The following is a 72,089-nucleotide window of genomic DNA, read 5'->3' as shown; positions in this document are numbered from 1 at the left end:
GGGAATGCATTATCTCACCCACTTGTGAATAGCGTATCTTCAACGTAGAAAATTACAATCGAAACCCTTTCAATTTCTCTTAATCTTCATCTGAATATCATCTACAAAAATCCGTTTGAATTAGAGAATTTAGGGTTTAGGGTTCCCAAGTACACAACCAACCAAGTTGTGGATCTTCTATCATTGGGATCCCCTACCTAATTAGCATCACTAAAAGCTTTGATGTCCAAATCAGTACTAGAATACGACAGACCATAAGTCATAGTAACTTTTAGATACCTAAGGATCCTCTTGACTACAGTATAATGTGAAACCACATAACGCTGCATAAAGTGGCACACTTGATGGATTGAGAAGGCTATATCTAGCCTGGTAAAAGTGAGATATTGCAGAGCACACAACACTTCTATAAAGTGTAGGATTGTTGTATGGTTCACCATCATCTTTATGAATCCTATTATAAGGCAGGTAAGGTGTATCACAAGGTTTAGAGTCAACCATTTCTGTTTTAACCAACAAATCATGCACATACTTTAACCAGTTGTAGTTCTAGAAATTTGAATACCCAAAAGATAGTGTAAGGGGCCTAAGTCTTTGATATCAAACTTAGAGGTCAGAGACTTGCTAGAAATTGGGTAGTTCACAGGATCGAAAATGGATGTTGCTTAGACTATCGATCACAATATGGTGTGAGGGAATGAACAGAGAGTGAGTATGGAATTGAATGAATTTGATAGAAAGGGACTTAACAAATACATAGAGATGGAAATAACCTTTCTAGAGGAGTTGTATTCTTTAGGGGAAGTTATAACTTTTCATGTTGAAATACAACTGTTCATATCCTTTACAATTAATTAATTAATTATTTTCTTCATTAATTTATTTCACTACAATCATATGTATATTAGTACACCAATGTTATGGTGTACCTTCACATATGATTATACATATTGTGAAAACCATGTTATCACAATCATATCCCAACATCTCTTACTGGATTATGATGACATAAATAGTTTCCTATTCTGATTTTTTTCTCACGAGTATTACTCATAAACAAATTCGATAGAACATCAAATATGTGGCTTCTTTACCTGGTGAACACCATTCCACTTTATCTGATAACATTTTACTCTTTAGTAAAATAACATCATATCCAAGTAACTAGGAAAAACAATACATATTTGTTTCTCACCAGAATGTTATATAAATTATTTCTTGAAGTCTATAATGACTTTTACTTTCAAGACGATTTATTATAACCTTGTTACCTCGCTAGTGCCCTCTATCTTTAACCAACCAAGTACTAAAAAATCAGATAGAGTCGCATCTACTTGTCCATGTTTCAAGCTTCCCTGAAACCATACAATGATGCCCGCTGCACGTCTCATACTACAACACATCCAGATGTTTTGAAAACCCATTGTAGTTACATGCTTTTTGAATTTCTCCAGAGACATTCCTTTGGTAATCAGATTGGCCACCATCTCTTCGGAGGGTATGTAGTCGATCTTTACCTTTGATCTCTCCACTATATCTTGTATATAGTGATATTTAATATCAATGTGCTTTCTTTTGGAACTATTTGGTCCACTCTTTATCAAAAAGATGGCAGACTTATTATCACAAAACACATTGACGGGCTCTTTAAGTATACCTATATTTAAATTATCTATAAAGCATTTCGCCCATACTGCAGTACTTACCACTATGCTATAAGATATATATTCTGCTTCCATGGTAGACTTTGCAACACAGCCCTGTTTCTTACTTAACCAAGAAACAGCCATTCCACCGAACAAGACAATTTTACCACTTGTTAACTTTCTATCATCCAAGTCGCCTGCGAAACAAAGTTTCATAAAATGGGTGCCTTTTAGATATCTAATAATTCTTTTTACTGCCATCCAATGTTGCTTTCTGGGTTGGATTGATATCTACTTAACAATCTAACTGCATGACATATGTAGGTCTTATGCTAGTTATAGCATACATCAAACTTCTAACTGCTTAGGCATACAGAACATTATTCACATCATTGATGTCTTACTTCTGTATCAGACACATATTTTTGGAAAGTATCATTCCTTTACAAACATGTGTACTAACTGGCTTGCAATCTAGCATATTAAATCTTTTAAATATGTTATCCAGATAAATAGAGTGTTTTGGCATCTCAATCCCTAGTAATTTGAGTTCCTAGAACATAAGATGTTTCACCCCATATCTTTCATTTCAAATTTGGATCCTATATTTGACTTAGTCTTTTCAATAATATATATGGAGTTACTTGCAAGTAAGATGTCATCTACATATAGTGACAACATACAAAAATTATCTTGGCACTCCCATGAATAAACACAATGATCTAATGGATTTATTTTTAAGCCCTTTCCATAATGACTTGGTGGAACCTTAAATACCATTGTCTTGATGATTGTTAACGGCCATACAACAACTTTCTTAATTTGTAAACTTTGTTTTCATGTCCTTTGACATGATATCCTTCGGGTTGAAACATATAGATGTCTTCCTTCAAATCTCCATTTAAGAATGCAATTTTGACATCTAACTGATGAAGTTCTAAATCCATTCTAGCAACAATTGCCATGAGAATCCGAATGGATGTAAACTTCACAACTGGAGAGCAAGTGTCCACAAAATCTATACTAGGTTTCTAAGTATAACCCTTAGCTACAAGTCGAGCCTTATACTTATCCAGGGTACCATCTGATTTGTACTTCTTACGAAGTACCCACTTACAACCGATGGGCTTTCTTCCATTAGGTAGATCAACCAATTTCCAAACTTCATTTTCCTTTATGGAATCTAGTTCTTCATTCATGGCTTGTTGCCATTGTTCAGACTCAAAACTATCCATTGCTTCTTTATAGTTCCTTGGGTCTGGATCTCTCATCGAATGATCTACCTCCTCAAGATTGAAAATAAAGTGATATTTCAATCTTCAAGATGGTTCCCTCTTTCTTTTACTCCCACTTATTTGATCATTTCTCCCACTATTTATATATTCCATGATAATATCATGATCATTATCCTTGTGTGTGTCATGATCGACATTGTTATGATAACCCATGTTTACGTCTCCTACTTGATCATTACTAGTATCATGATCATGAGGCAAGTCTAAATCAAGATGGAAATCTTGATTATCGTAGGAGAATTTTCTTTTTCCAAAGATTCCAATTCTTGTATTGGATGAACCAAATCAGTAGTTTCAATAAAAAAAAAGCATCTTTACTTTCGATCAATCATTTCTCAGGATGGTAAAACCTATATCCGACACTATTATCAAGATATCCTATGAATTTACATTCCAAAATTTTTGCTTGTAATTTATCACTTGATGGTTTTGGAATGCGGATGTGCATCTTACAACCCTAAACTTTTAAGTTTGATAAATCGGGTTTTCACCCGCACCGTAATTCATGTTGAGTCAGTGGCTTCACCTTTATATGAACTATATTCAATATATATGCTGCAATAGACAAGCCAAAAAATGTAGAGGTAAATCAACATAAGAAATCATAGATCGCGTCATATCTATTAGACTTTGATTACTTCTTTCTGCAATTCCATTTTGTTGCGGTGTTTAAGGCCTAGTATAATTATGCCTTATACCATTCTCTTTACAGAAATCATCAAAGGCTTCAAATTCTTCACCTCTATCAATATTAAGGGTCTTTATGGATCTTCCAAATTGGTTCTCTACTTTTACCTTGAACTCTTTAAATTTGTCTAAGGCATCACTTTATGCTTCAAGAAGTAGACATGTCCATAACGGGAATAATCATCGATGAAAGTCACAAAATATTTCATTCTTCTATGGGTTTTACTTCTCAATGGTTCACATAAATCTGTATGCACTATCTCAAGTAAATTGGTAGAAGTCCAATGTTGAGAAAATGATTTTCTAATCATTTTTTCTTTAATACATGATTCACGTGTATCAAAATCATTTGCATTTACTTGAAGCAGCATTCCATTTTTACTCATTCGCAAGGTTCACTAAGCGTTAGTCGGGCAACGAGCTAAGGCTTAGCGCCTAGGCAAACTAGGTGGATTTATGTAAATATATTATATTTCTTGTAAATAAGTGTCAGTTTATACTTCAAATATAAATGATTTTATCATAAATTACAAAACAGAATGACATATATATTATGAAGTATTGGAACATAGTGAAAACATAGAGAACAAGCATATAATGTGGGTTCGTTTAAGTCTGCAACAAGTCTTTTACAATTTATTGAAAAAAAAAATAAAATGCAAAATGAAAGTTATCTATTTTCTGTCTAAGTGAATCGCAACCTAGGTGGGTTTGGGCGGGCTAGGCGGTTTAGGGGGCCCCTCAACAGGGCTAGGCATCATTTCTTAATTTTCAAACACTTAGGAATTAATCGGGACCGTGGGTGGAGCCGCCTAGCGCCTAGGCGGGGATTTTTAGAACAGTGCTCATGCATATCATTTTATTTTTATTTATGTGAAAATGCCATAAATATGACAAATTTTGAATAGTAGAGACAAGGGCATACTCGGAAGAAATGCTTTTATTAATACAAACTGAGTATATATCATCGACTCTTATTCCCCTTACATAAATGTAACCCTTTTTACCAAGGGTGTGCTATCCACACACCTCATTTTACTTCTCACACACCCCTTGATAATTTCTGTCCGTTGATATTCTTCAATTCATCTGATCCAACGCCCGAAATTCAAAAGGTGTGTGAGAAGTAAAATGGGGTGTGTGGATATCACACCCCTTTTACCAATCATGAACCTTGTGTCAACATCTTTCTTTTATAGAACAGAGATAGAGACAAGATTCCTCCCAATATTTGGTGCAAACAGAGCATTTTTAAGCACAATGAAAGATTTACTATTGTTGATCTTGCAATCTCCTTCACCCAAAACATCGACATAAGTATTGTTGCCCATGTAGAGCCGATGCTCTCTTAGTGCTTTCTCCTTGTAGTTGATGAAGCAAATTTTGTCCTTGCATATATGACGAGTTGCTTCTGAGTTTATTCACCATTGTCTTTGATCTTCAGCAATGAGTGCTTCAGAGACAGTCAAAATCAGTCCATTAGGATTTTTGTTGTTCTTGAAAAGTTTTGGGCACTTGTACCTATAGTGACCAGTCTTTCCACAGTTGTAACATGCACTTTCCTTTTCTTTGAACTTGTTCTGCTTGTGGTGTCCAAAATTTTTTAAGTCCAGGCGCTTGTTACTATTATGTGGCTTGGGCATGTGTTGCTTGTTTTTTCTAAGAATCTTCCACTATGAGGAGGTTGGTTCTGCCTTGTCCAATTTCCTTTTTCCTATAATTTTTACGAACTTCTTCAATATCCATTGTTAATTCCACTTGACCATAAGCCATGGAAGTAACTACATTTTCCTAAGAATTTGGGAGGCTACTAAGAAGAACACTAACTTGCATTTTATCGGAAACTGGATGACCAGCATTGGCTAAGTCTTTTGCCATTACCTCTATTTTAGTAATATGATTGACCATAGAATCAATTTCCTCCATTTTTGTCTCATTGTATTTCTCAAGCAATAACTAAATGTATGTTTGAGATTTAGGGCCATACTTCTTTTCAAGTACATCCATGATTTCTTTGGCCGAATCATATTCTTAATAGAGAGGTATTAATTTATTTTCCATGTAATTGAGAATTGTGGCCTTAGCCAACTCATTATCTTCCACCCATTTCAAAGATTTGTCATGGTTTAAATGATAAGTGATCATTCTCTTCCATATTCGATAATTAACGTACTTCGGATTTGGAATATTTAGTTGCCATTGCTCAGAAAATTACAAAACAAACACAACACTTAATACAAACTTGAATACGAATACTAATACAAATACTACTAGTGTACTTTTAATTATTACTAGCCACAAATACTAAATGTTCTTAATAAATTAAAGACTAAACAATAAAATAAAAGATACAAACTTATTTATTTTTAGTAGTAGCCGCACACACTCATAGAGGCTTTGTCCAATCAGTGAAAGAAGAGTACTTGTTCAGGCGATCACGTCGATAGAAGACTCGCGAATTTCTTGCTTGTCTACTTGGCCAGGCGTGATCAATTCTTTCACTATTTTCGTGCACAAAGTAGTCTCTTCTCGTCTAGTGGATTCTCTTTCAATTCTCAGTGGCCTTGGTCCACTTAAATTTTTTGCACTTGAAATTTCTCTTTATGCCAAATCGAGATATATGAAACCGTAACGAGTATTATATTGATCCAAATGATTGAACACTCTAATTCTTAGATCTCTAAAATCAAACATTTGCTTCCACTTTTGGTCTTTGCGACTCTGTTTGAATTGAACGGAGCATCCAAGGTTGTAAAAAAAGGCTGAAGGGGGTTTCTCGAATTAGGCCTACTAAAAGAGCTCCACTTCAGAGGACGTAGGGATTGAACTTACTGGGGTTCTTGCAAGATTGACCTTTGTTTTCACACTTTGCTCACTTGCAAAGTCCGTAAATCCAAGAATTTCTTCTTCTTTTCATCTGGGAAAAGATGCCCGCTGGAAAACTTTACGAAAATGACTATTTTTATCACTTTCGTCCCTTTAAAAGGAACTTGGTTCGCACCTTGGCGGATATTCACAAATGGCGGAGACAATTCTTCTTGATGGTAATATTCTGGTTGTGAACTTAATGAATTTGAATGTTAAATTTCTAATTGTTGCTATTCTCTGTCAAACGAAACGGGGTGGGTAAGTATAGTTCAAATTGTTGGGTTAACTCAAGCTTAGGTTCAAACGGGTTGTAGGATGGGATTTCAAACAGGCTATAATGTTTGAACGTTTAGGTATTTTCGTTCATTTTGGATTCTGTAAGAAAATTCTCAAATGCCAATTCTGAACTTTCGATCAAATCAGTTCAATATTTTCCTTACACACCAACATCCTCTTCCCTAATTTCTTCTCAAGTTGAAACTTAATAAGAAAATTGTTGGATTCATTACTTGACGAAGAGGAAGTATCAAATGTAGTTTACGACGTCCTCGGATGAAAACTAGGCAAATTGTTATGATTCATGAAAACTAGGCTCTAAGGCCAATGCTAGAAATTGGGTCACAGGTTTGGAAATGGATGTCACTTAGACTATCAATCACAATATAGTGTGAAGATATGAACAAAGAGTGAGTATGGAATTGAATGAATCTGACAGAAAGAACTTGACAAATATATAGAGACAGAAGTAACCTTTCTGAAGGAGTTGTATTCTTCAGGGGAAGTTACGACTTTTCATGTTGAAATACAACTGTTCATATCTTTTAGAATTAATTAATTATATTATTTTCTTTATTAACTAACTTACTTATTTCACTACAATCATATGTATATTAGTACATGGTGTAGATCACATATGATTACACATATTGTGAAAACCAAGTTATCATAATTATATTCCAACAACACTGAATAACTTGTTCAATAGCCATAGAGTCACTGCGGTGGTGATGATGATACCATTGCCAAATAGCTATATACGGAGTCTAACCAGTCTGCAAGATCATCTTATTTAATTTCCTGAAAATTGGTTTTGATTAGCGGATACTCAGTGGCCAGTTGAGAAGAGTTCAAGTATAAACAAGACCATCTCCACTCTCGACTAAGCTGACAAAAGCTAACGCAACATATGTTTCTTACCAACACAAGCGGAATGTTTTTCAGCTGTAGTAGGCCATTATCCTTATGGCCCTTGGTTACTGGTGCATCCTATGACGCTTTAATAGTATTAAAGCAGCTACTACTTTCGCACTAGGATAACAGACAGATGTAACATTCTATCAATATCATAGCACAACACAGAAAACCACAAAGCAAAAACAACATGCAAAATGAAAAATATGGCTTGTTATTATTACATGATTGTGAGGTTCAAGTAAAGAATACTAAAATTTGTGTTCAGTAATTACTAAATTTTCATAGCTTTTATTTCTATTCAATTTTGATTAGAGGATTAGAATGGTAATTTTTTGGAGTTTTAGTTGACAACCAGGATCTATTAATATGTAGTTTATATTTGCAACATTTAGTAGAATAGAAAAAAAAAATCAAATTGAAAATCAAATTGACCAATTAATAATAATAGAAGGTATTCCACGACACTTTTATAACAAATTAATTTTTCTCTTCTTGTAATCTATTTACCACTTGAGGCCACAACATATTTTCAGCTTTCATGTCAAATAGTACACTAAATAGTGTATATACACCACATATCCGTAGGAGTTGAAATTCGAATTAAAATTCCAAATGTTTGTTCACTTTCCAATAAATTAACCCCTTGAGTTGATGAATTTATCTTGTAATGCTAGCCAAGTGGCTCAATGCTTCTTGAGAAATGTTAAGGAGACTCTCTTAAATGTGAGACTTTCCATAGACTTTCTACCACCTCTTGTTTTCGGTACAATGTATTATAATGTTCGCATGAGAGTTGATATTAAACTATCGGATGACAAAAAGTACATGAAGAGTCCCACTTTAAGATCTCCTTAGAATTTCTCATTTTTCTTTATTTTGACTAGCAAAATAGGAATTGAATGTGTGGAGGTGGGAGTAGAGAAACATAGTAATGAACCACAAATTATCAACCTTTTTCTAATTGGTTATTATTTAGATTGAATGGTTATCATTATTCTACTAACCAAATTCCTCCACCAAAATCTTTTGGGTTTTTATCATAAATGATCTCTAAAATTGACCTTCACCATCAAGATGGTCCTTGAAATTGAAATTCAATTAATGTAGTTCCTGAAAATAGGTGTCGCAAATCAATGTGGTCCTTCAGCCATAATTCTGTTAAAATTTCTATTAAGTGCTGATGTGGCACATAAATGGGCCCCGTAAGTAATTTATTCTTACAAATGGTCCTTGAAATTGACCCAGGACATTAAAATGGTCATTGAAATTGACCTATGAGATCAAAATGGTCCCTGAAATTGAAAATTGATCAATGCAATCCTACAAACACATCTTATCCCAATCCACATTTCTCTACCTCATTCACTCTCTATTCTCTAAAAAAAAAAAATTTCAATATACCCATCTTTACACACTTCGACACCCTTTACCGAATTGAACCTGGATCTAGATCACCTTTGGTGACAGCTTGGCCGAGTGGCAACGACTTCTAGGACATCACTGTTAATATTTAAGCGATTAACATGCTCACAACCTTAATCTTGGAGAGCTTGTTCAGCGCATCCCTGATGATATGGTGATGCAAAGAACAACGAGGTCTGCTTTGAGATAATGAGGTTATACCTGAGGTGCGTCTATTGTTGGTTGAAAACTATTTTCAAACCCCCTCTTAGGCCTTGGTTAAGTCTTGTGTCTTTGAGAATTTATGGAAGGGATCTCTCATTGGAGTAAGCCTTACTATAAGAAAAAAAAAATTCATTGTGCAAAAAGGTATTTAGACAGCTATTTTAATTAATTATTAAACCCACATCAGCATATAACAAATTTTTTTACAGAATTGCGACATCTATTTTCAAGGACTACATTGATCAATTTTCAATTTCAGGGACTATCTTGATAGTATGGGTCAATTTCAGGGACAATCTTGATGATGTGGGTCAATTTCAGAGACCATTTAAGATAAAAACCTGTAAATCTTATGGGACTTATTTATGTGCCACATCAGCACTTAACATAAATTTTTAACAGAATTGTGATGGAAGGACCACATTGATTTGCGACACCTATTTTCAGGGACTACATTGATTGATTTTCAATTTCAGGGACCATATTGATGGTGAAGGTTAATTTCAGGGACCATTTGTGATAAAACCCCAAATCTTTTTGTTATGTTCACATAAATTATATGGTCACAATTTCCTTAGATCATAAGATCTAAAAGACTGGAATTGTTATGCTGAAATACATAAACAATTTAACTTGAATTGTAAATATAGGAGGTTTTTAACTGTGTGTCAAGGTATTAGATACTCAAGGTCTTTTCAATGTTGGTTGTTCGGTTAAAAACAAACAACTAAGATCAGATGGTTAAAACGTCTAAAATATCCTATACTCTGGAACACTATAAAATTTTTGGTGAATATAATAGAAGTAAATATCAATGGTAGTATTGTATTTTTGCAACTTTGCCTTTCAACTAAAACCGTTGTAATTTACTCCTTAACCTCTAAAAAACCCAAAAGTTTTTGGTCATATGCAATCCTTACAGCCACCTATTTGATCAATAGGCTTCCTAGTCATGTTCTAGGTTTTAGATCACCATATGAAACCCTTAAAGATAGACTAATAAACTTGTCACACTTGAAAGTTTTTGGTTGCACTTGTTTTGTACATGTGCAAACTCAACATCATGACAAATTGGATGCTAGGACAGTCAAATGCGTGTTCATGGGATACTCCTCCACTCAACATGGATACAAATGTTTTAATCCTGTCACTAACAAGTGTGTTGTATCCAGAGATGTTTGCTTTGAGGAAGATACTTCATTCTTTCAAAATGGTCCTACTTCATGTGAGGGGGAGCTTTCATGTTGGAAACCACAACTTCAACAGTTTCTTAACCCAACTCACAAGGAAATGGTGATCTTGAGGCTACACCTCAACCCTTCACTCACCAACCTTCTCAAGATGTTAGGAGGAATCCACCTCGAGAAAGGAAGGCTCCTGCCAAGTTTGTAGACTACGTTACTTATGCTTCTAGACATCCCATCTCTGAAGCAATAAGTAATCATAGTTTTTCAAATTCTCATGTGGCATTTCTTACTTCAATCTCCAATCTTGTAAAGCCTAACACTTTTCAAGAAGCCAATCTCATCCCTCACTGGAGGAAAGCCATGTCTGAAGAACTTCAAGCCTTAGAGCAAAATTGTACTTGGAGTATCGTTCAATTACCTCCAGGAAAGAAAGCAGTTGGGAGTCGTTGGGTTTACAAAACTAAACTCAAGATTGATGGCTCAATAGAAAGACACAAAGCTCGACTTGTTCCTCATGGTTTCACCTAAACCTTTGGGATTGATTACAAAGAAACCTTTGTTTTAGTGGCAGAAATGAACACAGTGTGTGTGCTACTTTCTGTTGTGGTCAATTGTGGTTGGTCCTTATACCAGATGGATGTTAAAAATGCTTTCCTTCATAGAGAGGTTCAGGAGGAAGTTTACATACAAATTCCCCCATGTTACTTTCCAGCAAATAATGGCATGGTGTGCAAATTGCACAAGGCTATCTATGGTTTGAAGCAATCACCAAGAGCTTGGTATGCCGAGCTTAGTTCAGTGTTGGAAAGGGAAGGTTTTCTCAGAAGTAATGTTGATTCTTCCTTGTTTGTACTGGAACCCGTGGGAAGTTAATGGTCCTTATTTATGTAGATGATCTTATTATCACAGGTGACAATGCATCTGAAATTGGAGCCTTGAAAGCCTCCCTACATCAAAACTTTGCCATCAAGGATCTTGGGAAGTTGAAGTATTTTCTTGGCATTGAGATGGCAACCTCTCAACGGGGTTTGCCAACATAATTATGTCACCCCAATTGATTGCAAGCTAGTTGTCAGCCCAATTGACAGTAAATTTAAGCTTACTACTGATGGCGAGGCACTCAAGAATGTCACCTATTATCAAAGATTGGCTGGCAAGCTTATCTTACTATCACCTTGTTTGGACCCAAAATTACACCATCGGCCCGAATGATCGAGGCTGTTGAATGTGTAGAGTTCTAGACCTTCATGGACTTGTTAAGGTAATTTCTTATGATTATTGAGGGATAATATTGTGGTTTTAATCATAATTATTATTTTTAATAGTATATTAAATTATTTTAACTTAATATTAATTAAGATCCCAGTCGGTTTGAACGAAATGGAATAATGGGCATGTGCCTTTGTCTTATTCATGTATTGCTTTGGCCATGTGGAGTAATGCATCATTGGGAGATTGATTTGATAGAATCTGGCAATGCCGTGTAGAATGATACGACTGCAATTTACAAGGCACGACATCAGATGATGAAGCATGCAAGATAGGGTAATTATCATCACCGAATATCCATGTTATTTTAATTAAATGGGATAATGCAATTGCATGCATTATCACATCTGCGGGAAATAGGGATTGCATGCAAGACCTGGAGTTGAAGTGGGACTGTATCATGTTGTTATGAAGGAACACGAAGACTTTTTGGATGATGATGATGATAAGATGACAACAATAAGATAATTAACCTTTGGTTTTTTATGCTAAAAGATTTAGCATATTAGCATATGCTTTTATACTGTGAGTCAGCATGAAGACCTTTATGAAGCCAGATTCACTTAGCAACTCGTTCAGCCATGCATACCGCGAATTTTGTTGATAAGGATTGCTTAAAATAGTTGATTATCCTTTAGTATCAAGACGTGATTTGTTGTTCACGGAAAAGGCTCTACAAGGCGGCCATCATGCGGTTCGGTATTATAAATACAAAGCTACACATAATGTAAAAGGACCTCCAATTCAACACATAACTGCCCTGCGCAAATCTCTCAAACACTTTGAGTTTTTTTTTATTTTCTTTTTCGCCAACACATCTTCAGTTTGGATAAACAGCACTGTGAAGGCAATCGGCGAACATCTTCAGTTTGGATAAACAACATTGTTGCTATAGAATTAGCCATTCCCGGAGCACCTTCAGTTTGGATAAATAGCACTGCGTCGAGGCCGAATGGTCATCTATCTAAGTCTCGGTCAAGAAGGATTTTCGAATTCTTATTGGTAGAGGTTATCTCATTAGCATCCTCGGTGAAATAAGGTGTTACCAGGTTACTATATTCGGCACCTTGAGAGCCGAATTTGATATTGAACTTCGCAGAACTAGCAGCCTTGTCTTCAGGCTCTAGAACTTGAAGGCCGAGACGTGTTCCTTCCTCAGCCGCAATCGCAAGATTAAGAAGTCAGCAACGCGCTCAACGCGACATCAACAAATTTTACTCCTCGACCGACGAGTTGGCATGCCCCGCATCAACTGAATAACGTAGTTAGCTCATTACTTACTCGGCCTGCACGCCACTTAGGCTTTGTAATTTTTAGGATCAACACACCCGTTTAGACATTACCTTTGTTGTGAGCTTAGTCAGTCAATTCATGCATGCACCCACAGTAGAACATCTCAATATTGTTAAAAAGATCATACGTTATCTCAAAGGGTCCATTGATAGGGGTATCCTCATGCGTAATAACCATTCCACTAAGATTCATACATACACTGATGCCGACTGAGCAGGCAGTGCAATCGATAGAAAATCCACCACTGGTTATTGCACATTTGTTGGAGGCAACATTGTCACTTTGAAGATTAAGAAACAACAAGTCATTGCCCACTCTAGTGCTGAAGCTAAATATCGAGCAATGGTTACCACTGCATGTGAATTGATTTGGCTTAAAAGTTTCTTGTTTGGTCTAGGTTCTTGAGTACAACTCCTATGTCTTTAATGTGTGATAATTAAGCAGCCATGCACATTACTGCAAACCCAGTTTTTCATGAAAGAACCAAGCATATTGAAGTTGACTGTCACTTCATTAGGGCTCAAGTTTAGTCATAACTTGTCCAAACAGTTTTCATTCACAGTTATGATCAATTGGCGGACATGTTCACTAAGGCTCTTTTGTCTGTACATTTTCAATGTCTTCTAGGCAAGCTTGGATCGACTATACTCCTCGATCCAGCTTGAGGGGAAGTATTGAGAGTTACCAACCCTAGACAAATTATGCCCTAGACAGATTATGCAATTCCAGAAATCATGGGTGCAGCATGGCTACACAACACCTTTTGTGTTTCCTGACAGATTATGTGTAAATCTCTTCTTAGTCTTGTAGTTGGTTTCCTCCAATTAAGGAGTAGGGCTGATATCTAGTGTTTGGTGTAATCTCCTTTAATTAAGAAGTATAGCTGGTCTTTAGGGTTTAGTCTAAGGACCGTTGGATGTAACCGGCCCATCTTTTCTTTTATATCACTAGTACAAAAAATACTTTGGGTGACGTAGGTCCTTCGTCGCGCAAAGTCAAAAAAACGTCGCGCAAAAATTTGCGTGACGAACCTTCGTCGCGCCACGCCTGTGAAAGAAGGTTTTGCGTGACGAAGAAGTTACATGCGTCGCGCAAAGGGTCTTTGCGTGACGTAGTACCATACGTCACGCAAAGTGGGTTTGCGTGACCTTGGTGTGCGTCACGCAAAGTGGGTTGGCGTGACCTAGGTTTGCGTCACGCAAAGTGGGTGTGGGTTGGCGTAACCAAGGTCTGCGTCACGCAAAGTGGGTTGGCGTGACCTAGGTGTGCGTCACGCAAAGTGGGTGTGGGTTGGCGTGACCAAGGTCTGCGTCACGCAAAGTGGGTTGGCGTCACTCAAAGACACTTTGCGTGACGCATAACTACGTCACGCAAACCCACTTTGCGTGACCTATGGAACTTTTTCGTCGCGCAAACTTTTTATGTTTTTATTTTTTTGACAAAAATATTTTTGATTTATTAATATTTTTGATTTAATTTTTAATAAATATTGTAATTCAATTCTAAACAATAAACAATAAACCAAGAAAAAAATTAATTATAAACCATATAAAAATGTGCATACAAGATGTCTAAACAAAAAAAGAAAAAACTACAACAAGTAGTGTTCTAGGTTTGAAAACTACTGGGTATCGGGTAAGTGAGGTGGCTGGGAGGTCGAAGGTGGAGTAAGATCAGGTGCTGGCAGCTGGATTTGGAGACCGGACACCGCTAAGGCCTGTACAATCATACTCATCTGGGCCCTCATCTGCTCGTTCTCAGCTCTCATCTGCTCGTTCTCAGCCTTTATATGCTCGCTCTGGGCCCTCATCTGCTCACTTTGGGCCTTTATCTGCTCGTCCTGGGCTGCAAGCTGACCTTTTAGGGTTGTCACTTCCTCCTTCAGGGCGTTGACCTCTCCTGTGGTCGAATTGGAAGAAGAGGCACCCGTCTCACGAACCCGCACCTTCCCCATACCCCGAACAACCTTGCCATGACGACGACCGTACTTTTGATCCAGGACCGCAGTCATGATCTGAAAACCTACATCCTCGGGTAAAGTGACGTCCTCCATCGGGGTTTCCGAGGGAAGTTGCGATGTTGCTTCTTGGAGAACAGCATCGCCCTTTTCCACCATAGTAGCCTGTAATAATAAAGAAAAAACATATAATGGTTAATAACAAAATATAAATAACAAACAGCCAATTTCCGCACCATTTTTCTATAGCTTCATAGTTGGCATCGTCTGAGCTAATAAGAAATCTCTCCACTTCTTTGAGATAGTTTCGAGTAATCTGTGGTTCCCATGAGACACCTTTGCCTAACATCTCAATGCTAAATCATCAGGAAATCCAGGAATAAGACATTGGTGCAAAAATTCTCTATATTCCAAAAGATTGTTAAATAAAATCAACCAAATACTCGAGACCAAAAAAGAGAAAAACTACATGCGTATAGAGCTATAGATAAGATAGAGGTCAGTTCTTCGCGAAACCAACATTGCATTTTACCAAAAAAAATAAAAATAAAAAAAATAAAACCCAACAAAATAAAAGATGAGTATATGCAGTGGCAGTCATATAAGAGTTCATTCATCAGCTGAAATTTGTTACTTCAGATTGGCCCATTCATCATTTCTATAAAATTTATATTATGGCATTCCCACTTAGCAAAACTAACATGTTAGCATTAATAAACTGAAAAGCTATATCATTGTAACCCGAGTCAACTTATCCAATCAAAAAAGTAGTGTAATATCTTTAGTAGAACATAACCTGGTCTATCCAGCAAGTTTTATGCGAAACTCATTGAAATTCCTTATCATTGAGGTAAACTTGGAGCTCATTTTCTGCACATTGATGAAGTCGTTCCAACCCAGACTCAACTTCACCTGCAGAAACACAAATTAATTAGGACAAAGCAACACGATGCATTGTCTCTCTTCAAGCTTGAGAAAATGACATACCTTGCAAGTACTCAAAGAACTTGGCATGTTCATGCTCCGGCAAATAATATCAATTAGCATATGTCCATGTTAGTACTCGCCTATATTCAACTATTTGAAAATAAAGAAAATTTAATAAGAAAAAGCAATAGACTCTTGGTAGAAAAGTGTGGTCATTTGTGGTGTACCTGTAGTCAGGCCTCTGTAATGAACTTCAACTGTGACTCAGGTTGGCACTACATATCGCTCTGCTTCTCAAGCTACAATAACAACATCGATGGTATACATAACTAAAAAAAATGAAAAATAGTAGAAACTGAAGGAGAAAATTGTACATATAGAAAATACATTGCACTAAGCATAAACCCAGGAACACAAACCACACAAATAACATTCACATTCATCAGCTATACCAAAATCACTAACCAAGAAAGACATGACAGTAAAATGTTTTACTTACGTGCATAGTGCATCTGCAAGTCTGCAAGTGCTTTTCACCGGGACTGCAGTGCAGTGAAGGGAAAGGAAAAAAAAATTACTCTAACATGAATTATTTTATAAATACCATAGATTGTCATGAAGAACATGTATTTTGAAATTATAGATATGATTTATACCCCAAAAAGTAGATAATAGAAACTGCTAAAGCATCAATTGAAAAAATAAAAAGAAGATTCATGCACATCGAGCCTATGATAAATGTCAATTAATTGACATTAAGTCAAAGAAAGCATCTGCTAAAGCATAATTAACCCAACCTACTTTAATCCATGAAATCAATTCAGTTATCCCTTCCTATTCTGATAACTGTCCGAACCATGAATGAGATACAATTGGATCATCATCCAAGAACCGATACAGGTGGTTCCCATCCTCAAATAGAATTTTCCTGGTGCAACATAAAAGCACTGTTGAAAACAACGAAAGAATACATGTCAACAATGGCGTAATATATGTGAAGCAAGTTGGTTTGACATGAAAACAAAAATTGTAATTGTCCACATAATTCACGCCTTCATTGTATAAGAAAAATGTCAGTCCAACCACTTGTAGATCAAATGTAATTTTGATTGAGTATTATTCTTTCCACCCAGAATTTCCTAACAATAAAACAAAGTGAATGAGAATATAAAGACACTTCCAAGGCAAACTTCAACGGCTCAGTGAAGAACATTATGCAAAATAGAGTTTGCATGCAAACTTTCTCCAAATTCAATAGCCTGCATCATAACAGAAATCGAAAGGTAAAAGGGAAGAGTTAATAAGAATAAGATTAGCTAGCAATCTGTTTTGCATATATAGTAGATACAACATACTTGATGAAATCATTTCTTGCATATGAAATACAACATCGTCATTTAACTGCATACACAGTGCAAAAACCTCTCCATTTGCTTTTAAGACAGGCATCCCAAGAAGTTCAAGTAGTTCCTATAAAACCACCTTTAGTAAATAACTGATAAGCACTCATAATGCCTCACCAACAAACCAAAAGGTATCTATGTTGAACACATGTTGCCAAAAAAATGATTAAAGTAAGTATAAGCATGGATACTCAGTCGACTACTAAATCAGGAGCAAACGAAAGGTCTGCAATTAGGTACAAAAGAATCCATTGCACCAAAATGCCAAAATAATACCAAAAAAAATACAAACCACAGTTTTTAAATTGATAACAAAATCGTAACATCAGAAAGAACCGACCATGCATTCTTGAATATACTTTGTAAATGTCTTGTTCCTCGCAACTGAAACACCATTTTCAGCCACATGCAAACTCGCTGAATCAATACCAGAGAAACGAAAAAACCTTGCAATACTCACCTGCGAATTCAGAGGCGACGGAGTTCCGTTAGCCACAAAGATCATAAATGCACCAAATAGAATAAACACTCAACAATAATTAAGCTTACTCTCAATTCAAAGCCTTAATCTTTTATCTAAGCTAAGCAACAACACAAAGAACAAAAAATAAAAAAGGCATTGTAAAAAACAATAGAAAAATTACTGAGAGTAACGTAATTTATACCAATAAACTACCATTCAATTTCAATTTTGAAGTAACCCCACCACATTCCCCAAAGACTAAACCAAAACACAACAAACTCACCCCAAATTTTCCATTTTATTCCCTATCTTTCAATCAATCAAACATACCCTCAAAGATTATATAAACAAACTAAAACCCTAATTCCAAAACAAACCCCTGTTTTAAAAATTTCTCATCTTTCTTCATAAAGCAATCAGAAAATGCAAGCGCATAAACAAATTACTGAACCTTGGGGAAGAGACAGATGGTACGGAAGACGGATAACCTGAGGTGGGGACTTCGTGCACGATCCTTGGCTGTTTCGTGTTGTACGATAAAAAAAAAGGAGAGCAAAACGGAAACCGAAAACAGAAGCTCACTTCGCATCAGCTTTTTAGGAAGCAGCAGCTCTAGATTTACACCTATTCAGCTAAACCGCAAAAACCTATGAGAATCGTTCAAAAACGAAAAAAAAAACCCGATATATATATATATATAGAAAAAGGAAGTCAGATTTGGGGAAAAATAGAGATGAAAAAAAATACCAGGAGAAGGAGAGGATGAGACGCTGGAGGAGAAGATGACATCCAACGGAGCAGCAACTTGAACGGAGCTAAAGCGAGTGCAGATTCTGATGAGGGATGTTTTGATGATGCAGGGATTTCGAGGACACTGGATTACCTTGGAATTTCTCCGTTTGTGACTAAGAACACTCGAGAACAACGTTTTAGTTTTCTGAGAAAGAAAACTCCAGAGAAGCAGAGGAACCGAGAGGAAAAGATGAAAAACTTGGAAAAATTGAAAAAAAGCGCCTATTTTTCGCTAGGGAGTGCCAAAATTATCAATTCGCGTGACGTAGGTATATAATTCGACGTCACGCAAGGTGGTTTTGCGCGACGATTAAAGCGTCGCGCAAGGTTTTTTTTTTTTTTTTTTTTTAAAGTATTAAAAAAATTACCAAAAATGTGACTTTACTCCTTTCAAGTTCAATTTTTATTTCACATAAACCCCACAATAATATATTATTAAAAAAAAACCCATAATAATTTTTTTTACATATATATCATTCAATTTCTTAACTGTTATAAGTACAAAATAAATAAATTAAAATCTACCTACTAAATACATATACCATTGCACTTGATGGGAAACACATTGTACGAAACTAGTTTCAACGATCCAACCGTCAAACTTGTTTGTATATGCTTCGAGATCGCATACGCCAAAAATAGGAAAAAAAAAACATTTAGAGATCAAGTAACGCGACAAAACTTTTCGACGGTTATAAATGAAAAATAACGATTTAACGGTAGTTTTAACTCCGATTTTGATGACTTTTTACAGCTACACTCCTTGACCCTATATGAATACAATGAACTAATTCGATCGTCAATTTAAAGTATTTACACAAGTGGATACCACAAAATCTTATGTTATACTTAATGAAAGTATTAATAAACTCTTAAGTGTTAGTAAATCTACCATTTTGATGGGAAACACATTGTACGAAACTAGTTTCAACGATCCAACCGTCAAACTTGTTTGTATATGTTTCGAGATCGCATACGCCAAAAATAGGAAAAAAAAAACATTTAGAGATCAAGTAACGTGACAAACACTTTTCGACGGTTATAAATGAAAAATAACGATTTAACGGTAGTTTTAACTCCGATTTTGATGATTTTTTACAGCTACACTCCTTGACCCTATATGAATCCAATGAACTCATTTGATCGTCAATTTAAAGTATTTACACAAGTGGATACCACAAAATCTTATGTTATACTTAATGAAAGTATTAATAAATCAACCATTTTGATGGGAAACACATTGTACGAAACTAGTTTCAACGATCCAACCGTCAAACTTGTTTGCATATGCTTCGAGATCGCATACGCCAAAAATAAGAAAAAAAAAACATTTAGAGATCAAGTAACGCGACAAACACTTTTCGACGGTTATAAATGAAAAATAACGATTTAACGGTAGTTTTAACTCCGATTTTGATGATTTTTTACAGCTACACTCCTTGACCCTATATGAATCCAATGAACTCATTCGATCGTCAATTTAAAGTATTTACACAAGTGGATACCACAAAAATCTTATGTTATACTTAATGAAAGTATTAATAAATCAACCATTTTGATGGGAAACACATTGTACGAAACTAGTTTCAACGATCCAACCGTCAAACTTGTTTGCATATGCTTCGAGATCGCATACGCCAAAAATAGGAAAAAAAAAACATTTAGAGATCAAGTAACGCGACAAACACTTTTCGACGGTTATAAATGAAAAATAACGATTTAACGGTAGTTTTAACTCCGATTTTGATGATTTTTTACAGATACACTCCTTGACCCTATATGAATCCAATGAACTCATTCGATCGTCAATTTAAAGTATTTACACAAGTGGATACCACAAAATCTTATGTTATACTTAATGAAAGTATTAATAAATCAACCATTTTGATAGGAAACACATTGTACGAAACTAGTTTCAACGATCCAACCGTCAAACTTGTTTGCATATGCTTCGAGATCGCATACGCCAAAAATAGGAAAAAAAAAAACATTTAAAGATCAAGTAACGCGACAAACACTTTTCGACGGTTATAAATGAAAAATAACGATTTAACGGTAGTTTTAACTCCGATTTTGATGATTTTTTACAGCTACACTCCTTGACCCTATATGAATCCAATGAACTCATTCTATCGTTAATTTAAAGTATTTACACAAGTGGATACCACAAAATCTTATGTTATACTTAATGAAAGTATTAATAAATCAACCATTTTGATGGGAAACACATTGTACGAAACTAGTTTCAACGATCCAACCGTCAAACTTGTTTGCATATGCTTCGAGATCGCATACGCCAAAAATAGGAAAAAAAAAAACATTTAGAGATCAAGTAACGCGACAAACACTTTTCGACGGTTATAAATGAAAAATAACGATTTAACGGAGAAAAATAACGATCCAACCGTCATAGCCATTGTTTATCTACATAAGTATGGCATATGCTCACAAAAATCAACCTGCTCATTATTGAACTAAAACCTATTGTCTTAGCATTGAGAAAAAAGTCAATTAGTTTGCAGTTTCTACCACCCAAACTGATGAAGTAAAGGAGAAAAAAGTCGTTGACTTTGCGCGACGCCGTATGCGTCGCGCAAAACATCTTTGCGTGACGCAGGGCTACATGAGTCGCGCAAAACTGTTTTGCGTGACGCGACATACGTCACGCAAAGATGTTTTGTGCGACGTAAGTGCACATGCGTCGCGCAAAGCTGTTTTGCGCGACTCATGTAGCTCTGCGTCACGCAAAGTCAACAGAAAAAGCGGTAAAACTCACTTGGTTTAGCGCAAAAAACTTGCAGCACTTTGCGCGACGCCAATCTTCGTCGCGCAAAGGCCATTTGTGCGACGTTTTTTGTTTAGCGTCACGCAAACATACTTTGCGCGACGCATTTAGCTGCGTCGCGCAAGTTTTCGTCGCGCAAACATGTTTTTGTACTAGTGTATACGTGTGTCCTTGTACATTCACATTTAAGAAATACAAGAAAACTTAAACCAAAACTGCAACAGATGTAGGAAAGAAAAAAAGAATCAATCATGCAATTGAAAAATTGTCATAATACATGGTGTCCATATTAGCTGATCTACGTCTCAACGCATGATATGATCCAACATAGAACCTGACAGGACATCCAAAATCAATATTTAGTATTTGCTCCTTTAAGTAATTGATTCACAAGTTGTTGCTACAAAACTCATGACAAGAACAAGAAGAATAGAAATATACAAATTAAATACCTCCGGCCAACAATGAACTGCACTGGTGTGCAAAGAGTCCATCTTAAAAGCATCCCTACAGTGAGCATGTTGTGAACCTTGTAGTCTAACCAATTTCCATAAGGAGGAAGCGAAGCATCGGAAGCACCATTGAGAATAAAAATATAGGAACCGAAAATAGGAAGCTAAGGAAAAACTGGTTCCTGTACATCTGAATCTCATGTTTCCGCTCAGCTTCTCTTGGTCTTGGAGGAACATATATACAAGCTTGCCTGGTACACCATGGATTCATGGCCAGCTTCTTCAATACAACGTATAAGAGATCTTGGACCTGTGAGGTCTGAATCATAGGTAATAGTCACCTTCTTCTCTGCCAAGTCGACTTCAACATTACTTACTCCTTCAACTGATTCAACGACGGATTGGACAATAGTCATATCCTCTAGAGAATCAACTCCTTCAAGTTTTAGATGAAGTTTGTTGACATCATTCCCAGAACTAACCAGTTCAGCCCCAAAGCCAGCATCTTCAATTGCTTGAATAATGCAACTAGTATCAGTGAGGTTGGGATCAAAGCGAACCTTTGCTTCTTCCAGGGATAGACCAACAACTGCATTTCTCACTCCATCGACCATTCGAAGAGCGCACTCAACAGACTCGGAGCAGCTGGTGCATGCCATTCCTTTTATCCTCAGTCGGCATACTGCTACATCTTGTTGTGGAAATTCAGAAACAGGGAAACCAGCATCTTCTACAGCTTCCTTAATTTTTCTTACCTACCATAAAAAAACATCATATGCTAAGTGCTCACAAGGCATACTAATACATTACTGAAAAACTTTGGTTTGGTAATCGTGTCTAACAAATGTTTTTGAAATTATTTTAAAAGATGAGTTTTTTGAAGAAAGGCGGAAAAATAGCATCTTAGAGAAGTCCTTAAACTTCACTCACATTAATGAGCTCTGGTATACAATTGACTGCAGCTTGGCCTTCAATGGGCGACACTGTTGCACTCAAGCTTTCCCAACACAGATTCAATCGTTAATGCAATTATTTATTCATTACGTCTGTTAATTAAACAGCTGAGACCTTTCTTTAAACAGTGGTGATCATTTGAAGTGACCAAACGGGTCAAATCCCCCCAACGAGTTCTCACCCTGCACCCCAGAAGCTGAACCAGCTATTTGCTCCTTGTATCCAAAATAGAAAAGCTCCATTAACGATTGAACATATCATATCCGGAATGAACATCCAGAGGATGAAGTTAACGATTGAACATGTAATACAAGGAATGAACATTCAGGGATGAAGTTATTCATTACATTACTGGAACCAACTTGTCCTTGAACTCAAAGGAAGCAAACTCACTTTGCAACCATGCTAAAACATAGAGACAAACTACAACAACCACAATAACTTATAACTACTAATTAATTGCAAACTATTGCAATTATTTATTCATTACATCTGTTAATTAAACAGCTGAGACCTTTTTTAAACTGTGGTGATCATTTGAAGTGACCAAACGGGTCAAATCCCCCCAACGAGTTCTCACCCTGCGCCCCAGAAGCCGACGACGACCCGCCTCCACCAGCATCAGAGGAGGAACAGTCCCTAAACATTCCCATCATGGAGGGGTCATACATGGGAGGACCATGCTGGGGCCCGAAATAATATCCCGGCCCATAAGATGGTGGCGGGGGAGGCATCATTGCAACCTGCCCAGCATGCCCGGGAGGGTAATAGTCCATTAGCTGGCGCTCCTCCCTCTTCACAAACTGAGAGCGGTCGGAACTCTCAGACTCCCGGTAGCGTTGGAGGTAAATGGTGAGGGGTTCGACGTAGTTGTCAAACCCAAGCTTTCCCATTGCCCAGAGGACATCCTCAGCAGTGACAGTCTTGCGCTGCTCGCGCTGGCAGCGCTCGTTGGCCTCGCCGGTTATGAAGGCGATGTACTCGGACACACACTCCTGCATGGTCTCCTTGGCTTCGTCAGATATTTTTGCATGCGGGGGTAATATCCTCCGCATTATGCGTATCACGTTGGCTATCGGCATGTACCGATCCTGCTCGCGAACGAGGCACTGCGGGGCCCTCTGTTCAGTGTTGTTGTCGCTACTGCCGGCCAGGGGTGGATTCATTACAGGACCTGGGTTGTTGCAGGACTCTCCGGAAGATCGGAGAATCATCTGTGAAGATCGTTGAGGACCACCCGACTGCCTCGTCCCGTGCTGGTTTTGGAACTCCATCAATTTGCAGCGTGGCACCCAGCAAAATTTAGCGTAGATAAAGAAAGTTTAATATTGTCTTTAATGACCTGGTTTACGTAATGGGAATACAAGTAGTACACCACGTGTTTTAATAGAAATGTGAGAAGTTTTATATTTTAAGTTATTAACTTTTTAGTACATATATCCTACAATTTATTTAATGATACATGGTGTATAATCTCGTGTACCGATCACATTGAAAAATCTCGCCTGACCTAAACGGTGCCGTTTTGAGCCAGGCCATTCAAAAAATTAAAACTCTTTTTCGTCTACAAGCCCGAGACCCAACTACTTCTCATGCAATTCCCTCTTTTAATTAGCACAAAGCCCCAAATCCACCCATCCAATACAAACCTTACCCCGGAACCCCACCACAATTATTCCACCTCTATCTTTCCATCATCACCTCATTACAATATTGAATTTCAAATAAATTTTATGATTTTGGTCTTATGTGTATCAGATGAAAATATTCATATGATTATTGTGATGTAGTTTATGATTATTTTATAACAATTTGATCATTGTTGGTTAATTTATAGAGAACTTTTATCTATACTTTAAAAATCACATTTTGCACTCTTCGTAAGTGTAAATTTCTTTCCCATTTTAGAAAGTTTGAAATACAAAGTGATATTTTTAGAGTGCAAATAATAATTTCTAATATATATATATATATATGATGTCTTTGTTAGTTCATATGATTTTTTATTTTGATTAGATCAAACAATCTGATCTTGGAATATTTCTCTCTAGCATCAAATAGTAATTTATTGTAAAAAATTTCAATGTTATTTTCGTTTAAGTATTTTTGAAACTTTTAAAATCAGGATCACCCAACGTTGAAATCCTGAATCTGTCACTATTGCCGTCGGAACTGTTGGCGTTGGCTGCGTACAAGGTGGGAAGAAAACAATTAATGTAAGTCAACTAATTATTCACTGTACAGATACGCTCATAAATGAGTAACTTCAATTAGAAAAAAAAAAGAGAAAAAAGAAAAACTTATTTGTGGAAACGAGGGCCATGCAAAACTTACCCGAGAAACGTTGAAAGTAACAATTTGTTGTCACTTAATTAATGGGCAAGGAAGACATGGTTTATGGTTATATTAATCAGGGTGAGGTTGTATATTAATGGGGTTTGAATCATTAATTGTCTGTGTGTACGTATGTGCAGATATTGTAAATGGCATGGCCAATCAAAGAGGTTTTTGCCACTACTTACCATAAACTGTACACCAATACAATGACAGTTGATGGTAAGAATGCCTCACATATTCTTGTATTAATAACTTGAGATACCATAATAATGTTGAATCTAGTCTATTTTAATTCTTATCTCGTTGACTTACTCCTAATCCTATTTGGTTTGTAAACTTACCACTAGGGACACTTAATACACAGTTATGGACGTGTCCACCCTTGAATCTAAAAATTCATTGAATGCAATGTGTGCGAGAAATGTCAAATTCAGTGAATAATTAATTGGAAAGGGATCGTTTCATGATCCCTTGGAAAGGGATCGTTTCATGATCCCTTCCACGTAATTCACCATGGCCAAAAATTCGGACCATTGAAATTTGATCAAACGGCTAAAGTTATTATAACTTTTAATGGAGCCTCCTATTTTTGGAGGAGGATTCTCTACCCTTCTAATCTTTCTACCCTTTCATCCTCTCCTATTTGAATGGTTACGGTTAAACCACGTCAACATCTTATATTGATTTTTTATAGAGATAATGAGACAAAAAATGATGTGTGAGACGAGAGGATGGAAGGAGATGAGAATAGGAGAGTAGAGAATCTTCCTCCCTTGTTTTTAACCGTTGGATCAAGTTTTAAGAACCCATATTTATAGATTAGGTGGAAGAGATCCGAAGAAGATCCCTTTTCTAATTAACTTACTTGAAATTTACTATAAAATTAGCAACAATCAACGAATATCATCCATTTACGTAAATACGAATGATTGACCATCCATAAAATTGCATGGACTGTTAGTCTTTGACGTTTGTTGTCTTTTCCTATATAGACTATTGATAATCTAAATAATCAGGGGTGGATAGTGATTGACCAGAGAACGATGTGCAGACCATAAACCCTAACATGCGCGTAAACTTCACGAGCTCACTTGCCCGTGATTATGTTTCCACAGTAAGCTCAAAAATCAAAGAATAAATTGACACCTCACGCGCTTGCATGTCCACGTATCACCGTGACTGTGTAAACGGATCTTTTAAGAACCGGAAAATTGGGTCCCACACAGGAAACGGCTCTCCTTATGAGTCCTACCTAATCCCTCTACCACTGTTCAAAACTCGTTTCCCAGCCCGAAACCCTATCAGCTCCTCAAAGTTTTTCATGTGATGGTATATTGCCTTACAGCGACTTGAATTCTTCCGTTAAATATCAGATTTGAATATGTATGTGTGTGTGTGTGTGTGTGTGTGTGTGTGTGTATCCTCTAATATGTAAAGAAAAATACAGATTTTTGAGTGACTGAAACCCTTCTAATTTCTAATAATCAAAGTAAAGGCAAAGCTAATAATGTTTTTCATATTAAAAAGAAACAATTATAATCAGACAAAAATTAAGCCAGTAGGTATATCTACGTGTGTGTATATTATGTTAGTGTCTAACGGAATGGAAGAAGAAGAAAATGCACAGAGAATGTAAAAATGACTGCTATTCTCTTTGCAAGTCACATAGGAACCTTTTCTTTCTTGTAAAAGTATATTTTCCACTCTGCACACACAATCGTGCAAAAGGGAATAATTCTGTTAACAAGGCTTAGCTGGATCTTTCCTTCTAGATAAAATGATCACAGCCACTCATCCAGCAATAGCTAGGATCATCACACATGGCACTCATGGCCTTACATATTTTGATCTTACACTTGGCAATTTCTAAGCACAAGTGAATACACAATTAAAGACAAGATTATTCTCAAATACTAATCAGCTCATGGCTTATAGTTCAACACTCCCCTTTAAGCTTTGAGCTGATTTGACTCCAAGCAGAACTCTGAGATAGCTGAATCGATCCTTTGGCAATGGTTTTGTGAAGATATCGCTTAACTGCTCTTTTGTAGGACAGTAGACTAGATCAATGATTCCTTCTTGCAGAGCATCTTTGATAAAATGGTATCTTCGATCAATATGTTTAGTCTTCTGATGAAACACTGGATTCTTTGTGATAGCAATTGCAGATGTGTTGTCACACTGTAATGGAGTGGCTTCAGTTTGAAGTTCCCCAAAGTCTTCTAGTACAAACCTCAGCCAGATTGCTTGTGCAGTCGCCTCTGAAGCATTGATATATTCTGCTTCAGTAGTTGAAAGTGCTACACATGTTTGTTTAACTGATGCCCAAGAGAAAATCCCACTGCCAAAAGAGAAGGCATATCCTGAAGTGCTCTTACTATCATCCACTGATCCTTCCCAGTCACTGTCACAGAAACCAATCACCATAGAATTTGTACCTTTCACATACTCCAGACCATAGTCTAAGGTTCCTTTAATGTATCTGAGCACCCTTTTGGCAGTTCCATAGTGTTTGTTTGTGGGAGAATGCATGAACCTGGCAAGTAGACTTGCTGCATACATTATGTCTGGTCTTGTAGCTGTAAGATACAGTAAGCTCCCCCACAATCTTTCTGTACTGTTCTTCATTTGCTGGACCACTTCCATCATCCATACTGAGTTTTTCAGCTGAAATCAGTGGTGTAGACACAGGCTTGCATTCATTCAACCCAAATTTATTCAACAAAGAGGAGGCATACTTCTTTTGATGAATGAATATGCTGAAATTAGTTTGAATGACTCCCATTCCTAGAAAATGGTAGAGTAAACCCAGATCAGTCATCTCATATTTCATCATCATATCCTCTTTGAATTCTGCCAACATTTCATTGCTACTACCTGTGTAGACAATATCATCTACATAGATAGACATAATTATGATATCCTTTTCTCCCCTTGACTTGATATATAATGTTGGTTCACTGAGGCTCCTTTGAAAACCACATTGGGAGAAGTATGCATCAATTTCTCCATACCAGGCTCGAAGAGCCTGTTTCAGTCCATAAAGGGCTTTATGAAGCCTATACACTTTATCTTCCTTGCCTTGCACTGTGAATCCTTCTGGTTGGTCTACATATACTTCTTCCTGCAGTACACCATTCAGGAAAGCCGATTTAACATCAAGTTGGTACAATCTCCAGCTCTTTTGGGCAGCTAATGCAATAAGAGTTCTGATAGTGTCCAGTCTAGCCACTGGAGCATAGGTTTCGTTATAGTCGAAACCAGGTTTCTGAGCATAACCTTTGGCAACCAACCTTGCCTTATTTTTCAAGACTGTGCCATCCAGATTCAATTTGGTTTTATAGACCCATTTAACCCCAATAACAGGCTGCATTGTTGGTCTATCTACCAATTCCCATGTACCATTCTTCTCAATCATAGTCAATTCATCCTGCATTGCTTTTAACCATGATTCATCTTGAGCTGCTTCTTCATATCTTTCAGGCTCCATAACACACAGATTGCATTGAGCAAAAATATCATCAAGATTTCTCCATTTCAGAGGTGTGTGGTCATAAGTCTCTGACAACTTTGCAGTTTCAGGAGTGCAACTTACTTGTTCTTGTGTATGAGAAGAAGAACTAGGACTGAGAGAACTTCTTTCAAACACACTCATCTCATATGAATTCACACCAACTACATTCTCAGGTTGATCCTGAATGTAAGTTGCAGCAGCTGAACTTTGTGAACTTGCTTTCCAATTCCAGGTCATAGATTCATCAAAAACCACATCTCTTGACAAGATTAACTTGTTAGTACATGGATCAAATATTCTGTATCCCTTCTCACATGTAGCATAACCCACAAATACACCTTTAACACTCTTAGCATCTAGCTTCTGTCTTGTCTCAGTAGGTATATGAACATAGCACAGGGAACCAAAAATCTTGAGATGTGCAAGACCTGGTTTTCTGCCACTATAGGCTTCAAAGGGGGTTATATTTCCAAGTGTCTTTGTAGGACACCTATTTAGAATATATACATTTGTGTGTACAGCTTCAGCCCAAAGAACATATGGCATACCTCTATCATGAAGCATAGTCTTTGCCATTTCAACCACAGTTCGATTTTTTCTCTCCACTACTCCATTCTGTTGAAGAGTATAAGCCATGGTGAGTTGCCTTTGAATGCCTTCAGTTTCACAAAATTTAGTGAACTCAGAAGATAAGAATTCTCCACCCCTATCACTCCTTAGACTTTTAATTTTGAAACCACTCTGCAGCTCCACCATTGACTTGAATATTTTGAAGTAATTGAATGCATCAGATTTGTATTTGAGAAAATACACCCAGATCATCCTTGTACAGTCATCAATGAATAGCATGAAATATTTGTTTCCAGCCAATGATGCATTCTGCATAGGACCACACAGATCAACATGGATAAGTTCCAGGGGACAGTTTGCTCTCCAAGATTGTTTCTTTGGAAACCAGTCTCTATGTTGCTTTCCAAACTGACATCCTTAACATACATCTTTAATTTCCTCTAGGTATGGAATACCATGCACCATATTTTTCTCACTGAGTTGCTGCAACTGCCTGAAGTTCAAATGACCAAGTCTTCTGTGCCAAGTCCGAGTAGAGTGATCTATGCTGGCTTTCAGAACCAACTGATTGTCAGGCAACAGAGAAAGAGGATAGCAATGATTTTCTTTCTTCTTGACCTTGATGACAAGATTGTCAAGTGAAGGTCCATCAAATACACTACACAGACCTTATCCAAACACTAGGTAGTATCCATTCTCATCCATTTGACCTACACTCAACAAATTTTCCTTCAATCCTGGCAAGTGCATGACCTCTCTGATGTACTTCTTCCCTTTGTTAGTATTAATTTCCAATGAACCATTCCATCAACGTTTACTAACACCCCAGTAGGCATTTGCACCTTTCCAGCAACATTTGTTCTTATATCGACAAGGAGATCAGCATTCCCTGTCATGTGGTTACTACAACCACTGTCAATGTACCAATTTCCATTGACATTTTTCTCTGAGATTGCACTATTAGCATAGAACAGATTCCCAGCCACTTCCACCAGATTTGCAGAATTTGCCTTTTGTACAATCTTCCCCATAGTGCATTCTTTAGCCCAATGACCAAACTTATCACAGTTATAACATTTGGGCTTCCCTTTATATCTACATTCACCAAAATGGAACTTAGAGCATACTCTACACTGTGGTTTGGTACTCTCTTGACCCATTGACTGTGTCTGATATGAGTTGAATGCAGGGCTATTAAGAGGTTTCTGTTGGAATCGAGATTTCGAATCCCATTTCTTCCCCTTTGCATTCCGATTCTTCTGGAATTTTGATGAACCAGATTGAGCTCCACTCCTATTCTGCCCTTGTGAACTCACTGAGAATGATGAAAATGCTTTCTCAGTGGTATCAACATTATGTAGATCAAACCGTTGTTCTTGACTCTTCAAGATTGCAACAACTTCTTGCAATTCTACAGTCTCTAAACACTTTGTATTTTCTATAACTAAACCGATCGAATCATAAGGTTTACTTAGACTAATCAGAACCTTCTGCACAAGTCTCTCATTAGAAAGTGATTCACCAAATGTTCTCATCTGATTAATTAAATCATTCAGCCTTGTGAGATAGTTAGATAGAGACTCATCATCTCGCATCCTAGCATACTCAAACACTCGTCTAAGATTCTGAAGTTTTACAGATCTAACCTGATCACCTCCATGATATTCTCCATACAGTAGATCCCATGCCATCTTGGCTGAGTCAGCGTTTGCAATCTGAGGAAAAATCTGATCAGAGACTGCGTTTTGTATGATTCCCAGAGCCTTTGCATCTCTCATTAGCACGATCATTATTTCATCATCACGATCGTCTTCCGATGACCCTTCAGCTTCCTTCTTCTTCTTCTTCTTCGAGTCAGGTGTTGACACTCCTTTTTCTACCAGGTTCCATAACCCGAGAGATTTGAAGATTGTGACCATTTTGATTCTCCAGAACTCGTAGTTCTCACCGGAGAATATTGGAGTCCTCACTTCCGAGCCTCCAGATCCAAACATGATTTTGATCTGAATCGACAACCTTCACAGAGTTTCAATGGAGCTTCGATTGAGCTCGATAGCTTCACAGATTTACGCCCAGATTGTTAAATCCAACCTGGCTCTGAGGCCATGTTAGTGTCTAAGGGAATGGAAGAAGAAGAAAATGCACAGAGAATGTAAAAATGACTGCTATTCTCTCTGCAAGTCACAGAGGAACCTTTTCTTTCTTGTAAAAGTATATTTTCCACTCTGCACACACAATCGTGCAAAAGGGAATAATTCTGTTAACAAGGCTTAACTGGATCTTTCCTTCTAGATAAAATGATCACAGCCACTCATCTAGCAATAGCTAGGATCATCACACATGACACTCATGGCCTTACATATTTTGATCTTACACTTGGCAATTTCTAAGCACAAGTGAATACACAATTAAAGACAAGATTATTCTCAAATTCTAATCAGCTCATGGCTTATGGTTCAACATATTACAGATCATCAAAACTCCACTGCAAGCGTAGAACCAGATATCCATGAGTGGTTACATAAAAATACAACCTATATTTGAGCAAACGTTACTTCGAAACGAACTAGCTAGATGAGCTGTAACAAAAATTCGGCCAAAAACTAATAAATAAAAGGGGCATTTAGATCTGGGTAAAAAAAATTGTTAGCAATAGAGCAAAATAATGTAAAAAATAACAAAAAATTTAATTTTATTCTAACAGGGAAGAAATACATTTGACTTCCTCCAAAAAGTGAACACACAAATAAATAAAAAAACACGAACACACATAAACAGTATCAAGCAGGGAAAATCGTCCACGAAAAAAATTGTGTTAAAATCTTGACAAAACAATGAATATCCTAAAAAATCAGAGATATGTCTATGATATCAGTAGTTTAGCACATAAGGAGCTGAGACAAACACAAAATTAAATGCAAAAGACCACCAAATGCAGGATCGAATGCAAAAACTTTGAGATCGGCCTTGGAAAAAACTATATTTGGGAAAAATGGGAGAGAGGAAGAGAATAAATTTTTGTCACTAAATTTTGAAGAGAAATAGACATGCATGCAATAAAACTCCAAAAACAAATAAGAAAATGAAAAAAAAAAAAAAATCAGAAAACCAACTCTTATTTTATATATGTGCACACACACGTATATAAAATCATCAAGAAGAAATTAAAACAAGTAATATGAAAAATATATCAATAAATAAGAGAGCAAAGCAAGATGCCATTTGCTAAGAGAGACTTTTACCAAGGTTTGATCATTTTGCATGCCTTGGAGGAAGCCCACCACCCATACGTTCCATTTCTGTCACTGCTTTTGCTATCTCTGTCTTTCTTCTCTCTCTCTCTTTCTCTCTCTCTCTCTCTCTCTCTCTCTCTACCTCACTACCTCTATTTTTTTTCTCTCTAGTTCTCTATGAAACATGTTTTATATTTTTTTATCTATGTCCATTGAAAGGGCAGGAGTCTAGTGAAGTGAATTTATAGCTAGAGCCAATAGGGGTGGAGTGCAAGTGGCGAACTGGCATTGTAAACGAGAAACCCAGAAATGCCGGTCATAACACACATTTGTGAGTTATGATTGGAGAAGGGGGATGATTTTACCGGGAGTAACAGGTTGTTCGGTTAATAGCCCTTGAAAAAATTTTGATTTTATTACCTAGGGAGCAATGTAGTGAACTTTCAACCACTAAAACCATCTCCAAAGGAGATTTCAAATTTTGAACCCAAAATTTAAATTTGACAGCTTATGTGGCATTTTGACATATTTTCATGATTTGCTCTCCACCCGATATGTCAAATTAAACTATTATTTTATTACATTATTATTTTTTTCTTCTTAATTCTATCTTATACTTTAAATTTTACATATAAATAATTCATAATAAAAGTCATATTAATTAATACTAATACAAATAATCCAACAAAATACAACCCCTTAATTGAAAATAGAAGAAATAAAAATCCAACTCAATAATCATCACCTTTGTAGCAACTCCATAAGCAAGCATCCTCATATCAGTAATGACCTTTTGTAGAGGTGATAAACCAAGACAACCCGATCGATCCCTTTTTTGAGCAAAGTATGAGTCATAGGCTTCTGCCGCATTTACAATTCGAAGGAAAAAAGAGGTCGATGCATCCGAAATATACTTTGAAATTGAGTTGGAGAGTACACTGGATGTTCAGCAAAATAATCATTATAAAGTCTTTGGTGCCCATCAAGTCGTCTTCTATTGATATATGCATGACCTTTTATGGAACCACGACGTTTTCTCATTCCTGTCTTCATGTTCTCTTGTTCATTTTGTAAAGCAGCCAATTCCAGCCTTTTCAGTTCTTCATCAGACTCAGAATTAACAATACTCTAAAAATGCTCCTCTGCTGAATTAGAAGATGAGTCTGAAGAAATTTGGGGCATGTTCACAAAATAACGAATGATACTTGTTGAAGAATGAATCATTGTATTTTACAAAGCAGCAACGTTGCTTAAATTGAAACAAATTTGCTGACCAAAAAAAGAAGAAATAGGTAGTGTTTTAAACGAACGCTACCGTTCAACAATCAATTGCTTAAATTGAAACAAATTTCCTAATTAAAAAAGAAGAAATAGGTAGTATTTTAAACCAACTTTACCGTTCAACAATTAAATAATAAATGACATTTAATAATAAATGATATTAAAATATTAATAAAAGACATTTAATAGTTAGTAAAAAAAAATTTGAACCTGCTGTCAAATTTGACAGCAAGCCCCTTTGCTGCCATTCCATGTCATGCTACATAAAATTTGGCATTTCGGTTGGAAACAATTAGTGGCTGTCTTTTTTTTTACTGTTATAGTTTATATGGACAATTTGGCATCTCCTTTGGAGATGCTCTAAGGGTTTTTTCAACGACACTTGAAAGCCTTATATGTATATTCCCAAGGGTGTGGATCCTATAAGGTTTATATGTATATTCCCTGGCATCGCCCAAGGGTGTGGATCCTGTAAGCTTTATATGTATATTCCCATCTCTACCTAGCACGAGGCCTTTTGGGAGCTCATTGGCTTCGTGTTCTGTAGGAATTCTGAAATTAAGCGAGTTCGCACGAGAGCAATCCCAGGATGAGTGACCCATTGGGAAGTTCTCATGTGAGTTCCCAGAAACAAAAACGTGAGGGCATGGTTGGGGCCCAAAGCAGACAATATCGTGCTACAGTGGAGTCGAGCTCGGAATGTGGTAGGGGCCTGAGCCAGGATGTGACAATTTAGTATCAGAGCCAATCCCTAGCCGGTTGTGTGCCGAAGAGGACGTCAGACCCTTTAAGGGGATGGATTCTGAGATCCCACATCGCCCAGGGATGTGGATCATGTAAACCTTATATATATATATATATATATATATATATATATATATATATATATATATTCCCATCTCTACCTAGCATGAGACATTTTGGGAGCTCACTGGCTTTGGGTTCTGTAGGAACTCCGAAGTTAAACGAGTTCACGCGAGAGCAATCCCAGGATGGGTAACCCACTGGGAAGTTCTTGTGTGAGTTCCCAAAAACAAAACCATAAAGGCGTGGTCGGGGCCCAAAGCGAACAATATCGTGCTACGGTGGAGTCGAGTTTTGGGTGTGGTGGGGGCCCGGGTCAGGATGTGACAATTTGGAAGACTAAATTTATAAAAAAATTTTTATAAATTAAATGATATGAAAGTTGATAAATATGTTCATTTTTAATTGATTACACATTATTTAATTTGCAAATTGTGTCTACATATTTAGCCTCTATTACTCTGAAAGTGTAGGATATAAGAGTTTGGTTTTTTGTTTTTTTGTTTTTTGTTTTGGGGATGTAAGGATCCCGGGGATTCACCAATTATGTCCATTCATCGTATATCATGCGGTTAGAAATTATTACAATTTTTCTATTTAAAATTAAATATAAACCGTACCAGACGAAAACTGGCCCCATGATGTACGATGAATAGACACGATTGGAGGATCCGGAGAGAATCCTCATTTAATAAACTGCTATTTATTTTCGTTTATGCAGTCATTTGCAATAAGTACAGATCCTCTCCGGGTCTAAAAAAACTAAGCCTAAGGATCAAACGATATGGGCCTTTGAAATTTGTAGCCGTTAGATCAAATTTCAACGGCCTGAATCATTTGATCTTTAAGCTCAGTTTTTTTAGATCCTGAGAGGATCTGTACTTGTTTGCATGCAAAGTACTCTCTAAAAATGTAATTTTCTTAAGTCAAAGCATCCTATCATTTTATCATTGATGGTCACATAGTCAAGCACTCTTATTTTATTTTATTTTTCCTAAACAAAAAATAAAATGTGTAAGTTGATACAATCATTGAATTCATTAACTAGTGCATTGTTGTATGTAAAATTACCGTATGAGGTAAATTATTTACGTCTTTTACAAAATTAGGAGATTCCATATTCATCAATCTCATTATGGAAGGGGTAAATTATTTTCTTTTTGCTCTCGAAGGTCCCAAATTTAAGAATACAACACAGAGAATTTAGGCTTGTCTTAGCACAAGCGGTTTTTATTTTCTACATCATAATAAATTTCTATAAATTATTTATGATAGTTGGATAATGACCAATTATCACCTTCTGTACTCCAGTATGTTGGAGATTTCATATATATATATGGCCTTTTATGCAAAGGGATCCACATTTTTTCTTCAAAAAATGAGGATTAGGTGTGGGGCCCACTCCACATAAAATTTCAACGATCTGAATCATCTATTTTGTAAGTCTCGATTCATAGTTCATCCATACAAAAATTCAATTCAATCCGAAACCATTTTCCTATTTAATTATCAAAATAAAATTTTATTGTTTATTATATAACAAAGTATTCATTAATTTTTTTTTGAACCCAATTAGATGTCTTAAATATTTTCGATTTAGCTAATATTTTGCAAGGATGATCTATGAGGTGCAACTTAAAAATAGGCAATTCAGATTGTTAAAATTCGATTTGATGTGGACCTCACAACTAATCTCTATTTTTATAAAAAAAAATGAGGATCCTTTCTCTTAAAGGCTTCCTATATATATATAATGAAGGGAACTATGGAATTTCTAATGACTTGCATGCATACATAATTCATAATTTATATACATAACCAACGGAAGTAAAACAATAAATAGTTATGGAAATCCCGTTTAAGAAGCATCAAAGAAACATAGTGAAGAACAAAGAGAGGGATTTATGAGTTGTACCTTTGGACCTAGACTTAATTCCAATGATTGACCACCTCCAAGATCTCTTATGCGGAACCATGTTTTTCCAAGGTCGGATTCACACGGATCGGAATACGCATACTTTAGAAGTCCGGTCATAAACATAAGAGCTTTCGATGCGGAGTAGATTAACAAGGCCACCATCATCCTGTTCCAGAATTGGTGGCCAAAGTCCATTGACTTCGCTGAGATAGACCATGCTTGTTTTGCAAGATTCAGGAACCTAATCTAGCAAGAAATCAACATGTTTCTTATAGTCTTGAAGTCCTAACAATCTAAAGACTAGCGTATGCTGCAAGTAATCATACTCCTAAGAGAATGCCAAATCTACTTCCTAGATATCCTTATGGATTTTCCTGGTTCAATAAGGATTTTACTATCATAAAAGGTCTCCTCCAAGACTCGTATAAATACACACTTCTAGGATTCATATCTGATAAACCAATCTTTGCATACTTATTCCCTTGCATACTGCTTGAGTCTTAATATTTCTTACTAACTTGATCTTCAGAAAGCCTTTGACCGGCACCCCCCGGGTCTTTAGCTTACTTATGGTTGTTCGTTCTTTTACAAGTTAACGAGTTCAGGCATCCACCACAAGCGACAGAGAAATTTGGTTCCAACAATAAGTGCTTTCATTGAGAGTTGGACTTAAGAACCTCTTAACCATATCACTTTTCCACAAACATAAGTGTTGAAGATAACTTTGTTAGCGCTAGCGTTAATACCTAACGACTCTTTACCTTTAGTCTGATCGGTGCAAAAAAAAAAAAAAAAAAATCTAGGGCAAGAAAGATTCCATAGGCCAAAGACCTGGTATCGGAGTAAGGATTTCCAACTATTGCGATGGAAATATTTATAAACACTAAGTTAGGGAGGTAGCGTTTCCCCGAATCAACGCTACCTAGATATGAGACCATGATTTTCCAAGGTCAGAGTAAGGCTGATCCGAATGCAGTTACCTCATAATTTCGATTGTGGACTCACCAACTTCGAGCTAAATTAGACCAAACGGAGCAGCGGTGCCATCATCACACTGTTCTAGGGCAAGACGTGGAGTCCTAGCAACTATGCTAGATGACCATGCTTGTTTCGGAAAAGACACGATCTAATCCAGATATAAACATAATCAGATCCTTTATAAGTCTTAGTGTTCCTATAATATAGGAATTGGCGTGCACCGTAAGGAATTACAAGTCCTAAAATGGTGCAATATCTACTTCTAGATATCTTTTAAGATTCTCCTACCCTAGAAAGATCTCTCCCTACGATATAGATACACCCATCTATGGTTCATCTCTAGTAACGTATTCTTTATACTTGAATTTTATTACCAATTGCTTGAGTCTAAAACAGTTCACTGACTTGACCGACGGAGAGCCTTTAGCTGGCACACCACTTCGATCCTATCTTGCTCACAATTGTTTATTGTCTTGTAGGTTACTCAATTTTTTGCACTTCCTTTGCATATGGTGTTACACAAATTTTGTTCCAACAACTAATGCTTTCATTGAGTGAGAACTCATATTCCTCTCTACCAGATCACCATACCAACTGACATGTTTACTGAAGAAAGCTCGGTTGACGCTAGTGACGACCTCGTTACTCCCACGATTGAAGCAAACCAAGAATATGACAGGGTAACTGTCATAGATGAGATGTGGCAAAACGTGGTGGAAGTTTATTCGTCTCTGTAAAGTGTCCGATGAAGTCCCCAGGCTAAAGAACCTGCAAAATTTGCCCACATGAAAACACGAAGATCTAAAAGAAGCCATTTCTTGCTTCAAGGAATTAACAACCCAAAGTACTGAGGTTATTGATCTAGCATTTGAAAAACCTCCTCAGCGTCTTGCCCTCAAGGAACACCGAAGGATATCTAGAAGACTTCGAGGTTTCTACCCTGCCCAATACTTAAAGAAAGAGACAATCCATAAAGTGAATTACATATATGGCGAACAAGAATATCTAGAAACACCTCGAGAGAAAGAAATGTGGCTTATAAGAAACTGAGAATGGTGGCCTCCATCAACAAACCACTAACCATCGACTTCAATATCTTAATGTTCTCCGATTAGGATTTGGAAGATGTTCATTCACCTTATGATGATGCCCTTGTCATTAAGGTATAGATCTCAAATGCATTAGTATGTCGGGTCTTGGTTGAAAATGAGTTAGGAGTTAACGTCCTCTTTAAGGATGCCGTCGAAAAGTAAGAGTTCTTGACAACATCAACAAAGGAAAAACTACCCTCTACACCTTCAACGAGGCTCCGGTCCGATTTCTAAGGACGATAAAGCTAGCAGTCCAGGCAGAGCCTTAAGTCAAGAGTATGTGTAGCCTTCACATACCTAAATAAGGCTTCTCTAAAGGATCCGTACCTACTCCCTGTTACAACCAGTACCTTAAAATATTGTATTTTATTCTTGAATCACGTGAAATAACTAAAATGCCTCTAGTTGGATGTCTTGAGTAATTATCGAGCTTTGACTTGAATTTCAGTTTCTCATACTTTCTTACAATTTTTAAAATGGTTTATGTATTCATAAATGCATGGACGAAAACAAAGTTGAAATTGGAGTTACGATGGTTGCATTTTGTCATGGAATTAGTGTGGGGGAAAAATTGTAATTTCATTTAAAATTATTTTAAGTGAGGATTATGCCCCACTCTGGTTCCGTCCTCTTCAATTCCTGCAACTTCACTTCTCTCTAACTCTCGAAGCTATCTCCATTTCTTTTTAGCATTGTGAGTCCCAGTCACCACCATCACCTATTCCTTCACCAATCTAATCTTAAATCTACATATTCTAAACCCATGGGACTCGGGGAACACGAATATGGTCTTGCATGCATTATCGGAGCACCGTGAGGTGCTTTTCCATTGAACCCGAGAGCATCGAGCTCTATTCTTGAACCCCAGTTGAGGTTTCTAGCCTAAATTTAATTCTTGACTGATGTTAAGTTCTAGGGTTGGTTTTATGATAATCTGCGTTAAGGTTGAGTTGGTATTTGAGGGTTTTAATCTCTGTAGTATACTGTGCATGTTTTCCTGTTTTTGACGAGCAATTTCGACCACTAGTCGCAGAGTTCATGACCGGTGGTGCTCGAATTCTATTGAAACCAATTCTAGGTAATTAAATCTTTAATTGCATGTCGATTGTGAGCTGGAAAACTCATGAAATTTACATCCTTGCTCAATGTGTTCGTTTCTAGAATCCGACGATGAAATTCGACAAGCCTCTATTGAATCCGAGGTGGATTCAATTCCTATTTGTCCCCAATTTGTTCTGGGGTAAGTTTTAAACCCAGTAGTCAGGTTTTGTTCAAACTCTGGTTCAAAACACGTTGAAATGAGTCTATCCGAGCTCCTAATCGTGTTGCGGGTTTTCTATAGTTTTCGGCGAGGTTTCGATGACGGCAGACAGCAGTCAACTGCAGCGACCGTTAAAGTTCACGGCAACAGCGACTATGCTTTTTGATTTAACTGCATATACCTCTAACGCAGGTATATTCTGTTTCCTGGGCTAAACTTTCTAGATGACCGGTGCGTGGCACCAGCGATGGCGAGTGGAATGATTACTTGCCAAACACTGATGGAGAGTACGGTGTCTTGTTCGCCAGCGACGGTGATATGACGGTGTTGCGTCTTTCTACCGCGTGACGGTTCGTGTTGATACATGGCTAGAGCACAGCGGCGCATGAGGAACCTGAGACCTATCTTAGGTTTTTCAATTCGTCATTCTAAATCACATGATGCCCTCCATTTGTGCAAATTCAAAGCCTAAATGGTAGTTTGGATAATTTTCTTAGAATGTCTAGAAATGCTTATTTAGACTAAATATTACATTCATAGGTATACACGAGGTTAAAGGGGATTCAGGCAAGAAGCCTAACGAGGAAGGACACTCTACTTACCTGTGAGTGAATCCCTTCGAAAGCTAAACGTTTTTAAATAAACTATTCTATATGCCAATGCATGTTACTATTGGATGGCCTTTGAGGAGACTTGAATATAGTTAGATTTTAAATGATATCTTGAGGCTATTGGAGATTTATTTTCACCACATGGTCAAAATACATCTCATATAGCTAGTTACTACCATAGGTTTATTGCAGATACCGATATTTCTAGTAAAGGCTAGATACTCTAGTAGATGCTAGTCATCAATCAGGTAGATGCCATTTCACTTGCTTGCTATACAACTTGAATGATGTTATGTGTATGATTGAGTTATTTACTTTGGTATGATGAGAGTTGAGATATGAAATTTATTACTATAATGGTAGTATTATTATTATGTAATTTTTTACTCATATAAGATTTCAAAATGGGGGTTAGTATGTTTAAATGATTTTAACTAGATAAACTTGATCCATTGACACATTGTTTTGTCGACCCCTTAGGACATAGCAAGAACAAGGAAACTTCTAGGAGTGACAAGTGGGCTTGCTGAATTGTATGAACGTTTAGGCACTCTTCTCTTCCAAAATTTGATGCGAGATTTATACGCACACAAATTAAACCCTCTTTTCGTCAAATTGTAGTATATGTATAAGTAGGGATCGTTCTGGACCGGGGATTAGGAGGGATTGTTAATCACTTGGATTTGACTCAAAAACGTAAAATAACAATATGAATGTATTTCTAACTAATCTAACACTTTTAAAATAAATGGGGGATTGGTTTTGGATGAATTTAAACTAAAACAGAAACTTGGAATTAAAACAGATTCTAAAAACGAAATTAATGAAATTGAATGATGATAAACTAGTTAGAGGGTTCCTTATCCACACATGAACATAAGCATATAAATTGACTCCCAGTTATGACTTCAACAAACGATGAATGACAATGCTCCAAGTTAATTAGGTTCGCTTAAACTAACCTTCAGATTTCCCTAGATTCATTGGATTGAATGGAATACGCATTACAACCAAATTATTCCTAATCAAAGTCCCTAACCATGGAATACGCATGATAGAGACATTCAACAAGGATCATTAAGTTCAATGGAAATCATAAACATCGACTAGGCATTCATAACTATGGAATACGCATGTTAATCCAGCCTAGGGTTTACTAAACACAATCGTGACTAGCGATCTTTACTACTCATGAATATAAGTTCATAACGATTAGGTGAAATTCCCTTATATCCTAGCATCAATTTTAGGCATGCAAATTAAGTGTCGACCCTCAACCCACATACATAAACAAGTTCTTAATCAAAACAGAAAAGTAAACCACATCTAAAGTTCATGAATTCATAACTGGAGTAAATCAAATCATAACCAACATATGTCCATGGCTTCAAATTCACCTCTAACTAAAAAGAAATTAGTTTCACATGTTTAACATAATTGAACAACAAGTTAAATTAAACATGAAAACAAAAACAAGAAAAGAAAGAACAAATGGATGGAATTGAATGGATGGAAAGTTAGCTACGGGGTTCATCTCCACATATGTTATACTTGCATAATAAAACGATTTCCAATTGCATTTCAACAAATCATTAATTCTCAACGCCCCGGGTCAATTAGGTCCGCTTAAATTAACCGTCAAGTTTTCCTTAAGTTAATGAATTGGATGGGTTAGCGCAACGCAATTCACAACATTCTCCAAAAGTCCTTTACGTGAAAAGCACAATAAAGATACAATCAAAGATCATTAAGCATCATGAAAACTTTAAGTGTTGACGAGGCATTCGTTACTATGGAATACGCATGAAACTTATGCCAAGAATTCATTTAACGCGATTGTTTATAAGCAACCTCCACTACTTGTGAATATAAGTTCGTAACTATTAGGTGAAACTCACTTATATTCTAGCGTCATATTCATGCATGAAAATTAAGTGTACACTCTCAATAAACATACATAAATATGTTATCAATCAAACGGTTAAACAAATTGAACCACAACTTATGAAACGCAATTAGAATTAATCAAATCAAAATGCAAGCATAAACATATATTTCGAATCACCCCCTAGCTAAAGGGGGTTTAGTTTATTATAACTTTGAAATCAAAGAAATACCTAAACATTCCAACAACTCAAACTTGAATTGTATGAACGTTTAGGCACTCTTCTCTTCCATTCCTCATACGTACAAACAAAGAGAATTGAATTTAAACATTGAAATCAAAGAAACACCTAAACATTCCAACAACTCAAACTTGAATTGTATGAACGTTTAGGCACTCTTCTCTTCCTCGTTGTTGTAGCACAAGGTCTAAGGATAGTTTGATGGTGTGAATGGTTTGGGGAATGATTGAAATGGAAGAGGAATGGTGTTTGGATTATAAGGGGAGAGATGGGAAGCTCACGGCTAGGGAAGGGAGAATGTGTTTGTAATGTGTTGTGTATGAAATGAGATGATATTTTTGTGTATGAATGCATGGGTTTTTATAGGGGGAATGGGAGAATATGTGGGTGATTGTTTAAGAGTGAATGTGGTTGTTATGATTGAGAGTGCATGTGGATGAAATGATGAAGTAGGAAGGTGGAAATGCATGTGTTGAATTGGTGGTGCAATAATGAAAGAGTAAGTGCATGTGTGTGTGAATGGTGGTGCAATGATGAAAGAGTAAGTGCATGTGTGTGTGAATGGTGGTAGCTAGGGTGAATTATGATGAATGCATGTGGAATAAAGATGGAGAAGGTGGTGTAATGATGAAGGATTAAGTGCATGTGTGTGTGAATGGTGGTGCAATGATGAAAGAGTAAGTGCATGTGTGTGTGAATGGTGTTTCTTGATGGTTTTGGGGTTGTGATGCATGTGAATGCATGTGGCTAAGGGTTGTTGATTGGGCTAGAGGTTTTGCATGGCTCAAAGGATTGTTTGATTGGGCTAGGCCCTTTGTTTTATGTCCAAAGTCCATACAAGGCTTTCAAATTCGTCCAACACTTTGGCTCCAAGCATATGCTATCCATTCCAAGCCCAATTTTGCTCCAAAATGCTCCAAAATGCATCTTTTTGCTTCCTTAGCCATATGAACCTAAAAACACACGAAAATGGCTTAAACTACTAAAACAATTATGAATTAACAACATAGATGCACGAAAACAAGCTAAGTAAGTCGCCTAAATATGCTCCTATCACTTGCCTGTGAGGCTTCCACCTACGGACTTGGGTGATGATCTCTTTACTACCATTTTATCCAGTTTGTAATAATTGGATGTTTGTACTTTTGATTATGCTTGGCACTGCACTACATTGCTTTGTGTTAACTATTGTATGAACTACTGTTTGGTCCAGATGATGTGATAATAATGGGATGTACCCCTTGACTTCTGTCCAGAAATAGCTTTTTTGCTTCAATCCTTTTGGCCTAAATTTTTTAGCCCGAGGTTATTAAAGAATAAATTTAGGCTAATTTTTTTTGTAAGCAAAATTATGTACGCTATTCGAATTTAATTTTATGAACATTTTAACCTAAAAATATTTAAATTCTGATAAATATTGAAAAATCATTCAATTGGGTGAATCCTGAGTTAAATAATTTTTTTTTAATTATTTTAGCCCTTGGATTTAAATTTGGGTTGTTGGATCTTCTTTTATACCGTTGGATTTGATCATATTAGACATCAGCTGTTGGATTCAATGAAATTATAAATATAAAACAAAAACATTAACCAAATTAAATGTGGACCGTTGGATAACCAACGACCCGTTTGAATTTTAGTCGTTGATAATTCAAAAGAGGCATTGGCTCACTTTTCTTGGCCGACAATTGCTGGTGTCATGCCATAAGTCCAAGATCGACAGGTCACATCAGCACATTCCTGTTTATTTAACTTGTCTCGCCTCCGAGACAAGACCAAAGCAAAATCAATGATTTAACCATGCATTCATTTTCTTTTAATTGATGGCTACATTTAACCTTTGCATTAGACTGCCTACATACCCTAAGAAGAGATCAAGGCATTCGTAGTTCTCCATTCACTACACTCTGACGTTTATCGCAGTACGTTCAAGCATAAAAGCATAACATTCCTCAATCAATTATTAGAACTTGACATGCACGAAATTACTATATTCAGGGCTACATAACAAACCCACATGACAATCAAGATTTCCATTTCATCCATCTCATAAATCACTATGTTTCAACATAATACCGCAATTTATAGCATGCAACATCTTAATGAACAACCAATGAAGCACAATATTATTCTCTAGCCACATTGGTCAATGAATCTGATCATAGTAATAACAATCATATCCACAATCACTCCAATTAATCAATCCCAAGAATCAAAGATGCACAATTTTAACATTTAACTATGTTAATCAATCAATAAGACCATATATCAATTCACGAAATTTAATAAAGGAGTTCTACATAATTTCCTACCCGGATTCCAAGTAATAACATGATAAATCTAATTTATAAACACATGTCTAGTGTGAGCAATTCCTATTCACTCAAATCTAGGGTCGGACTAACTTTATGAAAATGAGCAAGAGTAGCGATTTCGGACCACTCAATGAAATCCAACTAAAATATGGTCGCCTATCGAAATGTACCAAGTATAATTGATCCTCATCACCCCTAGAATGCGTATGGTCCCCCATTACGGATATAACAAGTAGAACCATAGGCATAATCTAATCGAACAAGCAGTGATCACCCATCGCGGATATACGAAGTATGATTACCCCTGAAATACATATGGTCCCCTGTCACTGATATACCAAGTAAAACCACATCCTATCTTTAGGTAGTGATCATCCATTGCAGATATACCAAGCACGATCACTCTTAGAATGCGTATGGTCCCACATTGCGGATAAACCAAGCAGAACCATATGCATAGTCTAAAAATGTAGGCAGTGATCACCCATCGTAGATATACCAGGCATGATCACCCCTAACAGTCCCCTATCGCGGATACACCAAATAGGACTGTATCCTATAGCTTTAGGTAGTGATCACCCATCGTGGATATACCTAGCATGATCACTCCTAGAATACATATGGTCCCTTATTGTGGATACACCAAGCAGAACCATAAACATAGTCTGATCGTCCAGGCGGTGATCACCCATCGCGGATATACCAAGCATGATCACCTCTGTAATACGTATAGTCCCCTATCCTGGATATACCAAGCAGGACCATCCATGTACTACTGCTACATGGTGCAGTTAGATCAACACACAACCTCCCCACCCCTATCTCAACCCCTATGATTTACAACGTAAGCACTTGTACCATCAACTTCTCATGGCCACTAACTAACAAGTCATACAAGCATATAAGTTCTATAGAATATTTCTGATAGGATTTTAGGCTCACATTGTCATAACAGTTATCATACATATCATTCATATTATCAAGTAGATAAATACACATATATATCACAATAAGGCGTCACATACATGTAAACTGAGGTATATATTATCTGGGAGATCACTAACCAATATAGGCCCATTAAGCCCTACGTAGTCTCTAGTATTACTAATTGTAATATTTAAGATCAATTTGTAACATATTGGCCAAAAGTCAACTCTTTGTCAGCGATAGGGTCCACAACCCAATATAATTTGATCTGGAACATTCGCCCATGAATTTCTGATTCGTAACTTCCCAAGAGTCTTATTAATCTTCTAGAACAATATCCTAAAAGTTAACGATCCAACGGTCGGATCTCCGCCAATCGCTAAAATTAAGTGGCGATCAACATTTGATTTCACAAACTTAGAAATTCAATTCGGTGAGATCTGTATATTGGATTCCTGATCCGTAAATTCCTAAGGTCCTCAAATATTACGTATGATAACATATTGAAGTTTGGTAATAATCTAACGGTCGAATCGTCGATTGTTATAATGATCAAGTGACGCCCTCTAAGGAAAATATGTTTAAACAATGGGATTTCGTTAATCGGATGTCAAATATGAATCAGAGTATCAAATTTAACCTTAGAAGACAAAGTCGGCCTACTGGCCACGCGCTGCCGCATGTGGCAGTTTCTGGCAAGCAGAAACCCAATTTTTAGACTAACTCCAAAAATTTCCAAATTTTATAGGAATATAGAGTACAACTAGGGGAATAATTTTCATACATGGGCCGAAGTCCAATTCTGCTGGGAAACACCTGAAAACCACATCGATCAATCGGGAACCCTAAAAATGGGTGTTCTCGATTCATCGCCAAAACGAACTTCGACGCGTCAACTAGTGCATGGGTTTTGTTCCTAGGGTTGAGGGAAGTCGATTGGTGGTGGTGATCGATGATGTTGACTTCAAAAGTGGCGGATCACCGTTTTGCACCCCTCGGCGCCCCCAACGCCATTCTTCGCGAAAAGGGCACCAATCCTTATCGATTTTGGGTGAAATTGGAAGAGGGATCGACTGGCTTTGAAATAAGGATCAATATGGGACCAGTCCCGTCATCAAAGGTGGCCAGAATTGAAAGATAAGGACAAGTCAGATGGGCTAGTCGAAGAGGGGTTCCAGGTTTGCTAGGTCTCTCATTCCCCTCATTTCCTTCCTTTCCCCCTTCTGATTAGTCATTCCCCCTCATTTCTCTCCCGCAACTCTCTTTTCCCCCCTCTCTTGCTGCCATCTAGCAGCTTTTAATCTTTTTTCTTCTTCTCATTTTCTTATTTTCTAATTGGTCTCTTCCTAAAGGAATAGGAACCCCTAAAAATTTTAAATTCCTATTTTATTTAATAAACTTCTAATGTCTGTAACTTCTCCTTCGTCATCCTAATTCACGAACGGCCTTTGCCTACGCTCTCGTAGGTCGAGCTCAATTCGAAAATATTAATAGTGACCCTTGAAGGTCTACGAATTTTAAATAATTATTTTCAAAAATTCAAACTTTGTCATTAAGTAATTAAAATATAAAATTAATTTAAATTTTTGAAAATACGACAAATCCCGCGAATACGAAATACGTAAATTACAATAGTGAAATCCAATAACTGGACTTCACATCTGGACACACCCACGTGGGTAGGGCTGCCCTTTGCAGCAATGATAAATGCTGAAGCGCATCCTTCATGTGTGGCGCGAGTGGTTTTGGGCACTTGTCATCCAACTCCCTCTCTTCCACTTGCACAAGTGGGCTCCTCCATTAACCTTGGCCTAAATCTTGGCTAGAATCTGGTTTTTTTTTTTGAGTTTTAAGACTTAACCTTATTTTAAAACAAGGGTTGGAATGCAATTTTTGAAGGGAAAATTTAGAACTTACTCCAAGGGTTGGAGTTGGCCTAAGGAGGAGGGGCTGAAGATGGGCTTAGCCTCACAATGGACTAGCAATAATGTGGTTCAAATTTGCCTTTGGTGAAAATTGAACCTCGTGCCTCTCATCTATAAGTGAAGAGGAATACCACTAGACTGTAATACTAAGTAGCAAATTGGCAGTTAGATCCACAACCTAGAGGTAACGTTAAGATCTTATTGATGACAAATGACGATATTTTATCTAAAGGGTGTCTGTGTACGACTTAAGTTGACAAAAAAATAATATAATTGCTTCAAATATAAAAGGAGATGAAATTGGCAGCTTTTAAAGTGTTTAAGAAAAATAGTCGACCAAATTTTTACTTTGAATAATTCGGGACTAAATCGGCGTTTATTACAGCGTTTACATACAACCAACCTCTAGTTGAACTTTCTTCGGATTCACAAATCATCTAAACTTAGCTAACTAGTTTTTCTGAACAGAAAAAACGAAAGATGATACGCAAAAGTTCAATCGAAGAATCAGGGCCTTATGCTTCTAAATTATTAATCACGATCGCATGTACAAATTCTTTGCTGCAACAACGAAGAAGGGAAGCAACAACCAGAGGTTGAAAACTAGTCAGACGAACGTACACCATCACGCAAACTTGCAGTTGGAGACGCTCTGAATATGAAAAGGCTTCTTATATGACTGCAACAAGAGAGAATAACATACCACGTTGAGAGATGAAGCAGCCATACATGAACCGGCAAGCCACGGTGGTAGTCCAATTCCAGTGAAAGGGAAAAAGACTCCAGCTGCGACTGGCATGTTGAGGATATTGTAGCCCAGGGCTCAGACATAATTCAATCGAATTCGTGACATAGTTTTTCTGGAGAGATCTATGGCTGTAACTACATCTTCCAAGTTGCTATTCATCAGAACCATATCGGTGGCTTCTATAGCTACGTCGGTGTCAGCACCAATTGCCATGCCAACATCTGCTGCAACCAAAGCTGGAGAGTCATTGATTCCATCTCCCACCATTGCCACCGCCATTCCTTTTGTCTGCAGCCAATTTCAGTTAAATGTTAGAAATGGCTAAAAAATACTTAATATGGAAATAATGTTTGAAAATTTCTTAATAACATTGGTTTAATTTAGATAAGTCATTTCAATCTCCATCAAAACCAGAATAAAACAGCATGTGTAGCTGGGTATTGTAATTTATTCACACCACCCTCGTAACTATTTCACAATCGTACCTGTAATTTATCAAAAAAGGAGTTAGGAAGAACTCTGCCTCCGTGAGAGCTGTTATCTACAAGAAACAGGGATCTAAAACTTGGCGAGTATGGCTTGCTGACATGGACAAGGTGCATACAGCCACCAATCATCCAGAACCAAAGATTCATATGAGATAGATTCCAACTATGAAATAATAGTTGCATGTTCAGTTCCAATACATACAGAAAGAACATCCTTCATACCCAATGACATAGATTGCATTTAGTTTTATGTCAAGAGCCTAAACGATAACAGAACGGAGGCAGAGCTTTTCACTAGTCAGAAATGAAGTGCATAACTTGTTATATTACAGAACATCAACATAAACTATTTTGGTAGCATAGGTCATAATACAAAATGACCAGACCAATACGAGGAGTGCAACTTCATAACAAAGGAAAGACGAGAAAACGGACTACACTTGCACCCTCAGGCATATGGATAGTATCTAATCAGTAATTGTCTTTTCCTAATACCAAATCAAAACAGGTTTTCGACGTCCTCGGCAGGAAAAGTAAGTAGGAACAAGTATAATGAAGCTACAACAGACAAAAAAAAAACATGAAAACAAAATGCATGAAAAGTTGAAAACCCAGATTCTGAATTGCAAAGCAATTTGTTTCCCAATATAAGGTGCTCTTACCTTATGAGCCTTTTCGAGTGCATTTCCACCCTTGATAAGAACACCTTGCGAAGCACCCTTCCTGTTGCAACCATTACTGCCGGGGGGTTGCTAGTGTCAAGGCACAAGGGCAAGCAACCACTAATACTGGGATACCGAATTGTAATGCCAGCTCAAATTTATCCATGCCTTTTGGTATCCAGTTTTCCGGAAAAAGACCAAATTCTCCAGGGATAAACCGTCCAAGCCATGTCAAAAATGCAACAATGACAACCTGATGTAAGAAAGAAAAAAAGAATCAATCGTGCAATTGAAAAAATTTCATAATACATGTGTCCATATTAGCTGATCTATGCGTCAACGCATGATATGATCCAACATAGAACCTGACAGGAAATCCAAAATCAATATTTAGTATTTGCTCCTTTAAGTAATTGATTCACAAGTTGTTGCTACAAAACTCATGACAAGAACAAGAAGAATAGAAATATACAAATTAAATACCTCCGGCCAACAATGAACTGCACTGGTGTGCAAAGAATCCATCTTAAAAGCATCCTTACAGTGAGCATATTGTGAACCTTGTAGTCTAACCAATTTCCATAAGGAGGAAGCATCGTAAGCTCCATTGAGAATAAAAATATAGGAACCGAAAATAGGCAGCTAAGGAAAAACTGGTTCCTGTACATCTGAATCTCATGTTTCCGCTCAGCTTCTCTTGGTCTTGGTGGAACAGACAAGCTTGCCTGGTACACCTTGGATTCATGGCCAGCTTCTTCAATACAACGTATAAGAGATCTTGGACCTGTGAGGTCTGAATCATAGGTAATAGTCACCTTCTTCTCTGCCAAGTCGACTTTAACATTACTTACTCCTTCAACTGATTCAACGACGGATTGGACAATAGTCATATCCTCTGGAGAATCAACTCTTTCAAGTTTTAGATGAAGTTTGTTGACATCATTCCCAGAACTAACCAGTTCAGCCCCAAAGCCAGCATCTTCAATTGCTTGAATAATGCAACTAGTATCAGTAAGGTTGGGATCAAAGCGAACCTTTGCTTCTTCCAGGGATAGACCAACAACTGCATTTCTCACTCCATCGACCATTCGAAGAGCGCACTCAACAGACTCGGAGCAGCTGGTGCATACCCTTCCTTTTATCCTCAGTCGGCATACTGCTACATCGTGTTGTGGAAATTCAGAAACAGGGAAACCAGCATCTTCTACAGCTTCCTTAATTTTTCTTCCTTAATTTTTCTTACCTAACATAAAAAAACATCATATGCTAAGTGCTCACAAGGCATACTAATACATTACTGAAAAACTTTGGTTTGGTAATCGTGTCTAACAAATGTTTTTGAAAATATTTTAAAAGATGAGTTTTTTGAAGAAAGGCGGAGAAATAGCATCTTAGAGAAGTCCTTAAACTTCACTCACATTAATGAGCTCTGGTATATAATTCACTGCAGCTTGGCCTTCAATGGGCGACACTGTTGCACTCTTGATCCCATCAAGCTTTCCCAACACAGATTCAATCGTTAATGCAACTATATATTCATTACGTCTGTTAATTGAACAGCTGAGAACTTTCTTTAAACAGTGGTGATCATTTGAAGTGACCAAACGGGTCAAATCCCCCCAACGAGTTCTCACCCTGCACCCCAGAAGCCGAACCAGCTATTTGCTCCTCGTATCCAAAATAGAAAAGCTCCATTAACGATTGAACATATCATACACGGAATGAACATCCAGAGGATGAAGTTAACGATTGAACATGTAATACAAGGAATGAACATTCAGGGATGAAGTTATTCATTACATTACTGGAACCAACTTGTCCTTGAACTCAAAGGAAGCAAACTCACTTGGCAACCATGCTAAAACATAGAGATAAACTACAACAACCACAATAACTTAAAACTACTAATTAATTGCAAACTAATGCAATTATTTATTCATTACGTCTGTTAATTAAACAGCTGAGACCTTTCTTTAAACTGTGGTGATCATTTGAAGTGACCAAACGGGTCAAATCCCCCCAAAGAGTTCTCACCCTGCGCCCCAGAAGCCGACGATGACCCGCCTCCACCAGCACCAGAGGAGGAACCGTCCCTAAACATTCCCATCATCGAGGGGTCATACATGGGAGGACCATGCTGGGGCCCGAAATAATATCCCGGCCCATAAGATGGTGGCGGGGGAGGCATCATTGCAACCTGCCCAGCATGCCCGGGAGGGTAATAGTCCATTAGCTGGCGCTCCTCCCTCTTCACAAACTGAGAGCGGTCGGAACTCTCAGCCTCCCGGTAGCGTTGGAGGTAAATGGTGAGGGGTTCGACATAGTTGTCAAACCCGAGCTTTCCCATTGCCCAGAGGACATCCTCAGCAGTGACAGTCTTGCGCTGCTCGCGCTGGCAGCGCTCGGTGGCCTCGCCGGTTATGAAGGCGATGTACTCGGAAACACACTCCTGCATGGTCTCCTTGGCCTCGTCAGATATTTTTGCATGCGGGGGTAATATCCTCCGCATTATGCGTATCACGTTGGCTATCGGCATGTACCGATCCTGCTCGCGAACGAGGCACTGCGGGGCCCTCTGTTCAGTGTTGTTGTCGCTACTGCCGGCGGAGTTTGGCAGGGTTGCTGGTGTTTGCGATGGCATTGCCGCCGTCGAAACTGTTGGCGTTGGCTGCATGCAAGGTGGGAAGAACACAATCAATGTAAGTCAACTAATTATTCACTGTACAGATACGCTCATAAATGAGTAACTTAAATTCGAAAAAAAAGAGAAAAAAGAAAAAAGAAAAAGAAAAACTTATTTGTGGAAACCAGGGCCATGCAAAAGTTACCCGAGAAACGTTGAAAGTAACAATTTGTGGTCACTTAATTAATGAGTAAGGAAGACATGGTTTATGGTTATATTAATCAGGGTGAGGGTGTATATTAATGGGGTTTGAATCATTAATTGTGTGTGTGTATGTGCAGATATTGTAAATGGCATGGCCAATCAAAGAGGTTTTTGCACTACTTACCATAAACTATATACCAATATAAGTGTTTCAAATAAAAATAAAAAAACTATATACCAGTATAATGACAGGTGATGTTGAGAATGCCTTACATATTCTTATATTAGTAACTTGGGATACCACAATATATAACGTTGAATCCAGTCTATTTTAGTTCTTATCTAGTAGACTTACTCCTAATCCTATTTGGTTTGTAAACTTACCACTAGAAACACTTAATGCATAGTCATGGGCGTGTCCACCCTTGAATCTAAAAATTCATTGAATGCAATGTGTGCGAGAAATGTCGAATTCAGTGAATAATTAACTAGAAAGAGATCATTTTCGGATCCCTACCACCTAATCCACCAAAGCCACATATCTGGACCCTTGAAATTTGATCAAACGGCTAAAATTATTATAATTTTTTATGGAACCTCTTATTTTTAACCGTTGGATCAAATTTCAAGGATCCAGATTTGTAGCTTTGGTGAACTAGGCATCGGATCCCTTTCCTAATTAACTGACTTCAAATTTACCATAAAATTAGCAACAATGAATGAATATCAACCATTTACATAAATGCGAATGATTGACCATCCATAAAATTGCATGGACCGTTAGTCTTTGACATTTGTTGTCTTTTCCTATATAGACTATTGATAATCCAAATAATCGGGGTGAATAGTGATTGACCAAAGAACGATATGTGCAAACCATAAACCCTAACATGCGCGTAAACTTCACGAGCTCACCTGCCCGTGATTATGTTTCCACAGTAAGCTCAAAAATCAAAGAATAAATTGACACCTCACGCGCTTGTATGTCTACGTATCACTGTGACTGTATAAACGACTCTTTTAAGAACCGGAAAGCTGGGTCCCACACAGGAAACGGCCTCCCTTATGGGTGCTACCTAATCCGTCTACCACTGTTCAAAACTCGTTTCCCAGCCCGAAACCCTATCAGCTCCTCATGTGATGATATATTGCCTTATAGCCACTCGAATTCCCCTGTAAAATATCAGATTTGAATACGTGCGTGCGCATACACATATATATATATATATATATTTCCTCTAATATGTAAAGAAAAATATAGATTTTTGAGTGACTGAAACCCTTCTAATTTCTAATAATCAAAGTAAAGGCAGTGCTAATAATATTTTTCATATTAATAAGAAACAATTATAATCAGACAAAAATTAAGCCAGTAGGTATATATATGTGTGTGTGTATTACAGATCATCACAACGCCACTGCAAGCATAGAACCAGATATCCATGAGTGGTTACATAAAAATGCAACCTATATTTGAGCAAGCGTTACTTTGAAACGAACTAGCTGTTGGAAATGTGCCCTAAAACCAATCATATGATGATACTTTACGGACATTTCACAAAGTTAAACTAATGTAGTTTAAATGTAAAGGGCAAAGATTATTGTTTGAGTCGTCTCATATAAATGTTATATGCTTAAACGATAAGTCCAAGGAATATGTGATTGGAAGAATGCGATCTAAAAAAGTTAGATTCATGAGACCATTCTTTCGTTGACACATCCTAAATGTTCCTGATAATAGGATTGTCAATTGGGCATTGACAGTCCGTTAAGATCAGTACGTGCTATGTCTTCTCTCAGGGAGAGTGACTAGTCTGGAGTCATTGGTGTGTGTGACATCAAGACAAGTACGTAGGTGCTCAATAGAGAATGAGTTCACTGAACACGATCAACGAAGAGTTCTCATATTCATGTCACATGAGAACTCATGGTTGGGATAATGCAAATTAGTCTTTTGACCTAAGGCATCACAGTTGTCTTGTGGTTAGGTCCTTAATCTTTGATTATGTCAAAGTCACTCCATCAGGAGGGTGTCCACGGCATCGTTGGGGTTAAGCCACTTAGCCATGGAGGCAAGTGAATGCGCAACAAGGGATCTCTAACCTTCAAACTGTTTGAGGGAGAATACTCTATGATATGATTAAGAATCTTTGGCCAAAGTATGAATGAGATTTAGGAATGTGTTCCAAATCACATTCAAGGTAATCATATAAGCACAAGACTCACATTGGATAGTAGACATGAATAAACTATCAAACCAAACAATGTGGTCAAGAGTATTGTATTAGAGAAATACCGTATTGCATTTGTAATCCTAAAACTGAATAAGTTCTCCACCTCTTCTGATTAGCTTGGGTAACCATGACATGCTGCTAGGCGTCAACCATGGTTTGTGGAAGCCCTAAAAGTGTATTATTACTAACGGGAGAATTGAAAGTAAGTTTCAATTCACAATCGATTAGAAAGAGTTTTAATCGCCCACTGCCTCGCTAAAAGGAACCTAATGGATCGTTCACCGAGTAAGGTAGAGTTTGAAGAAACAACGGAGATGAGTAAGAATAATTAAATGGTTTAATTATTTATCTAAGGCTAGGATTAATTAATATGTTAATTAATCAAACGAATAAGTTCGTTAAAGACCTCGGGTTAGTTTTGGGCCGCAAGGCCCAATGGGATTTGAATGTCAAGCCCATTAACTCAAGTTGTATGACAACTTGAATAAACAAAGGGCTTGAAAGCCCAATAAACCCTATAGGCCGACCATGTTAGAAGAATAGGGCTTTTGGTCCATTAGGTCACTTATTTGAAGGGACTATATAAAGGACTTTATAGCCTAAAATTCATTAAGGGGTTGTTTTTGGGGAAAGGATGAGAACACAAGCTCTCCTTTCTCTCTAAAATTTCGGCCACCTTGGAGGGATCATCTAGCAATCAAACTCCTCCAAGGTCACTCATTTCTTCTTCATTATGCCTTGGTGATGAATCATTAGAGGTTCTCAATTTTGGGAACTTTGGAGAAACCTTTTTTCATCCATCCAAATCCATAGATCTAAGATGCAAGGAATGAAGGCCCTCTTTTTGGGTGATTAGCCTTTGTTTAAATACAAAGAGGAATCTACAAAGGTATATATATATTTCAACTCACTTTGTTTTGAGTTGATTATTGGTTCACCATTTTACTAGGCTTTGAACATTCATGGGTAATGTTTTGTTTTAAGTGCATGCTAGCATGATTCCGCCTTTAATTTGTTAATTGCATGCTAATGATGTTGCTTAAATGAACATGTCATCTTCCAAAATAATCTTTCACTAGCTAGACGAGCTGTAACAAAAATTCGGCCAAAAACTAATAAATAAAAGGGGCATTTAGATCTAGGTAAAAAAAATTGTTAGCAATAGAGCAAAATAATGTCAAAAATATAGCAAAAAAATAACAAAAAATTTAATTTTATTCTGATAGGGAAGAAATACTTTTGACTTCCTCCAAAAATCGAACACACAAATAAATAAAAAAACATGAACACACACAAATTGTATCAAGCAAGGAAAATCGTCCACGAAAAAAATTGCGTTAAAATCTTGACAAAGCAATGAAAATCCTAAAAAGATCAGAGATATGTCTATGATATCAGCAGTTCAACACATAAGGAGCTGAGACAAACACAAAATTAAATGCAAAACACCACCAAATGCAGGATTGAATGCAAAAACTTTGAGATCGGCCTTGGAAAAACTATATTTGGGAAAAAATGGGAGAGAGGAAGAGAATAAATTTGGGTCACTAAATTTTGAAGAGAAATAGACATGCATGCAATAAAATTCCATAAACAAATAAGAAAATGAAAAAAAAAAAAAAAATCAGAAAACCAACTCTTATTTATATATGCGCGCACACACATATATAAAATCATCAAGAAGAATTTAAAACAAGTAATATGAAAAATATATCAATAAATAAAAGAGCAAAGCAAGATGCCATTTGCTAAGAGAGACTTACCAGGGTTCAATGATTTTGCATGCCTTGGAGGAAGCCCACCACCCATGCGTTCCATTTCAGTCACTGCTGTTGCTATCTCTGCCTCTTTTCTCTCTCTGTCTCTCTGTCTCTCTCTTTCTCAACCTCGCTACCTGTATCTTTCTCTCTCTAGTTCTCTCTGAAACATGTTTTATATTTTTTATTTGTGTTTGTTGAAAGGGCAGGAGTCTAGTCAAGTGAATTTATATCTAGCTAGAACCAGCAGGGGTGGAGTCCAAGTGGCAAACCGGCGTTGTAAATAAGAAACCCAAAAATTGCCGGTCATAACACGCATTTGTGAGTTGTGATTGGACAAGGGGGATGATTTTACCGGAAGTAATAGGTTGTCCGGTCAATTGCCCTTGAGTTTTATTTTATTTTATTACCTAGAGAGCAATGTAATGAGCTTTTAACCACTAAGAGATGTCAAATTTTGAATCTAAAATTTAAATTTGACAACTTAATTATGTGGCATTTTGACATATTTTCATGTTTTGCTCTCCAAGTGATATGTCAAATTAAACTATTATTTTATTACATTATTTTTTTTCTTAATTTCTATCTTATACCTTAAATTTTACATATAAATCATTCAAAATAAAAGTCATATTAATTAATACTAATACAAATAATCCAACATACAACCCCTTAACTGAAAATAGAAGAAATAAAAATCCAACTCAATAATCATCACCTCTGCAACAACTCCATAAGCAAGCATCCTCATAGCAGCGGTGACCTTTTGTAAAGGTGATAAACCAAGATGACCTGATCGATCCCTTTTTTGAGCAAAGTTTGAGTCATAGGCTTCTACCACACTTACAATTCGAAGGGAAAGAGGTCGACTCATCTGAAATCTCCTTCGAAATTAGTAAAAAAAATTTGAAGCTGCTGTCAAATTTGACAGCAAGCCCATTTTCTACCATTCCTTGTCATGCCACATAAGATTTGCTATTTTGGTTGGAAACAATTAGTGGCTATCATTTTTTACTGTTATAGCTTATGTGGACAATTTGGCATCTCCTTTGGAGATGCTATAATGTTTATTTCAATGACACCCGAAAGTTTGAGTAATGTTTGGAAGACTAATTTTATAAATTAAATGATATGAAAGTTGATAAATATGTTTAGTTTTAATTGATGACACATCATTTAGTTTGTAAATTGTGTCAACATATTTAGTCTCTATTACTCTGAAAGTTTAGGATAGAAGAGTTTGGTTTTTTTTTTTTTGGGGATGTAAGAATCCCAGGGATCCACCAATCATGTCCGTTCATTGTACATCGTGCGGTCAAAAATCATTATAAAATTTGTTATTTAAAATTAAATATAAATTGTACCAGAAGAAAACTGGTTTCACGATGTACGATGAACGAACACGATCGGAAGATCCCTGGGATCCTAACAAATAGGATCCTCATTCAATAAACTGCTATTTATTTTTGTTTATGCAGTTGTTTGCAATGAGTACAGATCCTCTCTGGATCTAAAAAGACTGAGCCTAAGGATCAAATGATCTGGACCGTTGAAATTTGATCTAACAGCTATAAACAGGGGGCCTTTTAAAAGTTATAATAATTGTAGCCATTTGATCAAATTTCAACGGCCTAGATCATTTGATCTTTAAGCTCATTTTTTTTAAATCTAAAGAGGATCTGTACTCGTTTGCAATTGCAATGTACTCTCTAAAAATGTAATTTTCTTAAGTCAAAGCATCCTATCATTTTATCGTTGATGGTCACGTAGTCTAACACTTTTCTTGTTTTTATTTTTTTTTATTTTTTTATTAAATAAAAAATAAAATGTGTTAGTTGATACAATCAGTGAATTCATTAACTAGTGCATTGTTGTATGTAAAATTACCATATGAGGTAAATTATTTACGTCTTTTACAAAATTAGGAGATTCCAAATTCATCAATCTCATTATGGAAGGGGTAAATTATTTTCCTTTTGCTCTCGAAGGTCCCAAATTTAAGAATACGGCATAGAGAATTTAGGTTTGTCTTGGCACGAGCGATTTTTATTTTCTACATTAGAATAAATTTCTATAAATTATTTACGATAGTTGGAGGTTAATGACCAATTATCACCTTCTGCGACCATAGGTTAACCTACATCTCGTATAGCTAGCTACAACCATAGGTTTATTTTCACCATATGGTCAACAAACATCTCATCTAGCTAACTACGACCATAGGTTTATTTTCACCACATGGTCAACATATATCTCGTATAGCTAGCTACGACCATAGGTTTATTGCAGGTACCAAAATAGTAGAGGCTAGATAGTCTAGTAGACGCTAGTCATCAATCAGGTAGTTGCCATTTTACTTGCTTGCTATACAACTTGAATGATGTTATGTGTATGACTGAGTTACTTACTTTGGTTTGATGAGACTTGAGATATGAAATTTATTACTATAATGATAGTATTATTATTATGTAATTTTTTACTCATATGTAATTTCAAAACGGGGGTTAATATGTTTATAAATGATTTTGACTAGATAAACTTGATCCACTGACACATTGTTTTGTCGACCCCTTAGGACATAGTGAGAACAAGGAAACTTCTAGGAGTGACAAGTGGGCTTGCCAATGAGGCTTCCACCTATGGACTTGGGTGATGATCTCTTTACTGCAATTTTATCCAGTTTGTAATAATTGCATGTTTGTACTTTTGATTATGCATGGCACTGCACTACACTACTTTGTGTTAACTGTTGTATGAACTATTGTCTGTTCCGTATGATATGATAATAATGGGATGTACCCCTTGACTTCTATCCATAAATCGTTTTTCTGCTCCAATACTTTTGACCTAAACTTTTTAGCCCAAGGTTATTAAAGAATAAATTTAAGCTAATTTTTTTAAGTAAAATTATGTACACTATTCTAATTTAATTTTATGAACATTTTAACCAAAAATATTTAAATTTCGACAAATATTGAAAAATCATTAAATTTGTGTGAATTTTGAGTTAAATAATAAATTTTTTTAGTTATTTTATTCGTTGGATTTAAATTTGGGCTGTTAGATCCTTTTTTATACCGTTGGATTTGATCATATTAGATATCAGCTGTTGGATTCAATGAAATTATAAAAATAAAACAAAAACATTAACTAAATTAACTGTGGACCGTTGGATAACCAACGACCGTTTGAATTTCAGCCTTTGATCAATCAGAAGAGCCGTTGGCCCAATTTTCTTAGCCAACAATTGCTGGTGTTACATCCCGATCCTGACATACGTCCAAGATCGACACGTGACGTCAACACATCCTTATTTATTTAACATGTCTCGTCTCCGAGACAAGACCAAAGCACAATCAATGATTTAACCACTCATTCATTTTCTTTTATTTCATGGCTGCCTTGAACCTTTGCGTTAGATTGCCTACGTACCCTAAGAAGGGATCAAACCATTCGTAGTTCACCATTCACTACACTTTGACATTTCTCAAAGTACGTTCAAGCAGAAAAACATATCATTCCTCAATCAATTATTAGAACTTGACAAACAAGAAATTACTAGATTCAGGGCGACATAACAAACCCACATGACAATCAAGATTTCCATTTCATCCATCTTATAAATCACTATGTTTCAACATAATACTGCAATTTATAGCACGAAACATCTCAATGAACAACCAATGAAGCACAATATTATTCTCTAGCCACATTGGTCAACGAATCTGATCATAGTAATAACAATTGTATCCACAATCACTCCAATTAATCAATCCCAAGAATCGAAGATGCACGATATTAACATTTAACTACGTTAATCAATCAATAAGATCACATATCAATTCACGAAATTTAATAAAGGAATTCTACATAATTCCCTACCTGGATTCCTAGTAATAACATGATAAATCTAATTTATAAACACAACGTCTACTATAAGCAATCCCTATTCACTCGAATCTAGGGTCAGACTAACCTTATGAAAATGAGCAAGAGTAGGGATTTCAGACCACTCAACAAAATCTAACTAAAATATGGTCGCCTATCGAAATGTACCAAGTACAACTAATCCTCATCACCCTTAGAACACGTATGGTCCCCCATTGTGGATATACCAAGTAGAACTATAGGCATAATCTAATAGTACAGGCAGTGATCACCTATCGCGGATATACCAAGCATGATCACCCTTCAAATACGTATAGTCCCCTATCGTGGATATACAAAGTAGGACCACATTCTATCTCTAGGTAATGATCACCCACTACTACAAAAGAGACTATCACTGGCGGTGTGAAAACCAACAAGAAACCCCAATTACTGTCGGATTTTTGGTGTAAATCTGACATCAAATCATGCAATGTTGCATAGAGGAATCGACACCATTGCTAGCGTCACGAAAAGGGCATTGACGTCGGTTAGTCCTCTTAATCCACCATCATGAAGCAAAGTAATATAAAATAAAAAGAACAACAACGTCGGTTAAAAGTGACATCGAACTTTACGTTGCTTAGAAGCAACATTATAATATCAAACTACTATCGGTCCTAACCGACATTACCTTGCATCTGGATAAATAAAATAATTATTATGATGTCACCCATAAGCGACACCAAATATATTAATAAAAAAAAATTGGCTTCAGTTTTTTGTTATTAATAATTAAAAAATTAGAAAAGATAATTCCCACCATATTTCATATATAGGCCAAAGCAAACATTAATAAAACTATTGACAATAACAATATTACCAAACAGTAACAATTATCCACCATAACTACAATTAACTACAATTCTTAAAAATGTACAACCCATACATATTCTTCCTAAACTCTTGCAAAAGATTTTGAACCGGTGGTGCGGTTCATTGTTTTCAACTGCCGATTATAATTATTTTTTTTACAGCAATCTCCTGAAAAATAAGAAAATTTATTACACAAATTTCAAGGTATAATAAAATAAATCATAAACGGAAGATTTTTGTGATCTCTAACCTCTACCGCTACATGCTTTGGAAAAACACTAGAATTATCACTAATGCATTTTCCAAACGAATCAAATGAACAATGCAGTTCTTTCAAATTGGGAATTGAGGATCCGTGTCTCCGTTGAGTTGATCCTTATAAATACAGAAAAAACAATTAAAAATCAAGAAACAAAAATCAATTTTCAATTTAAGCATAATACTACTTAGAATACAAAACTAAAACTGAAATTAATAATCATAATAATTTAAAAATGAACCAACTTCGAACTCTTCACCTTCGAAATGGAGTTCCTCAGAATGTTGATCTTCACAATGTGGATCCATAGCAAAAGTTAATGGAAGGAAAAGGAGAAAAACTGAAACGGAGGAAGAAAGGAGAAGAAGGAGAAGAAGGAGAAGAATACGAAATACATAAATTACAATAGTGAAATCCAAGAACGGGATTTCACATCTGGACACACCCACATGGGTTGGGTTGCCCCTTGCATCAATGATAAATGCTGGAGCACATCATTCATAGAAGGGAAAATTTAGAACTTACTCCAAGGGTTGGAGTTAGTCTAAGGGGGAGGGGGTAGAGATGGGCTTAGCCTCACAATGGATTAGCAATAATATGGTTCAAATTTGCCTTTGGCGAGAATTGAACCTCAAGCCTCTCATCTATAAATGAAGAGGAATACCACTAGACCGTAGTACTAAGTAGCAAATTGGTAGTTAGATTAACCTAAAGGTAACGTTAAGAGCTTCTTGATGAGAAATAACGATATTTTATCTAATGGGTGTTTGTGTATGACTTAAATTGACAAAAAAAATTAATATAATTGCTTCAAATATAAAAGTAGAGATGAAATTGGCAGCTTTTAAAGTGTTTAAGAAAAATAGTTTAACGACATAATTTTTACTCTGAATAATTTGGGGACTAAAGCATCATGCTAGACCGTAGTACTAAGTAACAAATTGGCAGTTAAATCCGCAACTTAGTGGTAACGTTAAGAGCTTATGGATGAGAAAATGACGATATTTCCTCTAAAGGGTGTCCTGTGTTTAACTTAAATTGACAAAAAAATAAATAATATAATTGCTTTGAATATAAAAGTAGAGATGAAATCGACAGCTTTTAAAATGTTTAAGAAAAATAGTTGACCTAATTTTGCTTTGAATAATTCGGGACTAAATCGACAATTATTACAGCGTTTACATACAACCAAGCTCTAGTTGAACTTTCTTCGGATTCACAAATCATCTAAACTTAGCTTATTAGTTTTTTGGAACAGAAAAAAATGAAAGATGATACGCAAAAGTTCAATCGAAGAATCATGGCCTTATGCTTCTAAATTAATTATTAATCACGATCGCATGTACAAATTCATTGCTGCAACAACGAAGGGAAGCAACAACCAGAGGTTGAAAACTAGTCAGACGTACGTACACCATCACGCAAACTTGCCGTTGGAGACGCTCTGAATATGCAAAGGCTTCTTATATGACTGCAACAAGAGAGAAGAACATACCACGCTGAGAGATGAAGCAGCCATACATGCACCGGCAAGCCACGGTGGTAGTCCAATTCTAGTGAAAGGGAACAAGACTCCAGCTACGACTGGCATGCCAAGGATATTGTAGCCCGGGCCCAGACATAATTCAATCGAATTCGTGACATAGTTTTTCTGGAGAGATCTATGGCTGTAACTACATCTTCCAATTAGTTGCTATTCATCAGAATTATATCAGCGGCTTCTATAGCTACGTCGGTGCCAGCACTAATTGCCATGCCAAAATCTGCTGAAACCAAAGCTGAAGAGTCATTAATTCCATCCCCCATCATTGCCACCGCCATTCCTTTCATCTGCAGCCAATTTCAGTTAACTGTTAGAAATGGCTAAACAAACTTAATATAGAAATAGTTTGAAAATTTCTTAAAAACATCGGTTTAATATAGATAAGTCATTTGAATCTGCAAACCAGAATAAAACAGCGTGTGTAGCTGGGTATTGTAATGTATTCACACCACCCTCGTAATATTTCATAATCGTACCTGCAATTCTTTGATTCTATCAGCTTTACCCAGTGGATCCGTCTCAGCGTACACCTTATCAAAGCCAACCTCTTTCGCTATGGCTGCTGCTGTAGCCCAGTTATCACCAGTAAGCATGATGCTAGTAATGTTCATCGAGTGAAGATAAGAGATAACCTGCGCAGCCTCTGGCTTCACTGGATCAGTTACAGCAAAAGACCCGGCAATCTTTCCATCAATGGCAACCAACACATATGTTCGAGCCAGATTCTCGTGTTCCGAAACATATTTCTCAACCTCAGGACTAACCTGGACATTATTATGCGCATGAGTCTCTTGTTCCCAACCAAAACCATTTTGTCTCAAACTCTTCCACTAACGCCGCCAGCTCCTGTGTGCACCTCAAAATCCTCAGCCTCCATCACCTGTTCGGTTGATCCAAACGGCTTTTGCAGCCTCTTAGCATGCTCCACCACCGATTACGCTATTGGGTGTTCACTATTTGCCTACATATTTCTCAGATAGAGGAATGTTAGCATGATTGACAAATCAATTTTACGATAACATAAACAGTGATTTATCTCATCCTAACTACTCTACAAACACTAACATTTTTAATGCAACTACGCAAATGAAGCTTTTAATGTACAAATTTGAAATATAAGCACCAACGTCTGTGGTAATAAAAACAGCACGGAACTCCTCCATTGAGTAATTGGAGACAAGCACTGCATTGACAACCACGGGTTTCCTAACTGTTAGAGTCCCTATTTTATCAAAGACAACCGTTTTCACCTGCAAGCATCAAACACATGTCAGTAAACGTCCAGACATCAATAAAGTGCCAAATGCTAAAAAATGTATCAACCTTCATGACTTAGGTACCATTTGTTCAACTTTTAATTTTAGAAAGGAAAAAAAAAAAAAGAACGAAACAATTATTAGCCTTGTTATCAGAAAAGGAGTTGGGGAAAACTCTCCCTCAGTAAGAGCTGTTATCTACAAGAAACGGGGAAACTTGGCAAGTATGGCTTGCTGACATAGACAAGGTGCATACAACCACCAATCGTTCCAGAACCAAAGAGTCATATGAGACAAATTCCAAACATGAAATGATAGTTGCTTGTTCAATCCCAATACATACAGAAAGAACATCCTTCATACCCAATGACATAGATTGCATTTAGTTTTATGTCAAGAGACCCAATGACATAGATTGCATTTAGTTTTATGTCAAGAGCCTAAACGTTGACAGAACGGAGGCAGAGCGTTTCACTGGTCAGAAATGAAGTGCATAACCTGTTATATTACGGAACTATGTTGGTAGCATAGGTCATAATACAAAATGACTAGAACAATACGAGGAGAGCAACTTCATAACAAAGGAAAGATGAGAAAACGGACTACACTTGCACCCTCAGACATATGGATAGTATCTAATTAGTAATTGTCATTTCCTAATACCAAAACAAACAGGTTTTCGACGTCCTCAGAAGGACGAGTAAGTAGGAACAAGTATAATGAAGCCATACCGAAAAAACATGAAAATAAAATGCATGAAAAGTTGAAAACCCAGATTCTGAATTGAAAAGCAATTTGTTTCCCAAGATAAGGTGGTCTTACCTTATGAGCCTTTTCGAGTGCATTTCCACCCTTGATAAGAGCACCTTGCGAAGCACCTTCCCTGTTGCAACCATTACTGTCGTAGGGCGGTTGCTAGTCCCAAGGCACAAGGGCAAGCAACCACTAATACTGAGATACCGAATTGTAATGCCAGCTCAAATTTATCGATGCCTTTTGAGTTTTCCGGAAAAAGACCAAATTCTCCAGGGATGAACCATCCAAGCCATGTCAAAAATGCAACAATGACAACCTGATGTAGGAAAGAAAAAAAAGAATCAATCATGCAATTGAAAAAATGTCATAATATGTGGTGTAATGACAAAATAATGCAGAAAAGAAAGCAAAAAAAAAAAAAAAAAAATAGAAAATTTAATTTTATTCTGACAGGGAAGAAATACATTTGACTTCCTCCAAAAATCTAACACACAAATAAATACAAAAAAAAACACGAACACACACAAACTATATCAAGCAGGGAAAATCGCCTACGAAAAAAATTGTGTTAAAATCTTGACAAAAGAATGAAAATCCTAAAAAGATTAGGGATATGTTTGTGATATTTGCAGTTTAGCACATAAGGAGCTGAGACAAACACAAAATTAAATGCAAAAGACTACCAAATGCAAGATTGAATGCAAAAACTTTGAGATCGGCCTTGGACAAAAACCTATATTTGGGAAAAATGGGAGAGAGGAAGAGAATAAATTTGGGTCACTAAATTTTGAAGAGAAATAGACATGCATGCAATAAAATTCCATAAAAAAATAAGAAAATGAAAAAAAAAATAATCAGAAAACCAACTCTTATTTTATATATGCGCACATACACATATATAAAATCATCAAGAATAAATTAAAACAAGTAATATGAAAAATATATCAATAAATAAAAGAGCAAAGCAAGATGTCATTTGCCAAGAGAGACTTTTACCACGGTTTGATGATTTTGCATGCCTTGGAGGAAGCCCACCACCCATACGTTCCATTTATGTCATTGCTTTTGCTATCTCTCTCTCTCTCTCTCTCTACTTCACTACCTCTATCTTTCTCTGTCTAGTTCTCTCTGAACCATGTTTTATATTTTTTTATCTGTGTCCGTTGAAAGAGCAGGAGTCTAGTCAAGTGAATTTATACCTAGAATCAGCAGGGGTGGAGTTCAAGTGGCAAACCAGCGTTGTAAACGAGAAACCCAAAAACGCCGATCATAACGAGCGATTTTTATTTTCTACATCAGAATAAATTTCTATAAATTATTTACAATAGTTGGATATCACCTTCTGCAGTCCAGTATGTTGGAGATTATATATATATGGCCTTTTATGCAAAAGGATCCACATTTTTATCAAAAAATGAGGATTAGATGTGGGATCCACTGCTCATCAAATATCAACGATTTGAATCTATTTTGCAAGTCTCAATTCATAGATCATTCATAGATCATCCTTACAAAAATTCAATTCAATTCGAAACTATTTGCCTATTTAATAATCAAGCTAAAATTTTATTATTTATTATATAACAAAGTATGCGTTAATTTTTTTGAATCTAATTAGACGTCTTAAATATTTCCAATTTGGCTAATATTTTGCAAGGATGATCTATGAAGCGCAACTTGAAAAATAGATGGTTCAGATTATTAAAGTTCGATATGTTGTGGACCTCACAACTAATCTCCATTTAAAAAAAAAATGAGGATCATTTTCCTTAAAGGCTTCCTATATATATAATGAAGGGAACTATGGAGATTTCTATGGAATTTCTAATGACTTGCATGAATATACAATTCAGAATTTATATACATAAATAACGGAAGTAAAACAATCAATAGTTATGGAAATCCCGTTTAAGAAGCATAGGTTCATAGTTGAAGCATCAAAGAAACATATTGAAGAATAAAGAGAGGTATTTGTGAGTTGTACCTTTGGACCTAGACTTAATTCCATTGATTGACCACCTCCAAGATCTCTTATGTGGAACTATGTTTTTCCAGGGTCAGATTAACACTGATCCGAATACACATGCTTTAGAAGTTCGGTCATAAACAAAATAGCTTCCGATGCGGAGTAGATCAGCAATGCCATCATCATCCTATTTCAGAATCAGTGGCCAAAGTCCATCGACTTCGATGAGATAGATCATGCTTGTTTTGCAAGATTCAGGAACCTAATCTAGCAAGAAATCAACAGGTTTCCTATAGTCTTGAAGTCCTTACAATCTAAAGACCAGCGTGTGCTACAAGTAATCATACTCCTAAGAGAATGGCATATCTACTTCCTAGATATCCTCATGGATTTTCCTGGTTCAATAAGGATTTTACTATCCTAGCAGGTCTCTTCCACGACTGGTATAAATACACAATTCTAGGATTCATATCTGATAACCCAATCTCTGCATACTTATTCCCTTGCATACTACTTGAGTCTTAATATTTCTTACTAACTTGATCTTTAGAAAACCTTTGACCAGCACACCCCTCGGTCTTTAGCTTACTTATGGTTGTTCGTTCTTTTAGAAGTTAACGAGTTTCGGCATCACCACCAGAAGCGATGAAGCAAATTTGGTTCTGACAATCAGTGCTTTCATTGAGAATTGAACTCAATAACCTCTTGACCAAATCGCTTTACCACAAACATAAGTGTTGAAGAGAACCTTGTTAATGCTAGTGTTAATACCTAACGACTTTTTACCTTTAGTCTAATCGATGCAAAAAAAAAAAAAAAAAAAAAAAAGTCTAGGGCAAGAAGGATTCCCATGGGCTAAAGACCTAGTATCAGAGTAAGGTGGTACTCTAACTATTGCAATGGAAATATTTATAATCATTAAGTTTGGGAGGTAACGTTTCCCTGAATCAACGCTACCTAGGTGTGAGACCATGATTTTCTAGGGCCAGAGTAAGGTTGATCCAAATACAGTTACCTCAAAATTCTAGTCGTGAACTCACCAACTTCGAGCAAAGTTGGACCAAACGGAGCAGCGGTACCATCATCACGCTGTTCTGGGGCAATATGTGGAATCCTAGTGACTCTGCTAGATAAACATGCTTGTTTCGTAAAACATCCAATTTGATCCAGATATAGACATAATCAGATCCTTTATAAGTCTTAGAGTTCCTATAATATAGGAATTGGTTTGCAGCGCAAGGAATCACAAGTCCTAAAATGGTGTAATATCTACTTCTAAATATCTTTTAGGAATCACCCGGCTTTGAACAAGGATTTTACCCTAGAAAGATCTATCCCTACGATATGGATACACACATCTATGGTTCATCTCTAGTAATGTAATCTTTATACTTGAATTTTATTGACCACTACTTGAGTCTAAAACAGTTCACTGACTTGACCGACAAAGTGCCTTTAGCCGGCACTCTTCAAAGATGCCATCGAAAAGTGGGAGTTCTTGACAACATCAACGAAGGACAGACCACACTTTACATTTTCAATAAGGCTCCGATCCGATCACTAAGGACGATAAAGCTAGCAGTCCAGGCAGAACACTATAGCCACGTGGTAATCTTCCACATCATGGATTGCCTAACTCCCCATAATGCCATCCTCAGCCAGAATAAGTTACACAAGATGAAAGTTGTCCCTTCCAACTACTATCAACTACTCCGCTACCTTGCTTTAAGAGGAGTAAAGGTAATTAAAGGAGACTAATCGACAACATGTTACTGTGCTGACGAAAGCATAAACATAATCTGGAAGGAAGAGCGAAGATTCAGTGCCCTCATGGAAGAGTCGGCATAACAATCACAGTCAGGGGGTCAGTAGACGAGCTACAAAGAATTTGACCTAGATCTTGACCCCAAGGACGACAACACCCAAAGTCAAAGGCAAACGAAGATGATGTAGTACCAGTTTCGATCTGATAGAACGCAACAAAAATTTAGGATCAGATCAAACTGACCGATCGCAGAAAAGGGTTATTCACTAACTCCATGAGGGCAAACAAAGATGTGTTCGCTTGGTCAGCAAAAGAAATGCCCGAAATCGATTCTGTTGTGATATGCCATCATCTTAACCTGGACCTAATTGCCAAACCAGTTATCCAACGCAAACGAAATCACAAAACAGAGCAAAGTAATATCATAGAGGTAGAGATCAACAAGTTCAAAGATGCCAAGTTCATCGTCAAAGTGCACCACCTAAAATGGCTAGCGATCATGGTATTAGTGTAAAAAAGAATGCTAAGTAGAGAGTATGTGTAGATTTCACAAACCTAAATATGGCCTCTCTAAAGGATCTATTCCTACTCCCTGTTACAACCAGTACCTTAAAATATTGTATATTATTCTCAAATCACGTGAAATGACTAAAATGCCTCTAGTTGGATGTCTTGAGTAATTATCGAGCCTTGACTTGAATTTTAGCTTCTTATACTTTCTTAGATTTTTTTTTTTAAAATGGTTTATGTATTCATGAATGCATGGTCGAAAACAAATTTGAAATTGGAGTTATGATGGTTACATTTTGTCACGGAATTAGTGTGGGCGCAAAATTGTAATTTCACTTAAAATCATTTTAAGTGGGATTATGCCCTACTCGGGGCCTTCCACTTCAATTCTTGCAACTTCACTCTCTCTCTAACTCTCGAAGCTCTTTCCATCTCTCTTTAGCACTGTGAGTCTTAGTCACCACCATCACCTATTCCGTCACCAATCTAACCTTAAATATACATATTCTAAACCCATGGGACTCGGGGAACACGAATATGGTCTTGCATGCATCATCGGAGCACCGTGAGGTGCTTTGCCATTGAAGTCGAGAGCCTCGAGCTCCATTCTTGAACCCTAGTGAGGTTTCTCACCTAAAATTTAATTCTTGACTAATGTTAAGTTCTAGTGTTGGTTCTATGATGATCTGCGTTGAGGTTGAGTTAGGATTCGAGGGTTTTAATCTCTTTAGTATATTGTGCATGTTTCCCTGTTTTCGACGAGCAATTTTGGCCAAAAGTCATAGAGTTCATGACTGGTGGTGCTTTAACTCAGTTGAAACCAATTCTAGGCAATTAAATCTTCAATTGCATGTGGATTTTGAGCTGGAAAGCTCAGGAAATTTACATGCTTGCTCAATGTGTTCGTTTCTAGAATCTAATGATGAAATTCGATGAGTCTCTATTGAATCCGAAATGGATTCAACCCTCGGGTAAGTTTTAAACCTATTAGTGAGGTTTTGTTCAAATTCTGGTTCAAAACATGTTGAAATGAGCCTTTGTATTACTGAGGTTTTGTTTAAGTTTTGGTTTAAAACACGTTGAAATATCCGAGCCCGTAATCGTGTTGTGGGTTTTCTGCAGTTTTCGACGAGGTCTTGATAATGGCAGATGGCGATCAATGGCAATGGCCATTAAACTTGACGGCAACAACGATTATGCTTTTAGATTTAACGGTATATTCCTTTAAGGCAGGTATATTCTGTTTCCTAGGTTAAACTTTCTAGACGACCGGCGCGTGGCACTGTCGACGGCGAGTGTAACAACTACTTGCCAAATGCTGATGGTAAGTACGATGTCTTGTTCAGTAGCAACAGTGACATGATGGTGGTGCGTCTTCCTGGTGCGTGACAGCTCGTGTTGATGCATGGCCAGAGCACGGCGGCGCATGAGGAACCCGATACCTATTTTAGGTTTTTAAATTCGTCATTCTGAATCACATGATGCCCTTCATTTGTGTAAATTCAAAGGTTAAATGGTAACGTGGATAATTTTCTTAGAATGTCTAGAAATGCTTATTTAAGCTAAATATTACGTTCATAGGTATACACAAGGTTAAAAGGGATTCAGGCAAGAAGCTTAACGAGGAAGGACATTCTACTTACCTGTGAGTGGATCCCTTCGAAAGCTAAACGTTTTTAAATAAACTATTATATATGCCGATGTATATTACTATTGGATGGCCTTTAAGGAGACTTGAATATAGTTAGATTTTAAATGATATCTTGAGGCTATTGGAGATTTATTTTCACCACATGGCCAACATACATCTCGTATAGCTAGCTACGACCATAGGTTTATTGCAAGTACATGCTAGATACTCTAGTAGACGCTAGTCATCAATCAGGTAGATGCCATTTCACTTGCTTGCTATACAACTTGAATGATGTTTTGTGTATGATTGAGTTACTTATTTTGGTACGATGAGAGTTGAGATATGACAATTATTACTATAATGTTAGTATTATTATTATGTAATTTTTAACTCATATGTGATTTCAAAACAGGGGATATATGTTTAAATGATTTTGACTAGATAAACTTGATCGACTAACACATTGTTTTGTCGACCCCTTAGGACATAGTGAGAACAAGGAAACTTCAGGGGGTGACAAGTAGGCTTGCCAGTGAGGCTTCCACCTACGGACTTGGGTGATGATCTCTTTACTGCAATTTTATCCAGTTTGTAATAATTGCATGTTTGAACTTTTGATTATGCATGGCATTGCACTACACTGCTTTGTGTTAACTGTTGTATGAACTACTGTCTGTTCCAGATGATGTGATAATAATGGGATGTACCCCTTAACTGATGTCCCTAAGTGGGGGGTTGTTTTGGATTTGCAGGCTTGTTGACATTTGAATTTAATAAAGAACATTTTTGTTCAAATCTATTCACATCGTTAATTCCTTACTATGGCTTTGTCATTAAGTTGGCATTGTGACATCATCTAATGATAGGGGTTATCTTGTGAATTAGTGTCGGCTATCAACAATACAACCTCTTAATTGCTATTAGGTCAGGGTGTGTCACTCCCATGGATCGATTTGTTGGTGGACTCGACCACGGGGCACAAATTACTAAGCTTCTTGGACTCTTACTCTGAATACAACGAGATAAGAATGTATAAGCCAGATATGGAAGCGACGTTCTTTGTTATCCACCAAGGTACGTACTGTTAGAAAGTTAGAATGACTATCAATGTCAACATAAATAAAGAAAATTGTCTAGAAGTCACTCGTGTGTGAACCCAATTCTCTTTGCAGATTGAGAATTTTTCACTTAGGCTAAGTCATGGAGAAATGAGTTACATCTCTTCCCATCTTGGGAAGACAACTCATAGTTTT

At 36.8% G+C, this 72,089-nt stretch overlaps 3 protein-coding genes and 3 pseudogenes across 4 annotated transcripts; all 6 read right to left on the bottom strand.

The window, feature by feature from the left end:
* Positions 1-14,652: 14,652 nt before the first annotated feature.
* LOC148698650 (uncharacterized) lies at positions 14,653-15,204 on the bottom strand. Its single transcript, XM_088684798.1, has one exon. It carries the CDS (start codon positions 15,179-15,181, stop codon positions 14,687-14,689), a length of 495 nt encoding a protein of 164 aa, XP_088540924.1. The 5' UTR covers positions 15,182-15,204; the 3' UTR covers positions 14,653-14,686.
* A 505-nt stretch (positions 15,205-15,709) lies between these two features.
* Positions 15,710-18,776, bottom strand: LOC148698649 (flap endonuclease GEN-like 1). Of its 2 annotated transcripts, XM_088684805.1 has the most exons (7): positions 18,563-18,776; positions 17,693-17,812; positions 17,305-17,419; positions 16,449-16,877; positions 16,177-16,248; positions 16,010-16,099; positions 15,710-15,934 (listed from the first exon to the last, which is right to left on the bottom strand). In XM_088684805.1, the coding sequence occupies exons 1-4, from the start codon at positions 18,602-18,604 to the stop codon at positions 16,774-16,776; spliced, it is 381 nt and encodes a 126-aa protein (XP_088540931.1). In that variant the 5' UTR covers positions 18,605-18,776; the 3' UTR covers positions 15,710-15,934; positions 16,010-16,099; positions 16,177-16,248; positions 16,449-16,773. The 2 variants fall into 2 exon arrangements, 1 of the variants encoding a protein (XP_088540931.1); XR_015956009.1 differs by lacking the exons at positions 17,305-17,419; positions 17,693-17,812 and adding an exon at positions 18,304-18,462.
* Positions 18,777-23,331: 4,555 nt separating this feature from the next.
* On the bottom strand, positions 23,332-24,012 carry LOC137746562 (nuclear transcription factor Y subunit B-9 pseudogene; annotated as a pseudogene).
* Positions 24,013-48,314: 24,302 nt separating this feature from the next.
* LOC137747882 (copper-transporting ATPase HMA4-like) lies at positions 48,315-51,282 on the bottom strand. Its single transcript, XM_088678583.1, has 8 exons — positions 51,222-51,282; positions 51,002-51,115; positions 50,071-50,815; positions 49,897-49,952; positions 49,756-49,840; positions 49,588-49,648; positions 48,576-48,725; positions 48,315-48,368 (listed from the first exon to the last, which is right to left on the bottom strand). Exons 1-8 carry the CDS (start codon positions 51,280-51,282, stop codon positions 48,315-48,317), a joined length of 1,326 nt encoding a protein of 441 aa, XP_088534709.1.
* A 33-nt stretch (positions 51,283-51,315) lies between these two features.
* Positions 51,316-52,250, bottom strand: LOC137746564 (nuclear transcription factor Y subunit B-9 pseudogene; annotated as a pseudogene).
* A 10,482-nt stretch (positions 52,251-62,732) lies between these two features.
* On the bottom strand, positions 62,733-68,010 carry LOC137747883 (copper-transporting ATPase HMA4-like; annotated as a pseudogene).
* Between the last annotated feature and the right edge of the window lie 4,079 nt (positions 68,011-72,089).

Source organism: Pyrus communis, chromosome 2 (assembly GCF_041283825.1).
Source record: "Pyrus communis isolate YQ-2024b chromosome 2, ASM4128382v1, whole genome shotgun sequence".
Lineage (NCBI taxonomy): Eukaryota > Viridiplantae > Streptophyta > Magnoliopsida > Rosales > Rosaceae > Pyrus > Pyrus communis.
The sequence above is the reverse complement of the archived record's forward strand: the minus strand, read 5'-3'. Positions and strand labels throughout refer to the sequence as shown.

Coding starts and splice junctions, on each gene's coding strand:
- LOC148698650 (XM_088684798.1), bottom strand. CDS start 15,181: ATGGTGGAAAAGGGCGATGCTGTTCTCCAAGAAGCAACATCGCAACTT.
- LOC148698649 (XM_088684805.1), bottom strand. CDS start 18,604: ATGTCATCTTCTCCTCCAGCGTCTCATCCTCTCCTTCTCCTG. Junction 17,813..18,562: donor CTCATCCTCTCCTTCTCCTG/GTATTTTTTTTC, acceptor CTGAATTCGCAG/GTGAGTATTGCAAGGTTTTT. Junction 17,420..17,692: donor AGTATATTCAAGAATGCATG/GTCGGTTCTTTC, acceptor GTGGTTTTATAG/GAACTACTTGAACTTCTTGG.
- LOC137747882 (XM_088678583.1), bottom strand. CDS start 51,282: ATGGAGCTTTTCTATTTTGGATACGAGGAGCAAATAGCTGGTTCGGCT. Junction 51,116..51,221: donor TTCGGCTTCTGGGGTGCAGG/GTGAGAACTCGT, acceptor ATGAATATATAG/TTGCATTAACGATTGAATCT. Junction 49,649..49,755: donor GGAAAACTGGATACCAAAAG/GCATGGATAAAT, acceptor TGGTTGCAACAG/GAAGGGTGCTTCGCAAGGTG.